This window comes from Camelus dromedarius, chromosome 9, assembly GCF_036321535.1.
Source record: "Camelus dromedarius isolate mCamDro1 chromosome 9, mCamDro1.pat, whole genome shotgun sequence".
NCBI lineage: Eukaryota > Metazoa > Chordata > Mammalia > Artiodactyla > Camelidae > Camelus > Camelus dromedarius.
Genome location: NC_087444.1, coordinates 15,239,604 through 15,311,386, shown reverse-complemented (window position 1 = coordinate 15,311,386; position 71,783 = coordinate 15,239,604). Strand labels below are relative to the sequence as shown.

General features: G+C 40.5%; 3 protein-coding genes across 4 annotated transcripts; 2 read left to right on the top strand and 1 right to left on the bottom strand.

Moving 5' to 3' along the window:
* Window positions 1-11,989: 11,989 nt before the first annotated feature.
* LAMTOR5 (late endosomal/lysosomal adaptor, MAPK and MTOR activator 5) lies at window positions 11,990-16,452 on the top strand. The gene is made up of 4 exons (XM_031457511.2): window positions 11,990-12,522; window positions 13,319-13,380; window positions 15,318-15,435; window positions 16,095-16,452. Exons 1-4 carry the CDS (start codon window positions 11,990-11,992, stop codon window positions 16,153-16,155), a joined length of 774 nt encoding a protein of 257 aa, XP_031313371.2. The 3' UTR covers window positions 16,156-16,452.
* A 10,251-nt stretch (window positions 16,453-26,703) lies between these two features.
* SLC16A4 (solute carrier family 16 member 4) lies at window positions 26,704-49,625 on the top strand. 2 transcript variants are annotated; one of them, XM_010975931.3, is made up of 10 exons: window positions 26,704-26,886; window positions 27,455-27,564; window positions 28,064-28,179; window positions 33,622-33,754; window positions 34,501-34,644; window positions 34,803-34,964; window positions 36,231-36,749; window positions 38,715-38,926; window positions 39,995-40,088; window positions 48,902-49,625. In XM_010975931.3, exons 3-10 carry the CDS (start codon window positions 28,096-28,098, stop codon window positions 49,060-49,062), a joined length of 1,509 nt encoding a protein of 502 aa, XP_010974233.1. In that variant the 5' UTR covers window positions 26,704-26,886; window positions 27,455-27,564; window positions 28,064-28,095; the 3' UTR covers window positions 49,063-49,625. The 2 variants fall into 2 exon arrangements, with proteins under 2 accessions (XP_010974233.1, XP_010974234.1); XM_010975932.3 differs by lacking the exon at window positions 27,455-27,564.
* A 12,554-nt stretch (window positions 49,626-62,179) lies between these two features.
* RBM15 (RNA binding motif protein 15) lies at window positions 62,180-69,647 on the bottom strand. The gene is made up of 2 exons (XM_064488806.1): window positions 66,608-69,647; window positions 62,180-62,545 (listed from the first exon to the last, which is right to left on the bottom strand). The coding sequence occupies exons 1-2, from the start codon at window positions 69,471-69,473 to the stop codon at window positions 62,523-62,525; spliced, it is 2,889 nt and encodes a 962-aa protein (XP_064344876.1). The 5' UTR covers window positions 69,474-69,647; the 3' UTR covers window positions 62,180-62,522.
* Between the last annotated feature and the right edge of the window lie 2,136 nt (window positions 69,648-71,783).

Here is a 71,783-nt window from a genome sequence, read left to right as displayed (position 1 = left end):
CATCTGTGGCCATGACTAATGAGAGATGGCACTCAGGAGTCTGGGACCCAGTCTCCAACACAGTCAGTTTCTTTCTGAAACACTGTGTAGGTGTTTTTAAGTGAGGGCCAAGCAAGGCTGGGAGCGGAGATAGATGGATTCACCTGCAAGTTGATCAGACCCAGAGCCAAGTAAAGCGGCTGGGCTTCCACAGCAGTGTCACAAGTGATGGGGCTGAGCATGGCTCCAGAGGCCTTTGGGGACATTGCACACCCTGGGGAAAAGAGCAGGAACATCCATAGTGGCCCAGCAGTGTTTCCTCTCTAGCAAAGCTACAAACAGCATATCTTCATGCACCTCCCAGCCCAGGAGCCAGACATCACATAGCATCAAGGGTGGCTCTTCAAAGAAAAGCAAGAAAAAAAGTTTCTGCACATTACATACACCTGAAAAAGTCTCTTTTGTAAGTTCATTATGTTTCATTGATGTGTTTCATCCAGTAACTCCTTCTTGTGTGGATGATGACCAAACTAGAATCCAAGCATTTTAGAGGTGGAAGGAAACCCTGAGATTAGACAGCACCCCCACTGCCCAGCACTCAGGTGTAATGTCCTCGCTTGATGGGTGAGACTACGATCATGGTCACAGACTCAAGAAAACGCAGGTCTGCTGCTGCCAAGTGGCTCTACCCCATCGGTCCTTCTTCAGTTCTATTCAACAAACCAGAGCACACAGCAAGGAGGCAAAGATGAATAAGACAGACCTCCTGCCCTCAAGGGACTGGTGGGGAAAACAAGGACATAAGTGACTGTGATGTTCAAAAATAATGCTAATTATTCAAAACCTGGAAATAAGGCCACCAGAGGACAGCAAGTCCTTCCAACGTCATTTGGTCATTGTTTCACAAGCCCACCCAAGGATGACTTAATTACCCAGGGGAACGTATCTTTGTTTAAAGGCTATTTACCATTAATTAGGAGCTCAGACTCCATGAAGTTACATGGTAACTTGTAGATCATGTCCAGTAAAGATATAAACAGTTTCTATCCAATAGAAAGTATAACATCAAAGATTAATTTTTTAATTGCCCCAGAGGACATTAACCAGTTTTTCTTTGTTTTTTAATGGTGGTAAAATATACATAACATAAAGTTTTACCAACTTAGCCATTTTTAAGTGTACTATTCCGTGTCATTAACTACATTCACATTGTTGTGCGACCATCACCACCATCCATCTCCAGAACTCTCTTCATCCTGCAAGACTGAAACTCTGTACCCATTAAACGATGACTCCCCACTCTCCCCTCCCCCAGCACCTAACTACCACAGGTAACTTTCTGTCTGCATAAATCTGACTACTCTACTTACCTCATATAAGTAGAATAATGCAGTATTTGTCCATGAGACTGGCTTATTTCACTCAGGATAATGTCTTTAAGTTTCATTCATATTGTAGCATGTTAGAATTTATTTCCTTTTTAAGGCTGAATAGTATTTCATTATACATATATACCACATTTTGTTTATCCATTCATCATTCATCTGTCCTTGGAAAATCATTTTGCTTCTACCTTTGGCTGATATGAGTAATACTGCTATAAACATGGGTGTCCAGATCTCTTGAGAATCTGTGTTCAGTTCTTGTGGATATATATATCCACAAGTGGAATTGATGGATCATATAATAACTCTACATTTTATTTTTTTTTTAGGAACTACCATACTGTTTTCCATAGCTGCTATACTATTTTTCATTCCCACCAATAATGCACAAGGGTTCCAGTATCTCCAGATCCTTGCCCAAACTTGTTATTTTCTGGTTCTTTGATCCTAATGAATATGAGGTGGTACTCAGTGTGGTTTTGACTTGCATTTCCCTAATAATTAGTGATGCTGAGCATATTGTCATATGCTTACTGGCCTTTTGTATGGCTTCTTTGGAGAAATGTCAATCCAAGTGCTTTGTCCATTTTTAAGTCAGGTTGTTTGGTTTTTTGTTGTTGTTGTTGAGTTGTAGGAGTTCTTTTATATATTCTGGGTATTAACCCCTTACCTGATACATAATTTACAGGTATTTTCTGCCATCCTGTGGGCTGTCTTTTCACTCTGTTGATAGTGTGCTTTCATGCACAAAAGTTTTAAATTTGGATGTAATCCAATTTGTCCTATGTTTTTCTTTTGTTTCCTGTGTTTTTGGTGTCAGCCAAGAAATCATTGCCAAATCCAATGTCATGAAGCTTTTCTCTTATGTTTTCTTCTAAGAGTTTTATAGCTTTAGCTTTTCCATTTAAGTCTTTGATCCACTTTGAGTTAATTTTTGTATATGGTATAAGAATTCAACCTCATCTTTGGCATGTGGATGTCCACTTTTCTCAGCACCATTTGTTTAAAAAAGACTGTCTTTTCTCCCCCTAATTGGTCTTGGCATTCTTGTCAAAAATCATTTGACCACATACATAAGTGCAACCGGTTTTGTTTTTAACCTAGAAATTTTACTCAAATATTTCTTTTTAAGTGCTTTTAAATATCCAGTTCCTGGCTCTGTGAACCAGCTTCGCCATCTTACTGGTTCCCTCATTCATGAATGACTAAATCTTTGACACCTGTGCATTCCATGTTTTATGAGAACCATGTTTTTAAATGTTTGGACGCTATGCTTTGACAATAATGTACAAAGTGCTTTGGGTGTCAGGGTGAAGATTTCTAGTTGGGGGATTCAAAAATCTTTTCACTTTTGAGATCAGCCTTATGATTAACGCTTAAACTTATGGTAGGTAGACGCAGAGGTTTGGGAGGAATACTAAAGACCCCGGAAACAGCAGGAAGAGTGCTTACCTCCCTGTTTGCTTCCTTTCTTGTGTGTCTGAGCCTGCAAAGTCTATTGGCCAACAGAAACGGGATACTTTTACAGGAGAAAGCCTTGGGAAAACAGCTTCTTGCCTCTCATACATCGTTTTTCTTCACAGCCCTTCAGGACAGGTCCCTCCTACCGCTCCGGGTCAGGGCAGGCCTCCTGAGCCCCGACTCCACTTCCCCTACTCGACAAGGGGCTAGAAAGGGCCTGGGCCTCTCCATCAACACATTAGATTCAGCTCCCATTCTGCCCTAACTAGGGAATCACATTTCCTGGCTGTCTCCATCCCACCACATGGGGCATCCATGAAATATCTCCCTGACAGACTCTAAATGTTACCAGCATCAATCACGGAGATAAACAGCAAATAAGCCCGGGACAGAGCAGCCATCTCTGTCAGATCCAAAGTGGTATTAATTAGAAGACTTACTTCTGGCTACAGAGGATGAGAACTGCCGCCCTCAAGTGACCTCAGCCTTGGCAGCGTGTCCCCATCCAAGGCCGGTGGCAAAGCCCCTTTGGGGAGCTTCCCTCTGGAGGTGCTTCTGGCCCTGGTTGAATTTGATGCTGAGACACGTTTTCTGAGGATCTCAGGGGTACACATTCCTGGGGTTTTGATATCACACTGTTGCGGTCCCCAGGCCTTCCCAACCTAACCATCCCAGCCTGTGGCTGGGGTGTTTTCTCAGGCTCTCAGTGGCCACAGCAGCCTGCACTGAGGCTGGACACTGGACGTCCCAGTTTCAGATGTGCTGAGAGACTGTCACTGAGCTTGCCTCTCCTCCATGGGAATTCACGCCAGGCGGTCACAAGAGGAGCCCCAGCAGACCCTGCACCCCATGTCCTGCTGAGACCTCGGCCCTCGGCTTGCCCACTCCTCTACTCCGCCCTGAGCCTCTGCTGTCCAGATGCCCTGACTGAGGCCTCCAGGCGTCCCAGCCCCTCAGCCTTGGCTCAGCCTCTGCAGTTAGTAAAGACGCCTCCCCTCTGGGGTCAGCAGGGTTCCCTAAGGCACTGACCAAGGAAAGGAGCAAGTGGAGTGGAGTGGAGGGGAGATACCAGGATCTCGAAGCAGGCCTGGCTGGGCTACCTTCCCGCTGAGTAATCTGCACGTCCTGAGGGTTTTTGAGGGCAGGCTCAGGGTCTGCCAGCCTGTGCTTGATTTGTCCCTTCACTAGCTCAGTAACCTTGGGAAAGTCACCCAACCTCTCGAAGCCTCAGTTTCCAGATCTGTAAAATGGTGCAAATAAGAACACCTCATAAAGCTGCTGGACAGTAACTATAAGCCAGTTAGTACAGCACCCGGCAATCATCAACCCTCAACAAACATTAGCTATTCCTGAGCGCCCGGGGGTGGGTTTTGTCTTGTTTGTGCAGTTGTGTCCACATAAAGAACAGAAAGACCTCGGGAAAGGACAAGTGGAACAAAGGCCAGAGGTCGTGCCGCTCACTTCCCTTGACCGTCTCTTTGCTGATCAATGTGTCTACCAACTCCGAAAGGAGGCTAGCCCCAATTTCATATTCGCTTGTCCAGAGAGTGATAAACTGTTACTTCCTTAAAGTAATCCTGGCTGCTTTCAAATGGGCCCTTCTCCATCTTAACAGATGGGATTACGTTCATCTCACTTCCCCTTTGGCAACTGGAAAGATCAATGGGACATTAGTCTCCTTGCCTCTGACTTTCCCCGGGGCGGGGGAGATGCTAACGGTCCAGAATTAATGTGGCAATTGATTTACTCGGGTGTCTGAAGGCCTAGGACAAATCCTCCCGCTGCTGGGAAGGGAGATGGGGAGACGGCAGCCTCTGGCCACTTTGTGGCTTACAGCCTCAGGCTGGAATTGTCCAGACTGGTTGAGAAGACAGTTGCAGAGGGACTGATTCATCTGGGATCTACATCCTGGAAACTGGCCGGCCCTAGCCTTGGAGTCCCAAAGCCATGGACACTCTCAAGTTCTATGAGCTTGACAAGTCCATAGACCTCCCAGTTACCTCGGCCACAAAACGATGGTAGAGACCCCTCACAGGATGACAGTGAATTAACATGAGATTAAGGTGTGTGAATAGCTGTGCTCTGTAAATGTTCATTTTTCATCTTTAAGTTCAAGAGGAAGTGCAATGTTCTTGAGTGAAAAACTGACCAAGTGTATGGATATTAAAACTGAGGCCGGGAAAGAGGAAATCCACATCAGTCAGGTAAGTTATGAAGACCATCCACCACCTTCACTGCTGTGGACAACGTGGTTGCCCCCCGTTTCTACTGGTTCCCTGGAAGCTAGAATAGAGTACAGATGAAGGGTTGGTGAGGGTCATTTTCCTATGAGATTTCCAAAGATTTTCCTCCTCTAATAGAGCAGACATGTGTTGGACACCTTCTGCGTGCCAGATTCTTTCCTAGGGACCATGGAGGGGAAAGACAACACACTCAGGGTCTGGAAAGGTCTTGACCCTGAGGGTTTGGTATTTCTCTTTCCATTCTCCCACCCCCTCTCCCATCTTCTCCCTCCCAGAAGCAGCTCTACTGTCCCACTGAGTCCTCTCCTTAGAATCCAGCCCCAGGCTCCAGGCCAGGCCAGACATGCAGGTTGTTATTGGTAAAGATCATTAGTCTGAAAAGTTTCTCTTAGTCAAAATAAAACTTAGGTGTTTTTTTCCTTCATTATCTCTAGCTTATTTACTGTATAGAATACAAACTCCTTGAGTGAGGAGGCGCTGCCTGATTTACTACTACTGACCACAAAGAATTTGGGGAACTAGTGAGAAATTGATTTTTAAAAAGGAAACTAGAGATCTACAGTGAGGTCACAGTGTGAAGCTGGCGGACATGTGGATTCTCAGATGTGTTTTATGGCCCTTATCTCTAAGAGCACAAGGCAAAATGCCCACTCTCTCGAATTCCATATATACTGGGCTCATGCAGAAGAAAGAGCAGAAGGCTCTCCCCCTCCCTTGCCAGAGTGGAAGGTTGCCCGGGGAAGCTGCCCTCCGAGCAGTGGAAGGGGCTGCAGTGCCCCACCCAAGAGCACTCCCTCTTGTAAAGCCAGACGCCCCGCGGAGGAGACACCTGAAACACCCTCTTGCTGCCCAGCCCCACGTGAATGCCTTTGCTTTGCTCAGGGCACTTTCAGAACAGAGATAGAAAGCAGACATTCCCTCCTCAGCCTCCTTTGCAACTAAAGCCAGGCACGGGATCCAGGCCGCGTTGCTCAAACTTATTTACACAAGACTTCAAGGCAGAGACTCTGGGAAAATTCCACTTCACTGACAAGGGCAGCAGCAGAATGGCCTGGCTTCAGGGGCACGGTGGTTACCGGACTAGGTTCCTGCCACAGTAGTGGCCTTGGTGCTGCAAGCTGTTGTGGGTTAGGTCACACCAGGGGCAGGGGTGGCATGGTGGGCTTGGAGCTTTGTCACTGGCAGCTCAGACTGAGCTCTCAACTCCTCGCAGCAACTGAGTAACCACAAGCTCCCTGGGGTCATTGTAAAACTTCCTATCCTACTCCATCAGCCACAGTCAGCTTCCGTTGCTTGCAGCCAAGAGCCCTGAATGACAGACTAGTGAGGGCCTGGCATCGACAGCCGCTCCCATCTGTGCACTGTCTGCAGTGGTCCCAGCGACTGTGTGAAGGGCTTTACGTGCATCTTCTCGTGGCGTTCCCACACCACCACTGTGAGGTGGGTACTGCTCTTATTTTCCATGATAGTGGAAATCTGAGCTATCAAGGCGTTAGAGGACTTGTCCGAGTTCTTACAAGAGGGTAACCCAATGTTGTAATAGCAGGTAAGCTCTTGAAGCTAAACGTGGACACCACGAGACGGTGGCAGCCAAGAGAGCTGCTCGCTCTGCTCTCCACGGCAGGATGCACAGAACTAGGTGGGTCATCCTGCCTTCACAACAGTCTCTATTCTGAACTAAGGACCAGCAACACTTTACTAAGTTCGCAGATGGTGAAATAAAGACACAAAGGTATTTCACTGCCCAAGAAGGATTTTTCCAGGACAATGCAGAGATTATTGACAAAGGAACACATTGTTAACCCTCCAAGCAGGCTTTCTAGACTCACCAGGGGTTAAGGAGGTATGTGCTGGGCAGACAGTGAGGCACAGCCAAAGAAGCTGAGAGCCTGCATTTAACTAATAGCATCAGTGCACAGGCCTGCACTGCAACTACATTTTAATACAGGTAATGTCTTTTCCATTCATTTTCAAGCACTTATTTCATTTACACAGTTTCAAGGTCAATAAATCTTGGCATTAAGGCTGATGAGATGTGTGATGCAGACAGTCTAATTAAGGATAGGGTATTTTATCAGCTCCTCTAAATTTCCTTTTTCCCTGGTCTACAATTTTTTATACTGGGCTGATCTTTTTTTTATTCATAAGGGCTTCATTCCCATTTGTCATGGCTGCATTAACTGGGGATCTAATGAAGACCTGGATATGGAAGTCTGCAACCTCATTTATCCTCAATAGCAGAATTAATAAAGCAGCAGGAAGATAGCTTCCTGGACTGGAACTTCTTCAGCCCACCCTGAGTCATCTAAAATCTATTTTGCTTGTCTTCCAAAATTGGGGCTTAGCTAGAAACTTTAAGAGACAGTGCCCAATGTCAACCTCCGTCCGCTGACAGCCTGTACCCTTCTCCCCTGCCCAACTCATGGCTGGGAGTCTTGGATTTGAGTGGCCAGAAGTTATTTTCCCACTAGTCCCTCTACGCACATTTATTGAGCACCTTCCATAGGCCAAGCGCAGGGACATAAAATAGACTCCAGATGGTCACAGTCAAACAGGTCATGCCACCATGGTTCACCAATATAAGAAAAATGTCTTAGTTAGCCAAGTATCAAGGTTGGGAGCAAGCAGAAAAGATCACCTGCTCTAGCCTTTCGCCTCTGGGAGGGTGATCCTCCCAGCCAGTCTTTCTATAATTAAGGGCTTCCAGATGACTGTGATGTCACAGACATTGATTCTGCCTTGTAGACTTTACAGCTATGTGAGTATATTGGTTTCCCAGGGCTGTCACAACAAAGTACCACAAACTGAAAGGCTTCAATAATACAAATTTATCGTCTCACAGTTCTGGAGTTTAGAGGTCCAAAATCAAGGTGTCAGCAGGGTTGGTTCCTTCTGAGGGCTGTGAGGAAGGGATCTGCCCCCACGCCCCTCTCCTTGGCTTGTAGATGGCCGTCTTCTCTCTCCTTTTTATAAGGACACCAGTCATATTGAACTAGGGCCCACCTAATGACCTCATTTTAACTTGATTATCTCTGTAAAGACCCTATTTCCAAACAAGGTGGCATTCTAAAGTACTGGAGGCCAGGACTTCAACATATGAAACAGGAGGGACACATTTTGGGGAGACACAATTCATTGCATAATAATGAGTGTCTGTAAAATTGCTTTAACTTAAAGCTCTAAGGCAGCCTGTAGCAGCACAGTAGAGTTAGAACAGTAGACGGTTAAGCATTCCATGTTCAAGTTCTAAATTACCCACAGCCCCTCTCCGAGCCTCAGACTCCTTCTGCAGAGAATGAGAGAGGTGGACCGGGTCTCCAGAACCCTCTCACATCCCCAGGATTGCGTTGCTGGGGAAGTGAGAGAAGCTGAGGCAGCACACTCACAAGCACGCTCACCTTGAGCAAGCAGTGATCTTCTGAGACTCAGGGTTTTTTTTTTTTTTTTTTTAACTCTAAAGGGAGGACAGTGATAACAGCGATTTCCAAAAGGTTCTGAGGACTAATCAGGCCTGAGAATTGCCTGGCACACAGCTGTCACTCCATGTGTGTGAACAGCTACTGGTACTGCTGCTACTTTTACTATTAGGAGTCAGCTCGCAGGTGCTGTCCACCACCGAAGGCAGGGGTAAGCGCCCCTGTGTCCCATCCAGTAGCTCACATGAGTAAGAGGCTTCAGCTGGCAGACTCCTGTGACCCTTGTGACATGCCTTTCCCCATCTCCACCTTAGCCAAATCCCACCCCTCCTATTTACCTTACTCACATTCACATCATTAGGGTTAGGGTTAGGATTTCAGGTGATTTCTTTTCCTATGTTTTATAAATTTTATATACCACAGAAAAATGTAGTAAAACATACTTAATTACCTCATTTAACAGAGCTTTACGGAGCAGCTATGTAAATGCAGCCCCGTGGGCTCCCTCCCACGTGAACACTAGGTTGCCTGAGGTCTGTGGTCATCATCTGGCTCTTGCCTTCACTGAACCGTTAACTTTTTCTCATGTGTGTCCTCAATGAGTCTTCCCACTCAAATTTAGCAAAGCAAAGCTTATAAAATACCTCATAATCCTCCCCACTACCTGATGAGGCAGGTAATGGTACCCCCGTATCACAGAGAGGTCACGTGGGTAGGCAGTGGCTAAGCCAGGATCCAGTTCTACCTCTGTCTGACTCTGAGGCCACCAACCTAGCCTAGTGCTATCCTCACCAAGCCATACCAGCTCAGAAGGCTAGTGGGCCCCTGTCCCTCACCTAGGATCCTCCAGCCTGAGCAGGGTTTTCCGTGGCCTCGGTGCCCCCTGGTGGCAGGCACGGGCCCGTTCCCCAGCATGGCTTTGGGCTCATTGCACTTCAGGCTTGGGACCCTAAGCACTTGAAAGAGCAACCAATGGGCTGGCCCTGGTGTAGCGGAGCCCTGTGCACCCAGGGGAGGACTAGACCTCTACCAGAGCGTCACTTTTTAAGTGGACCCCCCAGGAGGGTTCTGCTCCTGACAGGTCAAGGAAGAGGGCTTAGGGTCCCAGCCAACAGCAGTCAGATGACCTACAAGGTCTGGTTCGAACCCCTATTCCGGCTTCTCATCTCCCCCTTCCCAGCCAGGACATGTGGGCATTGGGCATTCTCTGCCAGATCCTCCTGGGATTTCCATTTTCCAGGCACCTGCATATGGAGGACGGGAGGAAGAAGAGGATAAAGGTTGTTAAAGTTGAAGACTTAAAGTTTTTTTACGTTATACAGAGTCCTCTTCTCAAAGAACCCATCAAGATTCTTTAATAAAAATGTACTGGATTCCTATTACACTCCACAGCACTTAGGGCGCAGAAATGGAGAAGACACTCTTTCTGACTTGAAAAGCAAGCATAAAAACTTACAATACAACGAGGCAAGTATTCTAATATGGGTGTCCTGGGACTTTTCTTGTCACTCCCAAAATGGTTATTAGCACTCAAAACTGAGAATAAAGGATCATCAAACCCTCCACAAGCTGAAGAAAGTAGAAAACAATTAGGGGTTAGACGCCTCCTCCAACTAACCATTACCCCAAGCCCCCAGCACTTCCCCAGCGTATATAAGCCACTCAGCTCCCTCTGCCCAGCTGGGCAGGGGCAAAACAGCAACAAGGCAGAGAAAGAGGGGGTGGTGTGGAGTAGCCTGCCCTCCCACCTACGGACCCCGCAAGGATGTTTAGACCAGTGGTCATCCTCTACCTACTTCTTCGTTTTCCCTTCAGAGGCCTTTCTTAACAGCTTCAAATATGATCACCAGCTTTTCTGAGAATCCTATCATCCATCACTGATCTGGCTTTGAGATAATCAGAGATAGCCCGGAGCAGTAGGCACTAGCCACACGTGGCTCCATCAAACACCTAAAATGTGGCTAGTCTGAATAGAAATGTGCTGTCGGTGTAGACACCGGAATTTGAAGACTTAGTAAAAGGGGCAGGGAATGTTAAAAATATCTTCGTATTTACATGTTGAAATGACACTATTTTCGACATAGTATTTGGACAAATAGTATATTATTAAAATTAATTTCACCTGTTTTACTTTTTCAGTGTGGTTACCAGACTATTTAAAATTACAGATGAGGCTCACATTACATTTCTATTGAAGTCTCTGCCCTGAAGGTTGAAAAGCCAGAGCTGAGAAGCCCTAGTCCAGCAAAGCTTTACACCATGCGGGACCACAAGGGGGCGGTACTGCAGTGCCGAGCTGCCTTGGGCAGGAACTGGGCAGCAAGAGGGCTCATTCCTTACATTTTCTAATGCTGTCTTTTAAGGGTAGTTCTAAACTACTTTTTCTAAAATTTAAATGGCTCACATTATGTGACCCTTAAGTTAACAGAAAATATTTCTCTAGGGCAGGAGTCTAAAACTCTTGAATTACAACATTCAAGGCTGGAATTTTAAAGAACTGCAAGTTTCTCACCATCCCAGCTAGGGAATGAAAAGGGACTCCGAAGCCAAGTCAAGGGGGCCTTGAAGCTGGACCCCAGATCAGAAGGTGGACTGCGAGTAAAAGCTGAGGGTAAGAGGGTTGGAGAAAAGGGAGATCCAAGAGTGACACTAGGAGGACTTAAGCACAGGGTATCGGCCTGTGGGGGATGGGCGAGACTATGGCCATACTTATCCTATTTTCATCAAATGCTACCAATCTGAGTGTAAATTGGTACCACGTTTCGGGGTGGAGCGGGGGGAGACAATTTGTAAGTGTATAGCAAAAGCCTTAAAAATGTCCATATCCTTGAACCAATTAATTCCATTCTAGTAACTTATCATAAGGAAAATTTTAAACTACACACGTTTGGCTATAATGATATTTATCCAGCATTTCTAATAGTCAAGAAAGGCCCGAAATAACAACAACAACAAAAAAAAAACTATAAGCCGCTTACTTGTACATTAATAAGGGGTTGGTTAAGTCGATTAAGGAACAGCTATAAAGTGCAATATTTTGTAAGTATTACAAAGGATGTAAATGAATATTTACTGATATGGAAAGACATTTATGCTAAATTCTGCGGTAAATGCCAGCTACAGAATTATATGTCCAGTATGTGTGTCAATTTTGCTTAAAAAAGTAAAAAAGCGTACCTTTGCAAAAACAATTGGCTGAAAGAATATTCTCTGAGGTATTAATGGTCATTTCTGGACAGAGACTATGGGTGGGCTTTCTTTTCTTATTTTTACAACTGCTTTTATAATTTACTTTTTAAAGGATTGTTTTTAAGTAATTCTACCCAGTCTTTATCACAAGTGACACCTTCTTTCCCAAACTTTCTGGAGCCCTCGCCAAAGAGGAAGAACCAATGTCTTCAGTTAAAATCCAGACACTTTTCCCATACCTAACTTGGGATTTTAACCTTGTTCTATCTTGTCCTCTAGTCCCTGTGTTCTGTTTTTTCCTGTGTGTTCCCCCTTCATGCCTGGGGACCCCTTCACCGGGGTCCTGCGTCTCTCTTGTCTGTCCCTGCTCCACCACCTGCATGAGACCTCGCCTGACCCGCCGAGTTACTGTAAAACTTCAACAAGATCTGGTCCGACGTCTCAGTCGGTGGAATCGGAGTCCAAAGGTCTGCGTGTCGGAGACAAAGGGACAGGCCAGCACGCCGGCTCCGACGGCGGCTGCAGACGTCCCTCCGGGGTGGCGAGGTGGAGCCGCCGCGGTCCCCCGGCCTGTTGTCTCGCGGGCTGCAGAAGCTCGCGCGGCTCGAGGCGGCCGTCGCGTAATGACGTCTTCCCGTTCACAACGCGGAGGCTGCGCCGTGAAGTTTGTCCCTTTGGAGGCGCCGTCCCGGCCGGCGGCCCGCTCGCGTCATGTGACCGAGGAGCGCTGAGGCCTGCGGCGGAGGGAGACGACGCGCGGCAGAGTCCTGCGCCGGAGGAACGGCGGCGGGATGGAGGCGACCTTGGAGCAGCACCTCGAGGACACGTGAGTCCTGGGGTCGCGGCGGGGTGAGTTGACAGGGACACAGGGCGCAGCCTGCGAGCGCCGGCCAGGCCTCTTGAGGACGCCTTGTCCCGGGGCCTCTGGGTGGGGGTAGGGGGTGACCCGGAATAAAACGCCGCCGGGGCCTCGCACACTCCGGAGCGAGCGAGCGAGTGAGTTAGTCTCCGCGGCCCGAGCCCACGGCCGGCTGTCGTGTTGAAATTGTCTTTAAGGACAGGGTCGTTCTTCGGGGGTTTAGGAACCAGGTTCATTTGGAGAAAGAATGTACCACCTGTGCGAAGTCGACCCCTGTCGTGTCAATATGAACACACTAGCGTAGCTCTTTCCGGTTGTAACCAGTTATTTGGTGTTTAAGAAGGTGGAAGACAACCAGAAGTGTAAGAAGGCGTGCAGGGAAACACCTCCTTCGCACCAGTACTCCTCAGCTTCCCACTTCCGCTTCTGGAGGCAACCCGTGTTACTTAAGAATTTTTCAACATTTATTTCAAGGGGGGTTAGTATGCTAGAGTATGCCTTTTTAACAAGGAGAACAGTCCTAGATATTTCAATGTTTGTGGCCCTCCAAAGCTCAGAAGGACCTGGCGCAATCATTTCTCTCATCAGAGAGCTATTGGGCTATCTATTTAAACTAGTGAATTATAAATTTAATTTTCTTGGTGTAGAGATGGGCGGTAGTGAAAAAAGATTAAGACTGATTTAAGGCACTTACGACAGTTTCTGGTACATAAAAAGCCTATATGTGTTATTTAAATTCATTTTCCCACATCATTTGCTTTCTTCTTCCTGTGTTCCTGGAATTAGAATGAAGAATCCATCCATTGTGGGAGTCCTGTGCACAGATTCACAAGGACTCAATCTGGGCTGTAAGTATCTCACATCAACCCTTTGATGGATTGCCCAGCACTTGATGTGGACTGGGAGCCTAGTGTGCTGCTGTTCTCTAGTTTTTACTTCCTGTTACCCTGCCACTTTCCGGGAACTTCTGGGAGAGTAAAGATCACCTCCAAGTAACAAAGTTAGAAAGTTGAAACTTTTCATTTGGTATCTATGAAGGTAGAAATGTTCCTTGCGGTTCTAGCACTACACAGTTGTTTCTAGTAAAACAGTGTTTGAATCATTTTAAATTGGGTCTAGAAAGGACTTCAGATAATGACAGCAGTTACCATTTATTGAATGTACGCCATATGTTGGGACTGCTACACTTTGTATACATTATCTCTAACTTTCACAATAACCGGCCAGATCGGTGGTACAATTTTTTTGTTTGTTTTTCTGTCCAAATTCACTTAATAAGTGAGTAGGCAGTAAAAATGGGGACTGTCGGGTTGGACATACCTGCTCTTCCATTTATTAGGAGTGTGAACCTGGACCAAAAAGAATCTTTCTGAGCCTCAGTTTCTTTACCGGGTTGTTGTTTAATAACAATTATTTTTATAGAATTGCATTCACTGAGCTCTTACTATAGGCCAGGCACCATTCTGAGTGCTTTACATTTACTAAGTCATTTAATCCTCATAATAACCCTGTGAGGTAGATGAAGAAATTGAGGCACAGAAGTTGAGTAATTTTCCAGGGTCCTACAGCTAGTAAATGGTTGAGCTAGGATTTGAGTCAGGCTCTAGAGCCTCTTAATCACAATAGTATAAGGGTATATAATGTATGTAAAACACTCGGAACATAACCCAGACATAATGCTCAAAAAATGGTAACAATCACGGATGAGTAAATAAATGTCAAAAGGTAAACAGTGGAAGCCTTCAGCTAATTAATGTCAGAACTAGTAAACCCAGGACTCCTTGCTTCTTACTCCTCTGTACTGCAGGAGTTTTTAAACTCTGAATTTTTGCTGGGAGGGTAATTGAAAGAGGTAGTCTTGTAGCTCAGTTAGGTTTTACACACAAATCAGTTAGTTGGGAGAAAAAAGGCAGATTTTTTTGAGGCGCTTGCCAGGCTCACAAATGGAAAGGCTGAAATTCAAGTGTGGATAGCTAAAGCTAAATGAGTTACTTCGAGAAACCGTCAAGACCCAAAAGACTGCACTGTTGTCTGTCTACTTAATGTTTTATATAATAGAAGTAAATCCATCAACTCTGCCATAGTCTATTACTTGACTTAGTTTCAAGCAGACGGGCTTGTGTTGCCTTTTATATACGGAAATGTATTGCAAAGTAAACTCAGTATCTACTTTTTGTACCTGACACCCAAGATGTAGTTATTATCTACAGGCTAAAACAAACATTAGTAAAAAGTCATTTCTGTTGATATTTGAAAACAACCAGCTTATTCTAGTGGAAATAACTGCTCACAGGGTATTTATATATTCTGTCAAGATGATCTTACAGCTGCACTCCTGAGTAAAGATCTTTATATCCTTTGAGGTTGAGCTCAGTAAAAGGAAATCAGATTTCCCATGAGGAATTAATTAGTTTCAACAAGTCTGTTGCCCTTACTGACTTTTTTGTCAATCTCACCTCTGAATTTCTTCTTGGTTTCAGTTTGCTTTCAGATTGACTTGAATTACGGCTTCCTTATGTGCTTGAGAAGGTGTTTAGAGATGGTGATGAAAATGACTTGGAAAATTGAGTGTTAGGGCTTTATTGACTTAAAAGCTGCTGTCTGGCCTTCTCTTCTCACTGCTGTAACTGGCTGAGTATCAGGGCAGAATCATTTCATGTCAGTACCTAACTTAAGAGACCAAGAGCTGACCCTTCTTTTTGTAAATAATTCAGTTCAGTTCTACTGTAGCTCTCTACTCATTTTTTGGACAGTCAGGTTACCTGATGCCATCTCTGTCTTCCAGGCCGTGGGACCCTGTCAGATGAGCATGCTGGGGTGGTATCTGTACTAGCCCAGCAAGCAGCTAAGCTGACCTCGGACCCCACTGATATTCCTGTGGTGTGTCTCGAATCAGATAATGGGTGAGTAGGTGTCAGCAGATCCTTCCTTTCCTTTTTGTTCAGAAAAATCCCTGAGATACTTGACTGGGGCCTACCCTGCATTCATCATTCAAAGGACTTGGAGGGAAGTTCCTCCCTTTGGACCACAGGAGCAGATGGATTGATCTCTGAAGCTAATACACTTTCAGAACACAGTGACATTTAAATGAAGAGTAAGAACTGTTACGAACCATCAGTCTCTCAAGGAAAAGAAAGCAATAAATAGCACAGAGGAAGACTAAACAGAACAGAAACACTGTCTGTAGTAATAGAAAGACTAAAGATATTCCAAGTGAGGGTCTTCCAAATAGTAAGTGAGAAAAGCAGAATATAATACTATCAACATTATGATCACAGTTTTGTAGAATGAGGGGGAAAAAATGTGTATATAGAGTATACATGCAGATAAAAAAAAGGGAAAATAATAATAGTGATTGTCTTTGGTAGGATTATAGGATTGATTTCATTTTTATATTTTATACTTTTCTGTATTTCCCACATGTATTGTGTTTATATTATTGCTTTTATACATGGAAAAATGATAAGTATTACTTTTTTAGTTGTATCCTAAACCAAACAGCATCTTTACACTGACTGCCATTTGTAACGTTTTACTGAGTATCGTCCACTTTGCCTTTCAGGAACATCATGATCCAGAAACACGATGGCATCACAGTGGCAGTGCACAAAATGGCCTCTTGACGTCTCAGACCTGTTCCCCAGCAGCCTGTCATAGGGACTCAGTTGTACCTTATGTTAATTATCCTATAGAACTATTAGAGTTCGAGTAATTAGGCCATTCATGTAATGTGTGTTGGACACTTTCCTGTTAATTTTAGAGTAAACTGCTTTTGACACCATGGATTGACATATCAAAATACTAGTTAAGAAAATATCATGTTTTGAAGCAGTTGGTTTAGGGCACTTTGTATATAGAATTTTGTTATGTTTAATAAATCTGGTTGGAGGAGAGCTTGGCTCTTTTCTGGATTCTTTAAACTCGTATCAGTGTTTATTTCTTTCAACTATCAAATTATAATTTTTCTAAAAAAGGTATTCCAAACTGTTCTCTTTTAGAAGCTTCCAGAAATACATAGATTCTCACAGAAGCATCCATGGAATGTAAAACAAGTTAAACATACTCCTGCCCCACAATAAAAACATAATAGTGGATATCATTAAGTTCTTACTATATGCCAGGAACACATTTAATTCTCATTAATAACACTTTATGGGTTCTCAGTAGCAAAGAGGTAGAAGCAACTCAAATGTCTATTGATGAATGGATAAACAAAATGTGGAATATGCATACAATGAAATATTCAGCCTTAAAAAAGGAAGGAAATTGTTGACAGATGCTACAGAATGGAGAACTCTTGACATTATAAGTAAAATAAGCGAGTCACAAAAAGACAAATACTGTATGATTCCACTTATATGAAGTACCTAGAACAGTCAGATTCAGAGACAGAAAGCAGAACAGTGGTTGCCCGAGGTAAGAGGCAAGAAGAAATGGAGTGTTACTGTTTAATGGGTACAAAGTTTCAGTTTATAAGATGAAAATTGTAGAGATGGGTGGTGGTGATGCTTGAAGAACATCAACGTACTTAAGACGCTAAACTACACTTAAAAATGGCTAAGATGGTAAATTTTTTGTTGTGTGTATTTTACCACAGTGAGACAGTTTTAATGAAAAAATAAACATGAATAAATCAGCACAATTACAAGACAAAGATAACTTATAAAAGTGAGAAAGACTGAAAACCTCAAAACAGAAAATAAAACAGTCCAATAGCAACAAAATACATTTAGGAATTACCCTGATAAATGATGAAAAAACTTTATGAAGAAAAAGTAGGGATTAAAAAATGAGCAGAACTAAATAAATACATAATGTAACAAAAAGATCAAAACTGCGAAGAATTTTTCTGGAATTAATGTAGTGCTAATAAAGATGCCAGTGTGAATTTTTTTGGTGAACCTGACAAACTTTTTTTAATATTACATGGAAGAATAAAGGTTCATAAGTAGTCAAAAAAAAATCCTCACCCTATATGGTAGGTACTCTCATTTGCCCCCTTTTCCATTTGTGTAACTAAAGCTAAGTAAGGGATTAGCAGAGTCACCATTTGGACTTAAGACTGTCTCAAAGCCTTAGATTTAACACCCAGACCACTGCAGAAATCTGTATATTTGGCCATAAAAAAAAAATCTACCATTTGAAAATGTAGAACATTATCTTCTCTTCAGCCTTTATTCTCAGCAACAGAATGGTGCCCAAGCAGGTACAAAAGACCTCATTTTGTTGAATTTGAGTGCAGCTCCTGTTGCTCTTTAGCAATTTAGTATTTGACAGCCTTTTAAAGTCTCCAGAATATGATTTATTCAAAAATAACAAGCACCTACAAATAAAAGGTGCTCTGTGAGGATATGAAGATTCTGAATGAGACATGGCTCTAGCCTTTGAGCTTGTACTTGATAGAGACATGTATGTCTTTTGTCTTCTCCCTACTTACCAATCCCTGACGTGGAGCCCCTGTGTTTGTATTATTGTCTGTCTCCCCCACTAGCATAGACGTTGTGAGGGCAGATGGGTCATTTACAGATGCATCCCAAGCACTTAGAACAGTCCTAGCACATAGTAGGCACTGAATAAACACGTGCCAAATAATGAATATATAACAAATACAAGGGAGTTCTGTGGCATGAACTGGGCCTTTCCAGGCAGAGGGAATGGCAATGGCAAAGACAGGTGATAAACCAAAAGGGATGTTTATGTAATATGAAGTGCTTTAGTTTGGTCTGTGAGGTAGGAGGTGAAAAAGCTGGAAGGTAGGTTAGCTAACTTGAGGAACTTGAGTACCTGCTTTTTAAGCATCCCAGGCCTTATTACCCTGTTAGCAGAATGGGGTCTGAACAAGTGAGGGTCAAAGTTGAGTTTTAAGATGAATCTGAGGTAGACGGACCTCATTTTTTCCCAAAGAGAAAAACTTCTTCTGGCTTATTTTTATATCTCCAATTCCTAGCTCAGAGTAACAGCCAACCTTTAGTGAGTTTTTGCTACATGCTAGATGCATTGTAAGCAATTTACTTACATTTAGTTCATTTAATTCTCTTTTTTGAAGTATCATCCCCATTTTAGACAGGAAGAAATAGGCTCAGCATGATAAAGTAATTAGCTCAGGATAAAATATGGGAGACAATTTTTAAAAGTTGGCAGAAAGGGAACTAAAGGAAATGAATCAAAGACAACTGAGCTATCCAGACAATGAAAAACTGGGTGCCAGAAGCAGCTAACTCAGGGAAGGATTACGGGGAGAAGATGGCTGGGTCTGATTTTAGATTATGTTGAAACTGAATATTCTGACTTGATATCTAGGTGGTAATGTTCAATAACAAACAGGTATTGGGCGCTCCCTATGTACCTTCCTTCAGGGACCTCCCATTGCATATAGAACAAAATCCAAAGCTGTTAACATAGTCTGCTAAACCCCGCATGACCCAGCCCTGCAAACCCATTGTGCCAGAACTCATGCCACTCTCTGCCTACACATAGCCTCTCTCTCTAGCACAGTGCCTGGTGTATAGGAGGCAACTTTATTGAATGATATGAATAAATGAACATACTCTCACACTTCATAAGAACCTTTGAGGTAGGGTATAGTGCACCCAATTGCATTGGTGAAACGTAAGACTTATGCTGGAAAGAACTCAGGGCTGGAGATGGCCGATTTTCTAGTCTGTACAGAGCTGAAGCTAAAGATTGCATGGGGGTTTCCAAGACCACCTCTGTGATGGTTAATTTTACACATCAATTTGACTGGGCCGGGGGTGCCCAAATATTTGGTTAAACATTATTTCTTTGTATGTGTGTACCAGTGTTTCCGGATGAGATTAACATTTGAATCAGACTAAAGCAGACTGCCCTCCTCTCTGTGGGTGAGCCTCATCCACTGAAGACCTGAATAGAATAAAAGGCCAAGTAATATAGAATTCTTTCTACTTGCCGGACTGTCTTCCAGCTGGGACAGTCTTTTGCCTTCAGACCCAGCCTCAGACTGGAACTATGCCATCGGCTCTCTGACTGCAAATCTTTGATTTCTCTGCCTCCGTGATCACATGAGCCAAGTCCTTATTGTAAGTCTCCATCCTATTGGGTCTGTTTTTGTTTCTAATACAACATCCCAGGTTTGATGTTTCCTTAGGAGGACTCACAGGACTTGGCATTATTTTATTCACATGGTTTATTACAGAGGATAGATACAAAGCAAAATCAGCAAAGGGAAAACGCACATGGTGCAAAGCCCAAAAGAAAGCAAGAGCAAGCTTCCAAGAATTTTCTTTTAGTGAAATCACACAGGATACACTTAATTTCTCCAGCTATGAGTTGTGACAACACGTGTGAGATGTTGCCACCAGGGAAGCTCATTAGAGATTCAGTGCCCAAAGTGCCCTGATCACATGGGCATCCTCTCCCTGGACTGCTCTCAAAATTCTAGACTCCCAGGAGGAAAGCAAGTGTTCAACATAAACCATATTGTTTATACAAATAGTTTAAGCAGAGTGATCCACTCTTACAATTTAAGGAATGGTGGGAACCCTCCTCCCAACATCTTAACTCTTTTCTGCACAAAGAGTGAGGACAGGGAAAGATGTAGCTAAAAATAAAACCTCAATTCTAGATGGTAGTGCTGTATTTTACTCTAAGTCCCTAAGTGCTAGAAAGTATTCATGGCTGTATTTGTCAGGGGATTGAGGGTAATAGTGGTGATTTATGAAATCATGCTTGAATTCAGCATTCTTGCTGAATAACTTTAGGGCCAAGAGTTAGAAAGTCAGAGGTTGAGGAAACTATAAGCCTTACTAAGCTGATTGGGTACTGATGCCAAAATGTTAACATCCTAATAATGGTTTAAGAATTCTTTGCTCTTGATATTAAGCCCCATCTGATTAATAAGAAACATTTTTAATGAACTAAGTACCAACAGTGGGTCTGTTAATGTGCAGTCACTATATATATATATATAGTCATTCCTCACAACAAACTTGCAAATATTATTAGCCACATTTTATAGGTTTGGGAACAGATTCAGAGAGGGTAACTTGCCCACAGTCTGCAGGCTTAAATAATGGCTAAGTTGAGATTCTAACCAAGTCTGCAGTTCCCATCATACCTCAAAGCTTTCTGTATGAAAGATATGTTTCAAGAGGTTCGTGTCTGGGACCTTGCAGCCCTCCTAGCCTCTATGAATGACTCCTTGTTCTGCCACCTTTCAAATCTGATCCAGCCCTCAGCATCAGAGCTCTCTAGCAGTATAAAGCTAGCCTCATGTCATGTGGCAATCAGAATCATAGATAGCTCTGCTTTAAAAGAGCAGCAAGAACCCATCAAAAAAAAAAAAAAAACACCAAAAACCAAAAAAAAAACCCCAAAGTCTTGAGATGTTTACCAAAAGCGCTTTCTAGAGTATGTTAGTAACTACAAACAACTCTGAAAGACATTCCCCTTTCTTTTGGGTTTTGTCTTCTGCGGAAGGTTTGTTTGATCCTTACCACCAGCACCACGTAACTGCATCATCTTTTCCACTGTTACACTTAGAGGGCATCTTCCCAAACCACCAAGCTCTGCTTCTGCTGGCGCTTCAATCAAAAAGTACTGAGTTGGTTTTAAGAGCCTGAGAAGCCCCTCGCTTTTTAAAAAGGAATCTGCATAAATATGTGCAGATTTTCCAGACAAAACAAGAAAAACACTCTTTGGTGTAAAATACACTCTGGTTTAAAACCTGGAATGTTGCTGCTGGGGAGATGAAAGGCAATTTTCTGTTGAATTTTTTTTTTTTTTTTTGATGTGTAGGGTGGAGCAGAGGAAGGAAATGGGATAAGAAATCTGAATTATCCCAGAAATTTTCTCAGGGACTCAGCCTTAACCATTTCCAAAATGCAACAGAAAAAAGGTTTCATTAAAAGTATAAAAATATACCTTTCATGGGAAGTGTTTGGTAATCAAGTATAACACAGTAATTAAAACAGGGCCTGGAACTCCAAAATACAAACCAGAATCTTCAGTCATTACACAGAAGGTCACACAAATGGGCTGACCATTGCCATCTGTAGCCCAGGAAATGTAGCTCCCAACTCTGGGAGAGCTGTATGCGTTCTCCTGTAAAATAAGCACGTCCCCAGGAACAGCAAAGGCGTGGATATCAGGGTTCTGGGGCCCCATCCCCTGCCTTGAGCATAGCATTAAAGGATAAACTGAGGCGTATTAAAACTGATAAAGAGTTTATTTCAGCAAAAATGTATTTGAATCAGGCACTGACAAACCAGAAGAGGTTAGGAGCGCTCTACCATCAGGAGCTCGGCAAGAGGATTTTACAGAGAAAATACAGAAGCAAAGCAAGGAAATGACTGATTGGCTACAGCTTACAGCCTAGTTGGCTGTTTGTGATCGGTTTCCCTTAGATTTCAATTTTGCAACCTTGAGGCATTTCCTGGCTTAGGTTTTGGTTTGCTTATGTAGGACACACAGCACCAGGGCCACCTCAGTCTAATGGCTTCCTGTTGCTTTAGCTAAGAGGCTTGTTAATTTCTTGTATTTGCTACGCTGCCAGAGATGTCGATTCAGGTACAGCAGGAGGTATTTGCTGTGGGCACAGACTCTTCCCTGTTCAGCCGACAAGTAAGCTACAGTAATTCTATCTAAAACTATCTTACCAAGAAAGCCGAGGGACTTTCGTTGTGTAGCTCTGGCCTTAGCAAGATTCAGCAATAGTTGCCAGAGTTAAGGAGCACTGTCTTCCCGTGCATTAATAGAGAGAAAAGAGCAAGGAGTGAAGGCAAAAGGAATAAAGGTTTCAAATAGGAGATGAAGATACTGATCTGTGCTCTCCAGAAAGCTGTCCACCTCAAGATGTTACCTGCTTCTAGGCAGGAACCTCCCTAGCCAATTTTAATTTTAGGTCTCCAATTGTGTGCAGTTCCAAGAGTCTGCAAGAGATCTTTTAAACAGGGAGAAATGAACCCAAGGTTTAAGGCCCTGAAGTTTGGCTGCTGACCTGGTATGGTCTCTTCTAAGAAGGTTCAAGGGCAGTCTTTGTTCTTAGTGATTTCAGATCAGAAGGGTGGGAGACAGTTGGAAATCTTGGTTTGGAGAGTAGTCAGATATTTGAGAAAATTAGAAGAATTCATGATAAAGTCTGGTTTACAGGCATATAGCAAAACCTCAAAGACAATGAAAAGAACTAGAATCTGATTCCACAAGGTTGTATTATAGTTTTCTATTGAAACATAATTTTTCTCTCTACAATCACCCTCATTTCTATCAAAGATAATCATAGTAAGACTAATTTGTTTGCAAAATAAATCTAGTCTCATTAAACTTGGCCTGATTATTTACATAGATGCAGTAAGAACAGTCATTGAACTATATATATAGGCTCTTTTGTTAGAATCTGCTTTGTTAGAACTTTTCATAAGGAATCTGAGATTGAATTTTTAAAGGCTCCCCAGACTAAAAAGCCCAGTCAAGGATTTGTCATCAGACTTTACCTGGAATACCTATAGATTTGGGTGACTTCCTCTCTTCTCAAGATCCCCAAGACAGCATGAAGCTCCTGGGCCTGCCACGAAGTGATCTTCCTTACTCACCCGGTAAGGCTTCTGGGAACCCTGTAAACAAGATGTCAGGACAGTTTTTCTAAGGAGCTTTATTTCCTCCATAAAGTTTTTAGTTCCTTAAAACTGTCTGGTCATAACTGACTTTATGCACATTCTCAAATATGACATTCCAGTCAAAGCCTTGGTAATATAACACAGTGTTTCCAACTGTGTCCAGTTATAAGGACATATTCTCATTAGGCTTATATAAATCACTATTTTGCCATGAAAATAAGAATACACAAATTTCCAAATTCTGGAGGGATCAGACAGGGGAACAAAGTAAATATTTCACTTTCATTTACAAAGGTATACTTTACCAAATTGCCTTAAGTCATAAAAGAGAGAAAGTTTTCCTTAAATCTGGAAAACAAAACATTAAGGAATTAGTAAAGTTTCAAATAAAAAGTTGTAAAAAAGTATAATCATCCTCATCAGTTCATTTAATCTCTTGTTATTAATTCTTGTTCAGCTTGAATCCATTTTTTTCCTTAGCTCTGGAAATTCTCACCCAGTTCACTTTTATGATCTTAAACTTATCAGAAACCTGTTTTCTAGAGTACTTGTCAGAGTCCTTTCCATGAATCTCTCTAAAGAAAAAGCACTTCTGTGAAAGCATCAGAGTAAAACAGTAACTCTCTGAAAATTATAAAAAGACTTAAAAATCCTTCCAAACCTTTCTTTACCCACAAAACACATTCTACTTTCCTTCCTACTTTACACGCACAGTTGTTTTCTTTCACCTTTGTATTTCTAAGTAGGTTGTAATTACATATGATTGGAATTCTCAACCCTTAGAATCTTTACCTTCTAGTGAAAACTAAGAAGTAAGCCATTGTGGACTGCCTGTTACACTAGCATTCTGTGGACACTGGCACATTTATAAATGTATTTCATAACTTCTAGAAGTATATTCTTCCTTATAGTAAATTTTTCAATGTGGCACAAAACATGTTTAACAATAGGCTCAAATATCTTTAGTTCCTCTGTAATAAGAAGCCAAAAATAGATAAATTTGGTTCAATACTTAATCTGATTTGGAAATAACCTAGATAGTCAATGAATATGTGTCATCTAACTTAGCTTAGATAACTTTCACCTAGTTTCCAAATAGCCCCACATACCCTTTTGTTTTAGTCCTTCTAGTAAGAATCACTTTGCTGAAGTCTGCATTTCAAAGAAATGGCTCTGGGGTCCTAGAACATTTGAGATGTAGAACACTAACATCTCAAAGTTCAAAGGCACAGAGAAAGGATGTCAGTTCCACCAAGAGGACTCTTATTCCCTAAATCCAGATGTTTTACAATATCTGCAACCCTCTGAGATGAATAGAGGAGGTTTTGAGATTGGGAAAAAGGCTAGATGGACTTTGAATTGTTTCTAGAACTGCATTTCTATTCTTGACAAGACTCGATTTGTAAGACAAGTACAGTTGTTTTGAATCGAGGTTTCAAATAGGAGAGGAAGATCCCGATCCAGGATCTCAGGAGAGCTGTCCACCTCAAGATGCTATCTGCTTCTGGGGAGGAACATCCAGAGCCAATTTTAATTTTAGGTCTTGACATCAAGAAGTCAAATGGACCCACCCATCCAACTATATTATCTTCAACTTGTTTCCTTATGTCAGGGAAATTTCCAGCTAAGATGGAAATTAACAGATTCCTATGTTCCAGATTTAGAGCTGTGAGTCTTTGGAATGTTTTAGCAAATCCTTCCACAGAGGCTTTAGAGTGTTTTTCTTTCCCTCTGGGTACATAATTTCATTTCAGCTAAGGGGAGAAGGCCTAAAAAAAAAAACCAAAAAAAAAAAAAAAAAAAGACTCCTACCAGGCTTTCAATATCAGCTTCCAAAATGGCCAACTTTTAACCACAAAGCTCACTAAAAAAATCCTTTGAAATATCTTATTCACATGTTTTAGGTGGGACAAAGAGTAACTATACCTGGCAGTTGAACTTTTCTTTTTCTTTTACTTTTCAAAGGTATCTCTATCAAATAACTCAAAACCAAAACCGAGGCTTAAACATGGATGTAAGAGGCATCCCCAAGGAAGCTGAAAAAGATACAATCCCTGCATCCCCATGATCCAGAGCACCTCCCAAAGATAACCAAAGACTTAGACAATTCCCCTGACAGTGGGCGACAGTTGGTAGAACACTAGCCACAAACACGGAGCAACCCACATTTCAGTCCAGCCATATTTTGGGGGCCCCCAACCTGACAGTTGGGCTGCCTATGCACATAAGAACTGCCAACCTGCATGCCCTGATGGGCAGAAAGCCAAGCCAAGTTCTCAGGACACAAAACAAGATAAATGAGAAAGCCATAGCAGTCCCTGGGAGGGAAAGGATCCATAAACAGTGGGGAACCCAAACGAAAATTCACAAGCCCCGATTCAAAAGATCTAATTCTTACCAGTGTTTTTCTTCTGTCAATCTGACTCTAGAATGGAAAGAACTTTCCATTTACCTTCCTTTCTCAACCAAGCATCACAGGTGGAGATCCAGGAGCGCCGACTTGGGTAAGAATTCTCACCCTCTGTGGGCTTGTGCCAGCTTTCCCGGGATCCCATCTGCAGGTTCTAAAGCAAGTGGGGTGTCCCAGCAGGTCTCATCCTGACTACCAGAAATTGTAAAGGAGGAAACATAATTTTCCCTCTACCCTTTATAATAAGTGCTTGGCTGAGACTCCTTTTTCTCTAGGGTGCCTCACAAATGGATAAACTAATCTAGGTAAAAGTTCTCCACTGTGGCCTCTGTACTACAAGATTATCTTTGGTAAGATTCGCCTATTGGTTCACGCTTAAAACCAAAGTTTATTCACCTGAGGCCTCACACAGGACCAATTCAATTTAAGTCAGGCCCAGTCTGACCCTGACCCAGTCTGGTTTTTAAGTCAGACCTGGTCCGAGTCCAGCCAGTTTCTGGACCCAGGCCAGAAAAAGAAATGCTCAAATAAAGCCTGACAGTTCACAGTGCAAAAGCTGCGGAGCTGGGAGGGGACAGGAACTTACCTTCACCTCCGGAGGCTGCAAGAAAGCAGCTTGCCCAGTGAGCTCAGCGGGTACCTAGGCTGGCTGCTCAGGGTTTCCTTCTTTTGTTTCCACTTCTGACACCAGAACTGTTAAAAGATGAACTGAGGCGTATAAAACATTTTAAGTGTTTATTTAAGCAAAAATCGATTCAAACTGGGCAGCGTCAAACTGGAAGATGTTAGGAGCCCTCCATCACCAGGAATTCGGAAGGGACTTTCACAGAGATAAGGCAGACGCAAAGGGAGGAAGCTACTGGGCTATAGCTTAATTCAGCTGGCTGTTTGCAATTGGTCATTGTCAGGTTTCCATTTTGTAACCCTGTTTCCACTCTGGTTTCTTTATACAGGCCACCATGGCATTACAGCCACCTCCAGCGTGATGACCTCTTGGTTTAATTACTTTAACAATAGTTACCCAGAGGATTTTCTACTTGGTTTACTTTGACGCTTGCTTTTGAGCCTATGGTGAAAAAAGTCTACCTTCTGGGTCAGGGTGGGTGAAGGGAGGGCCTAGGAGGATGTCAAATCACAGCCTTTTCTCCTCCCCTCAGGAAGTAAAGTCCACCAGCAGGAGAGCCTAAACTGGCTCTAAACCTGGGCTCTTACAATGCTTGCTTGTTTTCACGGTGCAGCACAATGAAATGCCTCAGAAAAAGAGTAACATTCGGGAAAGCTGTATAATTTATTTTTCTTCCCAGATTGCCTCAAGTCTGCGGAGGATTCCCTTGCTGAACGCCACATCGAAGGTAGGATGAAACGGGACTGTGTTGGGGTTGGTCTTCTACAGTGTTTAGAACGACCACCATCTCTCCCAGACAGGCAGCCTTTCCACACACCCTGCTGGCAGATTCTCCCTTCCAGGAAGAAACAGCCTGCCTGCCAGCCTCCCGGTGGCAAATAAAGAATGTTGCCCCGCTCCGTCAGAACACTTACATTTTCTTTGTGGTACTTCTCTGTATACACATATCTTACTAAACCACTTGTGAGAGAGTAGCAGACATTCTGTGACACTTCACTCCTAAATATTTGTTGGCACACATCTCCTAAGAACGAGCGCATTCCCCTGCAGAACCACACACAACCACAATCATACCCAAGAGATTCAACCTGGTCTACGAGTCAGCCTTTATTCGAATTTCCCCAACTCCCAAAGTCCTTTCCCATTTTTTTCTGGTCTGGGACTCACTTGAGGAACAGTTGTGGCATTCTGTTGTCATGTCTATTTAGTCCCTTAGAATATTTTCATTTTAGCAAAAGCTGTGAAAGGAAATCTCTAAACCTGAGGCTCCCTAACCCCTTTTTATTTCTCTGAAGTCAAGAGCTTACCCGGAGGACCAGAGGGTGGTGCACAGCTTCTCCTAGGATTTGGCTTCCAGACCTGGGGGAAGGACCGTGGGAGCAGCGCCCAGCCCACAATCAATGAGGTCAGGCTTTGCAGCTAATTCCTGCCTGAAATGAACTGAGTGGTCACCTTTCAGTGGCCGTTCAAAGTGGTGGAAGAGAGATTGCTGCTGTGGCTTTGATGTCCCTCAAATCACAGCCTTTCATTATCTTTGACTCACTTCTCCCATGGCTCTGCCTGAATCATGATTATGGAGTAAACAGGGATAAGTTACATTTATATGTAACTAAGGACATACTCCAAGAGAACTGTCAGAGCCATGCTGACTCGCCAGGGGAAGCCAGGCAGCAGACCTCCACAAAAATCCCCCAAATGGTATAAAGCCCTGCTTGTATATTTGAGGTTGAGATCAAGAGCCTATAAACAACTTTAGAAATGAGAAGAAATCGTCTATTTTTAAAGAGGTGGGCTGAAAAAAACAAAAGTACAGTACAAGTGGTTTTATACCACAGAGAAAAAGAAAATTTAAACGTTCAGATCAGTTTGTCAACTGAATCAACTCTCTCTTGGATTTGTCACAGGGATCTTCTGCATTATAAACAAACGAAGCATCATGAAGAGGGAGGGGAAGGCCCAATCTTACACGAAAACTCTGGATGGAGGTTGGGGATGGATGGTTGTGTTTCATTTCTTCCTGGTAAGAATTTACCTTCCTCTTTCATACTCCCTGAAAGAAGGCTCTCTAGAGAAAATCTCAGAGCAGCCTAACAAGATCACTTACAAAATCTTTGACATTTAAACAAAAAGGGGGTCAGAGCAAGGCCAGAAACTGCCAATGACCCCAAGAGAAAGCTGAAAATGTCCTCCCTGAATGAACGCAGAAGCCTCTCCATCCAGGCTCCTACCCCTCCTCCCTACCATCTTACACCTTACACCTACAGAGTGCTCCAGCCACCATCAGCAGCTCTGCCCTGGCTGCATGGTAATTAGGATTTGAGACAATCATACATTTAACCACCCCAGAAGTAGCACTGGAAAGTGCTAAAAGGTGGGGGTTTGGAGGAGGGCAGCTCCCCACAACACTGCTGCAAGCAACTGCCTTCTCTCCTAGGGGCTTTTCTCTGTTCTGCCTGCTGTCTACTTCCCAGCCCATCTCCGCCAACCATAACTTATGCTAGAGTTAGGCCCAGTGTATATTTCTGTTATGCCTGAAAAGGGAGAGGATGTGGATTCTGAAACTGGAGCCTGATTTTTCTCCTTTATCCATAAGCAACTGGACTCGGCACTCTGTTTTTTAATTAACTTCTTCCCTTCATCCTCCCAGAAGCTCCTGGGGTTGTTACATGAGACGGTGGTGAACTGAATCACCAGCATGGTCATTCTGATGGGACGGGTGAATCCCATCACAGCTGTACCCCAGACAACCCTGCAGAATGGCACCAGCTCCACAGTTCCTCTTAAGTGTTCCCAAGTTGTGTGAACTTCCAGATGTACTCACAAAGATACCCTTTCCCTTCTGACTCTCCTCCCAACCCTACAGTAAAGAAGCTCCCAGGGAGGCGAGTGCAGGTCCTGGTGACTAACAATCCTGCAACCCACAATGCGGGTAACAGCGCAAGATAAACAGGACCTTAACGGGAAACACACCTCCTCTCCCTTGATAGAGAAGGGGAGGGGAGGGGCAGAGATCCTCGGCCAGGATTTATGTAATATGAAACTCCTAACCAGAGGACTATTGGTTAAACATTAGTTTCATTACCAAAGAATGTGGAATCTATTTTTTCCTCCCAGAAATGTTACTAAAAAGGAAACTGAGGATGCCCTAAGTCTGGGAGCATTCCTGCGGCTGGGCCAGCCACCCCCCAACCCATCACAGGCTTTGCAGAACTGGCATTGCTGGTGAGGACCTCTAAATCTCCTACACTTTCCCCCAGTAACCACCATTCCTTTTCCTGCATTGTTCTCTGAGGATAGGAAGTTAATTGACCAATTTGCTGCTGGTAAGGAAAGTTGCCTAATAACCAGATTAATAAACAATGTCCCACTTTTTTGGGTGGGATGCTGCCCCTCATAAAAGCACAAAAAATAACATTTTTGGGTCCTCAAAATGTTAACAATTAACACAGACTAATCACCCACAGTGGTAACATGGACACTTAGATGCTTTTTTGTCTGCATGAGTTACAAGTCTACTTTCCTACAATAGCTGAGCTCCTGAAAAGGTGGGTGAAAAAACCAATAATGACGTGTTCTTCGGGAACTCCCTACTTATATATATATATTTAAAAAAAAAAAGGACCCATTCTAACCACACTTTAACCTTACTTTATAACTTATTTGCATGATTGTTTTCTGTATTCGGCCTACCTCACTGGACCAAATGTTTTATAAGGATAGAGGCCGTGTCTGTTTGCTCATCACTGTAAGCCCAGCCCTTAGTAAACAGCCTGGAACACAATAGACACTCAATAAATACCTGTTGATAGATGGGAGGATGGATGGATGGATGAACTGATTGATGGACACATTTATGAATAAACAAGGTGATAAATATGGAATTGGAGAGATGGGCAGGGACTTTGTAGGACATGGTAAGAATACTGGCTTTTCTCTTGAGGCTATGAGGAGCTTAATGAAAAATATTAAGCAGGGGAGTAATGGGGTCAGATCTGCATTTCAGGACCATAGCTCTGGCTGCAGGGTAAACAGATAATGGATTGGTGAAGGATAGGCCTATAAGCAGGGAGGTCCTCTAAAGAGATGCAATAATCCAGCTGAGAAAAAGAGTAAGACTAGCAACGGGGATGGAGAGAAAATACAGATGGGAGCAATACTGAGGAAGCAGACTTGTTAGACTGGAGATAAGTGAATAGCAGGGAGAGAGGGAGTCATGGAGTCCTGGGATGTTGGCTTGGGCACTAGGAGGATGATGTATGCCCTTCACTAAGTTGGGCAACATGAGGAGAGAAAACCTGAAGATGGCTTGGATGGTTTAACTTTGGACACTGAAGTCTGAGGGGCTTGTGACATAACCAGTAATGTGTTCAGCATAGCCTGTGTGCATGTGGAGCACAGATCTGCATACTGAAATTTGTGTCATCAGCATACACAGCAATTTGAACTATGTGCCAGTGTAGTAAAGTCACCAGGGAGAGAGAGATGGGAGGCTGGGACAGACTCTGGGGAAACCTGATGTCTAGGGGACAGGTAGAGAGTGGCTCACAAGGGAAACTGAGCAGCAGAGAGGTTAGACAATTCAGAAATGTATGTAGCATGTAGTGTCACAGACGCTAAGGTAGAAATATACAGAAGCAGCAGCAGATGCTACAGAGAGGCCAGATTTGATAGAAATGAAAACGAGGTGACAAGGAAGTTTCTGATAACCTTGATAAGAACTGGTACAGTGGAGTGGTGGGACGAGAGGAAGTAGAGATAACCTACTCTTTAATTAAAGAAGTTTGTGAAAGTCATGAAGAGCTAGGGGGATACTAGAAGAGGGACCTAAAGTAGAACGAAGTTGTTTGAGATTAAACAATAATTTTTGACAAAGCCTGATGCCCTGTATTTAATAGGGGCCACCGTGGCCAATCCTGCCCCCTTTCCCAAAACAATATTCTAATTTGAATGATCTGGTGAGGGAGCTCCTACTATGGGAGTCGGGGTGGGAGGAAGGTTTATGAAAGGGCTGGAGAATTTCTAGGGGCTTTTAGTTTGGGGTGAGTCCATTTACAACGTCTGATGTGGGCTCTGGAACAGGACTGCAACCCACCAACCTTGGTCCAAAGAATGGGTTAACAGTATAATCTGGACTTATCTAGTCTGCTTAGTTAACTAAGGGAAAATCTAGACCTTAGGAAAAAAAGTTTTAATTATCTGAGTCAAAATAGAAACAAAATTAGAAGATTACAAGTTAAGAGAGGGAGGCAGGGTAGATACAAAGGCTGTGTCCTTGGCCTTGATACACACAGTGGAAGGCACAGCCCCAGTTATGAGAGACAAGTCATATCCAGTTACTGCTGCTCTGCCCAGACTTCAAGGAAACACCAGAGAGGAAAGGTTCTGAATCAGGAGAGTACCAGTAGCTAGCCAAATTCCGGTGGCTAAGAATATGAGGCCAGCATCCTGTAGATGCCAGCGCAGAACGCGTGTCCGCAAAAAAAGAGGAATGGTATTTTACAGAATGATGCCTCATTGCAGTATTCCTTGCTCATGAGAGGGCACAACCACCACTCTCTATTTCGAACTGAAAGAAACCAGTCTGGGTCATTTAAGGTTTGTATGTATTTTCTAGCCTTATCTCCTGATAAAGGCATTTTGAGGAACATTATGATGACAAAGTGTCTGATAAAGTGCCTTTTTCATTTTTGAATATATCGCCCTGGTGTCCATAGCATTGTTCACTCTAAGTATGGAGAGTCCTGTAACTTCTATTAAACCAGAATGGGAAAAAGGAATTAAGGGACTGCCTCCTCACCACTCCAACCTTTGCAACCTTGGAGTACCACCACTGATTCCTAGTCTCTTACTCCAGACAAAAAAAAATACAAGTCTGACATAACAGTCTAGTGATGAGGGTGGAGGGGGAAGGTCTGTTTAGTAGGTAGGGGCTGAGGGAAGGAGGTGCTTAAGTGGAGGCAGGTCTCTGACTTGGGTGAGTGGGTGGACAGTACCAAACAAGAGAAATTAAAAGAGCAGACATGGAATAAGGAAAAGATAAGTTTAGTTCTGGATAAGTTAGCCTGATTTAGAAAGATATGGTAGACAGCAAGTAATATGAGACTGGAGCTCCTGGGAAAGCAGAATGGTTGTTCAAGATAATAAAATCATAGTTAATAATTTGACTATTAAGTGCTAAGTATTACTTTGCCAGAATTTTCTCCATCTTCACAGTCCTATGAGCTAGGTGACATTTACTTTATCTCCACTCTACAAGAGGAAGCTTAACTTCCGCAGTTTGCCCCAGGTCACGCCCCTAGTAGGAAGCAGTCAGGATTCTAGCCAAGGCAGGCTGACTGCAGACAGAACACACTACTCACAACTACACTATGAGTACAGGGGTGGTAATTAAAACTTGAATTAAAACTGTCTATGGGGCAGGTATAGAGTGAGATGGGTGCAGAACCACAGGGGGAAATATTTATCAAGTGGACAGAGAAAGTGGAATCAGTGAAAAGGAAGCCAGGGTTTGTGGTCCTTTAGCAATGCATGGGCAGCTTGAAAGCAAGAGAAAGTAGCCTTGAAACACCAAGATCACCGAAAAAAGAAAAGGGGCCACTAGGTAGCCCCTGTAGCATCCATCAGGTGGCTCCTGGGCTTTGAGTGACTGCAGAGCCTGGTTAGGTGTCCTCCCTTCCAGTTCCCTTCCTGAACCCTGCTCTTCACTGTCCTCATTCTAATCAGAATTCCAAGAAACAAATGTGAGTACTCCATTGAAAGCCGAACCTCAAAAGGAGCACTCCCCCTAGTGGAGGGAAGGAGGGTGGTGCGGGCAAGAAGGATTAAGTAGGATGAAAAGAAAAGGATGAGGCACATGACCCAACCATAATGTGACTATATATCCTCATTACCTTCGCTGTCTTGGCATAAATTAATAGCGCTACTTTTCACTCTCAAAGAGTTTCAACTGAATGATAAATTATACAGTTGCCCTATTTATATACCAGGTGAAGGAGGGTACTCAGCTCAAAAGCAAAGTTACCACAAAGTTAACCTAAGAATTGACAGGAACAGTTCTTTTGGACCAACACACATCGCTCACAAAGGTAACTGGAATTAGCTGTCTTTAAGAGATACTATTGTAATAGGACAGTGCAGCAGTTGATCTATCTGGGTTCGAATCTCAGCTCTGGCACCCACATCTTGAGCAAATTTTAATGTAAATCTCAATTTACTGAGCTTCTAATACAATATTGACACACCTATTCCGTAGCCTGGTAATGAGGATTAAATGAGATGCTTAAAAAGTGCTTAGACACTAACGGGATGACGGCCTCATAAACATAAATGTTGTAACGAGGAACCAGCAACGACCTGGTAAATACTGATGAGTCAGGGGAATCACAGCCTCCAGCAGCTGTAACCTCCTCTGTAATGGCTTACTCACCACCTGACTTGGAATCTTTGGTCTGCTCTGACTTAGGTAAATGTGTTTGTGATGGGGATGACCAAGACTTTTGCAATTTTCTTTGTGGTTTTTCAAGAAGAGTTTGAAGGCACCTCAGAGCAAACTGGTTGGATTGGATCCATCATGTCATCACTTCGTTTTTGTGCAGGTATAAAGCTGGCAATAAGCTTCTTGTCCAAGGAGAAGGACGACAAAGGGCAATTCCAAGAAGACTCATCTGTCAGTCATTCAAGGCTGAAGCGTAGCTAAAACTCAGGTTTATTTATTAATATAAGTAAATAAATAGTAAGTAAAGCTGAGAAAAGGACTGACTTGCAGTGTTTAGTCTCCACCTGACTTGGTACAACTGGAAAAGTTAGGGTTCAAACAAAGAAAGTTGAAGAATCCAACTATTTAATTCCATGATGCAATCACGCCTTGTTTCTTTCAAAAGTGCCTTAATAGAGGTTCAGTGAGCCAGTCTCTCAACTGGGAAGTCTGACCATGAAATTCTGAACTGATCATCTGAGCATGCTCGTAACAAAATACAAAACCAATTCCTCTTCCTTTAGTTCTAGTTGGAGCTGTAACATGTGAAATAGATTTAATAACTGAACTCTGTTCTAGCCACAGGTCACTAGATGCAACCCTTTTGCAGAGGTTTTATAACGATTTTCAGTAAGCTTCCCTTCCAAACCTGCTTATTTACAATCCTCTTTAAAACAAACAACAACAAAACTCTTCTTCCAGAAAGCAAAACAGTGAGGGACTGGGAATACTAATAAACACAGTACAGACACTTTTTGAAGGATACACAAAAGTAGAGTCCTGTTATTTCCCTAGAGTTGACCATTTAAATTGCACACCATAAGGAATGCCAGAGCACATTTAACTAGTGTTTGTTTCTTTCCCAAGGTCCCCTAGTTGCCATTGTTTGTGACATAACTGGAGAAAAATCTGCGTCCATTCTTGCGGCTTTCCTTGTTACTGGTGGATACCTGATCAGCAGCTGGGCTACGAGCATTCCCTTTCTTTGTGTGACTATGGGATTTTTACCTGGTGAGTCCATGGTAATAATAAGATTTTAAAAGATGGAACTAGGAACCTTCCCTTTTACTGTCCATGAGTCCAAAAGGCCTACTTATATTATCTCAGGTCCAGGAGTACCAAGCCTCTTGATTTGAAAGTGATTCCAAGCTATTATGTTTGTCTTTTAGGTTTGGGTTCCGCTTTCTTGTACCAAGCAGCTGCTGTGGTAACTACCAAATACTTCAAAAAAAGATTAGCTCTTTCTACCGCTATTGCCCGTTCAGGGATGGGACTGACCTTTCTGTTAGCACCCTTTACAAAAGTGCTGATAGATCTCTATGGCTGGACAGGTGAGTCATTCTAAGTTTCTGAACTACCAATTCTGCAAGATTTAATGTTCAGTTCTCCCTCTGATGACTAGAGAAGTGGGCATGATTTCTAAAGTAAACATGCTCCTCTTCCTTGAAGAATATGTGGCAAAAGAGATCATGAATTACCTGCAGGCTTTGCTAGCCCACACAGGCAACTCAGGGGTTCAGTCTGCGGGGATGGAGGGCAATGTGTGTGGCCGGGGAAACCCCTCACAGGGAAAGCAGGACTTGTGGGGAAACAAGGATCCTCTCCTCAAGGCATTCTTCTCCCTCACCAAAGCATTGTTTTTTTTTCAAATTTTCCCTTTAAAAAAAAAAAATCTCCATTTAAAAAAAGTCTGCCATCAGATTCACTACAATAGATGGGAAAAAATTGTGTAACAAAACAACTGTGTTCCTTAATACTTAATCTTTTATATACTGTCAACTATAAATTTTCACAAATGAATTAAAAAATCATTTACCCTCCAACTTTCTTCATACCTGAGATAAAACATTTGGATTAAAATAATCTCAAATTATTAGAAAAAAATCTATTCATATGTACACAAATATGAACATATATAAGCTACTCCTATCCACAGAGCAGTTTTGTTGAATCTTTCCTTTCCTCATAAAAAACTACCACTTGTCTCATGGTGAACAGGACCAGCTGACAAACCTGTAAGACAGGACAGCAGAACCTACAACCAGTTCTGTCTCTAGAAGCAACACACCCACGTCACAGCTTTGGTCACGACATGCTGAAGTCAAGCAACTACTCAGCTTCAAAGGCACCATGGCATCTGTCTTCTTTCAAGGAAATTTAAAATGTCATGAGATGAAGGCTATCTCCAAAGATTTCCAAATGATTCCCATCACCAGTTCTGTATTTTCTGTACTTCAGGATATTTAAAACACACTGTAATTTTCTAACATTTGAACTATGACTCCCCTCCCCACCCCAAACCCATTTTCCCCCTTTAGCAATAACTCTCCTACCATGCAACCTATTGGCGCAACTTTCCAGTTTCCTATCTCCAAAGGACTCCTTTTTTTCACAAGGATACAGAAGCGTGTATGGCTAACAGTTAAGTCAATGGATTTTAAAACTTTCAGCTAATTCAAGGACAAAGGAGTGTTTTCAGGAATTACCGCACTATGACTTAATATTTAGTGGTGGGGCCTCTTCTGACCCTAAGAATACAGAGTATTGTGAAATGAGAGGTAATTTTTAGCTTAACTTCTCAATTTCTCTCTATTTAGGTGCGCTTATATTATTGGGAGCTATCACTTTGCATCTGGTGCCTTCTAGTATGCTCTTAAGACCCATCCACATCAAAAGAGAGAGCAATTCCACTCTTAATGATAAAGGCAGCAGCTTGTCTGCAAGTGGTCCAGAGACAGCATGTGGGACAGAAACATCATGCTGCAATGAGATACAAGAGTCGGCCCTCAGAGACAGTACTAAGCAAAAGGCTGGACGACATGGTATAAGTTTAACAGTCTCACATAATCAAAATGAAGACTTCAACAATGGGCCCAACAGGAACAGGATGTTCCTAAAAACTAATGAAGAAAGTTATGGGAAAAAGGCAATTTCGTGGAGCTGTAAACAAAAACTCTTTGATGTTTCTCTTTTTAAGAATCCTTTCTTCTACATATTCACGTGGTCTTTCCTCCTCAGTCAGTTGGCATATTTCATCCCTACCTTTCACCTGGTAGCCAGAGCCAAAACACTGGGGATTGACATCATGGATGCCTCCTACCTTGTTTCTGTAGCTGGTAAGAAAGTCTTCTTCAACCTCACCCTCAAAAGGAAAAATGAGCTTAATTTTATAAAAACAATACATTTTATTAGAAAGCTGAAGAAAAACAATTTTTTAAAAAAGCAGTTGTGGGAGGGCTGGTGGGAGTAGCAGGCCTTTCCCTCACAGAACTGTCACACACCTTACACACAGGCTCATCCTTAGCAGACACTGGACCCGAAACCAAGTCTTATTAATTTTCCTATGTCAGGGTCTGTCTGACACAGTAGACACTATTTGCTGGATACTGAACTTTGGAAAGCTGGTGCTCAGTGGCAACAGTCATTCTATAAACCAAAGCAAACCAAACCAAACAAAACCCTATGTAGACAGCACGATGCAGTGCTTGAAAAGACTGGCTCTGGAGCTAGACTTTCAAGTTTCTGCTCTGTTATTTCCTCACCTTATGACCTTGGGCAAGTTACTTGCCTTTTGTGTCTCAATTTCCTCATCTGTAACACAGGAATAATAGAAGCTACTCTCATAAGGTTATTAGGGTTAAGCAAGGAATGTATGTAGAGTTTAGAACAGTGCATGGACATCATAAGCATTCAGTAATGTTCTGCTAATATTCATAGCTATGTATTTTTCCCCCGAATTCATAAACAGTAAGACAGATAAATATGCCTACTAAGACTAGTTACTAATGAATTGGCTGAAATTTAAAATAAACTAGAATGAAAAATAAAAGTCATCATTTTAATTGAGTACTTATAAAAACATATGGAAACACAGCTTGATCCAGAAGATGTGGATTCTCTGAACTGACAAAACAGGGAGTCTGAAAAATGAAAAAGAATGAAATGGAACTGGTCTGCTCTAACTGGAAGTTTTCAGTAGTTCAACATTAACTCTTCTCTTGCTAATTTCTTGAAAAGACTATTTACCAAGCCCTTGCAAAAGTGACTGCACCCTGTTTCCAACTGCAATGACACTGCTTCAGTCAAATAAAGCCTGTGTACACAAGAAAAAGATACAAAAGATACATAGCTAAACTGATTTTTTTTTCACTAAAATGTCTGGAGTATGAATTTAGATCAGATTAGAGCTATACAACAGGACCAAAGAATATAACAAAAAGTCTCAATATGTATCCTAGGAAACAACTATACAAACAGATATGGAAATGGTAACATGCATTTTTTTTGTTCCTTTTTATGGAGCAATTTATGTTTGAACCATAGAAAGAATTAGAAATATAAAACAACTGTAGCTCATGATCCTCTTGGTTAAAATCTCTTTCAGTATTTAATTGCTAAATTAACTTACAATAGAATAAAGGATAGGAATGTTCTGTTATCATGAAACTGAGTGAAAAATGTTATTCTTAAATTTTATTCCAGTTACACCATAGCTCCAGTGTTCAAAAGATGATCTCCCATTTCCAGACTTCCTACATATTTTCAAGTTATGCATAACAAACTTCATATGCAATTAATAAGAAAGAGTCTCAACATCTATTTTTTTTTTCAACATAAGGCTTTATTACTTATACTCTGATCTTCCACCATATGACTTCCCCAGGACACTAACCTGTGGGTCTACTAATCTTTAAGAAATCTCACTTCCTCACCTGCAGGACCTCTTCAAGGGAGGCCTCCTGAGCCCAGGGTCCTTTGTAACCAGGTATTCCCAGTTTGGTGGTATGAGCTTTCCAAACACAATCAGGAAAAAAAAAAAAAAAAAAAAAAAAAAAACCCTGATGGGTCCTCTACCCAACTCTGAAGGAGCGTTTTTAGTATTTTATTAGATGTGTTTGGAATAGGTCAGGAAATGATAGAATCTATTGATAGACAAATAAAACCATTTTTTTTCCTCATATGTCCTCATCTCAGGATGAAGTCCTAATACTGAGGAAAAGATGCCTTCTGCATTTACATTTTCCAAAGGGGCTAGGAAAATGGAATTTGGAGTTCATAAGGCCTTTTCAATATTGTTCCAGGTATCACTGAGACAGTCAGTCAGATTATCTCTGGATGGGTTGCTGATCAAAACTGGATCAAGAAGTATCACTACCACAAGTCTTACCTCATCCTCTGTGGCATCACTAACCTGCTTGCTCCTTCAGCCACCACATTTCCACTACTTATGACCTATACCATCTTCTTTGCCATCTTCTCTGGAGGTTACCTGGCATTGATACTTCCTGTACTGGTGAGTAGATACATTCATTAATGTTCTAACACCATTTAGTAAAAAATTACTTAGATTAATAATAATCTCCCCAAAAGAGAATACATATTTTGTATTAATTTCATAATTGAAAAAATCAAACCCAAGGGCTCAGAAACCCTGTAGCTCTATCCTATCCAGCTATTCATCTTACCCTGGGGGAAGGGATGACAAGAGGGCAGCCCACATGGGACAGGAAAGAAGTAAAAGCAAAATCGGGATCAGAAGGATTCCATTTTGCTTATCAGTCTCTCCCAGGTTAGGCTTCTGTTCACTTCTTTCCTTCAGAAACTTCTTTGGTTTTTTTCTAAGACATACTCTTAGAAGAGTTCCCCGAGAGAAAAAGGGGCTTCCTGACCTGCACTGGCTTCTCTCTTGTTGAGAGATACTTTAATAGGGACACTGAGCTTTTAACTCCTCTCCATTTTTAGCCCAAAGTGACATAAAGTCCTAGACCCAAATGGAACTAAAATAGTTATACAAATACTTCTGAGTTGTTCTAGGACCAGGGATCCTTAGAACTAGGTCCCCAGTGCACTAGAACTGAATCCCGGGGAAACTTCTGGCCTGATATCAATATTAGCATAAGTGCCACAGGATATTATATGAGGCTTAAGCAAAAATCAAACTTTCTAAAGCTGAAATCAACTTCTTGAGATATCTGATTTCTTATAAACCAATGGTTGGTACTCAGCCATAGGTGGATTCAGGAATACCACTGTCAGTTCCGACTGTAAATAACATGTCCTACTAGAGAAGAGCAGTGAGGTTCAGAGGAAAAAAGTACCTATGAGCCAACTGAAAGATTTAAAAAAGGAAACAAAAACCAATGTTCTTTATTAATAAAATAAAAACACTGCTTAGTGAAACTACTGTTCCCTATTTGCCTCAGCTTTTTCATAAGATCAGCATAAAAGGCCATCCAGGCCACCTTAGAAGTCAACTGTTCACATTTTAAGATGACAGACACAGTATTTGCCCCTTTGTAGGAACGGATCTCTACAGAATTGCACCCTGCATACGGCTAACACTGGATTCTAATCCCTACAGGTTGATCTGTCTGGGAATTCTACAGTACACAGGTTTTTGGGGCTTGCCAGTTTCTTTGCTGGGATGGCTGTCCTTTCTGGACCACCTTTAGCAGGTAACACCTTAGCCATATTCTGAGCAAACTTCAATAGCAATGAAAGAAAACGCTGACCCAAGACTTATGGTAACATGTAATGACAATATCAGGTTTAAAAAAACTGATGATTTTCTCTGCTGTTTCTATACCAACTCTCACACTCCATCACTAATCCAGGAGACCCTGAGGGTTAATTCAACAGATGTGCACTGAACAGATTCTTATATTCTATTGGGAATCTTAGAGGAGGGAGTGTATGTCTATGTACTTGTCTGGGAGACAATCCAGAGTTTTACGAGATTCCCAAAGACCTATGATGCTAAAAAATAAAAACAAAAACCCACTAGCATCTTTTATCTAAACAGGAGTCTTATAAGCTTAAAAGCTGCAGGCCTGACCTCTTTGCTCTTCAGATGTGCCATACAGCTGTCTTGGGCTAATGGCCAATCTCTGTGGAGAGGATATGTGGTGCTGTTGGTGAACACTAAATACAAGAAGAGTAAAACTTCGGGGAGTTTTAATTTTTAAGTTAACTTTTAAGACTGAAGCATTATTTTATTCACCTAATTATTTTACCTAATGGGACATTTTGTGCTTGAACATTCAAAGACTATTAAAAGACTGACTGCTCACACAAATATTTTTAGAAAACAAGACTTAAGCTTTAAGTATCTTACACTAAAAGTTCTCAATATATTTGAATTACAAATTACTACAGCATTTCCAATCATCCACAAAAAGGAATTCAACTTAAAACTTACTTTTGCTTCCCTCAATCCTGAAGCAAGACAGAAAAAGGGTCTGATCTTGCCCCACTATCATTTTTCTAAACTAAGTTTTATAATGATGTTAGATAAAGAGGTACATCTCTATAAACTTAAGACTTGGAAAAGCAAATATCAAAAGAAAAAGTATAAAAACTTAATAAAAGAAATTATTATTGAAGGGAAAAAATGCACTCACTATCTGAGGTTCAATTTAGGTGGATCTAAAGGAAAAATGTATACAAATATACAACTAATTCCTTATTTGCATTTACAAACACACCTCTTCCCATGAGGTCTAACTCAGCCAATACTCCATAACTGGAAAGCGGGCTAGAATTTTAAAGTCAAGCCCAAAATTGTTATATAGAGATTGGTAAAAGAGGACCAAACACCAGAGATGCCTGGCACAGCTACTCTATGGCTAGTGCCCAGGTCAGTGAAATATAGGAAACAGAGTTTAAATACAGTTTGCTGATACATTTTTTTCAATCTTGATCCTTCTTCACTGGCTGTCCCAATGACACCTTGGAACTTTTCAAGCCTATTAGGCGAAAAGTGTAGGGAAGTAACAAATACCAGGGCACAGAGTATCTTATTCAAATGATAAAGGCAAGTAACAAAACTATAACATGTTTAGAGATAGATGTTTTTTCATATATCTTAAAATGTGTAAATAGTTCAATGCATGAGAAGACAAGGCAAGTTTTTTGAGAAGTATACTTAAAAGGAAAAAGCTACAGATGTGTGTGTGGGTCTTGATATCAACTTGCTGGGTCCTGATCTTTAAAAAATGTTTAATGAAAAAAGGACCACACAGCAGATTAGAAATCAGAGTGCATCACTTTACTGTGAAACTTTTATTTCACATGCACACACACCTATATAATATAAAATATGTGATGTAAAAATACATTCCTTGCTGTCAGTGAGTCAAAAAAAAAAAGCTACAAGCCTTTTACTACCCATGTCCGTAATACCCTACCACCCTGTGTGAGGATAAAGAGAGAGCTCATGGTAGAATTTTAACCTGCTAACTCTGAGAATATCATTTAGACAATCATAAATTTTATAAGTTGTACAAAAAAGTCAAAGAAAGTGATAAGGCTGTTGCTGAAAGCTTAAGTAAAGAGTTTTAGTCTGGGGTTGCTCACAATATCTTAAATAAGATTATGATAATTAAAATATAATTCAGCTAAATTTCCTCCTCTATACCATGATCTCTCATTGACTAAATGTTGTGCTAGGCATCTTGTTGAAGGGAGACTTCAGGAAAGCCCTTGCTCCTTTAAGTCACTGCTCTGTGAAATGACAAAGAGGATTTTACAAAGGCCATTAGATTTGTTCCCAACTTCTGACTCCAGCACCAACTGCCAAGAAACATCAGAAATACTGATTTACAGATCCACTCGTCTCTTAACAGGTATGGACAGTTACATTACTGTCTTTAGCTTTAAGTAAATCGAAAGGCTTACTGGTTATACAGTATTAAATTCCAAATCAAATTTAGACCTTCAGAACTGTGTGAGATCCTCATTTTTTACTTACCTAGGTTTGTTATTACCAAATTGCAAAAGTTGAAACTCTTATAAAAGACTACAGGCATTTTAAATTAGGAATCTAGCAAACAGTAAAACATTTCACAGTAATCCTCAAAAGACTAGTTAAAAGAGGTAACATTGATTACATGAACAATAATTTTCTCCTTCCTGTGTGAAAATGAAAAAGAAAAACAAGTTAGTCCTATACAGCATATTTTAATAATTCAAGGAAAGAAAAAAAGCATAAGAAACCGGTAGGAATCATATAACTGAGATTTTTTTTAAGTTACTTTTTTTCTTTAAAAAAAGGTAAATAAAGCATATGGGCAAGAAAAGTATTTATACACCTCTTTTAACAGTGATTATGATAAGAAATAAAGTAGCAACAAAATTCTTTATCAGAGCTTGGCTGAAATTGACTTACAGGGATTGAAATAAATAGAAGTTAAACAATGACCCCGCCCCACAAACAAGTGACCACCCCGCCCACTCCACCTACAGCCCTTCCTATTCCTTCCATACTCAGTGACAATCTCAATTTTAGTTAATGCTATGGCTTGCTTCAGACTCGGTCAGTTTCAGGATTGTTCTAGGTTTCCTGACCTAGGGTGGTCAGTAGACCCAAGTGTGGGCCAAATGTCATGGTTCATCAAAACCCAAATGCTGTTTTTTTGCTGCTAGATGGCACCAGAACTATACACTGACACCAAGATGGAAGCTTTGGAAGGTTGTGGAAAAATAAAAAGTATTGATATTTTTAAAACTTAATATATTTATAGTAGACCCGTTAACAAAAGTTCACCTGCAGAAAGCAATATAAATGCAAAAATAGTGCCTTGGGCAAAAAAAGCAAGTATATAATCATATTCTCCAATGTACAAGATAGATATAAGTTACTTATGCAAAATTCCTAATCTTGTAACCAAGGCATTTGACATGTGAGCTCAAAATGCTAAGGGCTCAGTTTCATTTAAAAATAAAACCACCAACTGCCCACATTAGCTGCCCATAAAAGAAAACTGAATACAGTTCCCCTCTCCTCCACATGCCCCCCTATTCCCAACTGATGAATACATATATTATGCCAACATATATTTTAATATAATTTAAATCAATCAATATACCTCTGAACACTTTCTTAAAATGCCATAAATAATTGTTTTGTTTTTGTTCTCACCACCAAAAGTTTATTTTCCATCCATACAGTTGATCTCCCTTACCCATCTGCCCTCCCTCCTGCCCCTTCCCTTCTGCTAACTACTACTCTGTTCTCTGTATCTATATGTTTATTTTTGTTTGGTTTGTTCATTTATTTTGTTTTTGTTTGTTTCATAAATAATTATTTGATTATAACTCAGTATTCATTCACTCATTATCAAGAACTCTGCTAGCTGCTACACCGGACACAGACAAAAGTTATTCTTTCAATGTTCATTCATATTTTATTGGATGATGGCAAAGCACTCACTCTGTCAGCCTCATACACTGCCAGGTCTTAACACTAAGCACAAGAATCTAGAACCTCTAAAACTCAAAAGTGTCAGAATTTGCATTCTTTTTCCATTTCATTAATTGAAAATTTGGTTGAGCCACTATAACCCATGTCTCCATTTTCTTACCTTTAAATGAAGGCATCCTAAGCTTCAGTATAATAAAATTGACCTTAAAATATATTGATGCTTCACACAATCAAGCAAGTACTTCACAGAAGTAATTTTTTTCAATAATTCAAGGAAAGCTATTTCTAATGCCAAATAACTCCAAGTTGATTATACTCCAGAATGAGCTAAAGTTAACTAACTCCTAAAGAAGAAGTACATCTCTCTCTTGCTGTTATTTGTCTGCATCACAATTCATCAGAAACATGATGGAGCAAAGCTGGTAATTTGGCACTAACACTTCATCTGTGTTTTATAAGAAAAGACAACAGCTAAAATAGAAATTCATCCATCTAAGCTTTTCTCTGTCCCATTAACACAGAAAAGTTCATCTCCTCATGAAATGATAGATCATGTCCTATCTCTATTCCATCCTCATTTCAGATACGGTATTAAATAAATATTCCATCCAATCCTCACTCCACCTTTTATCAGCCATGCCTGCTACAATCTTACCAGTCATCTTGGCCTGTCAGTTGAATTTCTCTATGCCTGAAATTTTATTTGGAAAACAAATACACAAACAAAACAACTCAACCCTTTTGGTCTGCTATGAATCCATTTCAGAGGTTGGGGGCTAGTGGGGGACAAGTGAGAAGGCAGAAGAAAGTTCTCTGACCTTTAAATCCTAAGGAATATATTAGACCCTGAAAAGGCAAAAGAAAAGTGTAAATCATTTATTTATCCAGTGATTATTTTCATCATAAACAAGCAGCCCTACAGAATTTTATTTTGAGTATTCCCAGGATTAATGAATCCCCACAAAAACATAAAAAATAAATTCCAAACAGCTCTTTATTGTGGTTTAAAAAAGGAGTTTGGGGCGGGGGGATACGGAGGTGGAAGGTAGTCCTTCCCTTGCAAAGATACTCCTTTACAAGACCAAGGAATCAAGTTTCAAAATTCTAACACAGACCACAATCCTTTTAATAAAACTTACATCACAGAGCCAATACTTAAAGCACTACCAGGAAATCTTACAGCAAATTTCTATCATGGGGCCTTTAAGAGAGTTCTTGTCTTGAAAGGCACTGAAGCTTGTATTTACTAAATCATGTTGCCCAAGATTTTTCCCATCATGGCACATATAGAAAGTATTTGTAGGGCACACCCAAAGTAAAATGACAAGGCTGCTAACAGCCAGATGGCAGCTCCAGTGACCCCAGGGATCACTGTCTCTGTATACCCTGGAAGTCTGCCACTAAGCTGCAGCCCAACAGCTGGAAGCTCTGGTTCAACACTGGCTAGTCGCTTACCCAATTCTCAACAACTAATCTGAACTACTATCAAGGAACTTGGAAGTATGGGCCTTCTGGGGGTATTTCAAGTCTTAACAATATGGTAAACTTACAGTTGTAATCCCATTAAAAAGGATTCGTAACTCAGCTAAAATCAACTTCTGAGATATCAGGGATATAAATACTTTTTAGATGGGGTGTTAAACTCATCTTTAAAGGCATATGGCTTAACCCATAACATGATAGAGTAGTTTTAAATGATGATATTAAAGAAAAAATTTAGAATTCTATATTAAACACCAAACTTGAAAGATTATTCGAACCCCTTTTTTGTTTACTATACGAAAACTGGTTTACCAAACTGTTTAAGGCAGCTGAACCTTATCTTCTTAGTTGTTCTAAATTATCACAGGAACCATTATTAGACATTCCTGCTCAGAACAAGGGTTACAACCATAGATATAAGGAAATAATTTGGACAATTTTATTGTACATAAGAATTAACTGGGTGCCACCCAGGAGGAAGCATGCTTGAAGGAAGGCAATGAATTTGCACAATTAACATGCATCTCAAGTGAATCTGATACAGGCGATCTGGAGACACTGAGGAAATGTTTAGAGGGGACCTCAGCTTAGGAAGTCCACACCAGTACCCAGTGTACTCCGCAGAGTGTTGGCTACATACAGTAACCCCCAGCGTGGAGTGGAGACTCAGATGCACACACACTTTGCTAAATTGTGGCTGGTATTCTCTGCTATTCACAATGCTTTTGCTATGACCACAAAGGAACCTAGTCTTTTGAATGCCAACTTATGTGCATATTTCCACTTAAAAACAATTAGAATACAGTGGTTTCTGATCTACCAACAATAATTTCTTTTAAAAATATAATTTCCTTCAGAAATATAAGCCCTTAAATTGTTTAGGGTTGAAAGTACATTTGTATACAGCTTTTTCATGCTGTTACCAAAAAAGTACACAAATCTAATAAAATCAGACCAGATATATAGTCTTCTTTCACTTTCAGTGGTGGGAAAGGCTAATTATTCCAACCAAATAGAGATGTTTGGTTAGAGCAATGAAGCTCTGAATTGAACTTAACCTGTTAGCCATTTAAATCTAAGCCTGATTATGAAGCTAATACTTTTTCATAAGACAATTAGTAATAACATATAGTCCTGCATTCTACATTTCACCTCGTTTGCTATTATAAATAGCGTTCTAAAACTAAACACTCAACTGAATATTATTATCCTACTGAATGGCAATTAGATCTTAGAGACAAAATTTTAAAATATACTGATCTCTCAATTATCAAGCATGAATGGGAGAAACAGATTTAAAACAAATTATTTCATTAAACTTTTCAAGGAAATACATGGAAACATACAAGTACGTTAAATAATTCCCTGCCCTGGTAGGAAAATAAACTAAATATATTTTAATCTTTAATGTTTCAGAAATGATGTTCTCACTTTAAATGTGTGTGTGAAATGAAAGGCTTATAAGCAGTTTTCTCTTAAACTGTTTTAGTCCCTCCAGGATTTATAAAACAACGCATTTTCACTATTTTTAGCTTTATCCCCCTGATCTTTCAGCAGCACTATCTACCTCCCTGTCCAAGAATTTCTAGTGTTTTCCCAGAAAATTACTTCTAATACCCTAGTCTTATAATTCACAGTTTATTCACAGTAAATTGCTATACTGGTGGGCCTAAGGCAAGAATGACAAAGGATAAGAAGGGGTGCTGCCACTTTCCACAGTCCCTCCTTTATAGAAATTTCTAGAATTGAGAAATTTGGTCAACTGTTTCTTAGATATCTATAGGTCAACCACAATCAACATAACGCAAAGACTTGTCCCAGTTGGTTTCACTCCTTTGCTTAATTCCAAGAAATATTTGAGGTCACTGATCAAACAAGCAGTCAATAAGTAAAAGCAACTTAAAAGTTAGCCGAATTTAAATAAAACATTTCACCCATTCATTACGTTAAGAAAAGGAAACATTGAGCTAATAAAACAAAGAAACAAAAAAATTAAGTCTCTATCAGCACCAAATAAGAGAATAAAGAGGACAGGAGACAAAGACATACACAAGCAGACAGGGGAAAAAATCCACTGAGAAATCATGTTCCAAGATATAAATGAAAATCAAAAGACATAATGGAAGCTCCATGCAGGCAGGTATTTTCATGTATTTTTGTCCATGGATTTATTCCTAGTACCCAGAACTGTGCTGGAATACAGCACCAAAATTTTTTGAATAAATAATCAGAATAACAGCCTTGACTTAAAGGTTTTTTTTTTTTTGAATTTTAAATATAAAAACTTATAAAAGCCATATTGTTAAGTTTGCATCTATAAACATAATATGCATACAATAATCTAGGAAAGACTGTGGACCCCTAGAGGCCCTAAGCCCTTTTTTGGGAGTCTGAAGTCAAAACTATTTTCATAAAAATACTGAGACATTGCCTTTTTCAAAGGGTTGACTTTTGCAAGTGTTTAAGTGCTCCTGCCTTGCACAAATACTCTTTACCACCACAAAACTTTTTTTTTAAGCCAGCCCTCACTCCTAAACTTCCAGACCTATACATGCAACCAATTATTAGGTATCATTGCTCAGTCTCAAACTCATCACAAACATGCCCAAGGCTGAATTGATGATCCTTTCCCTCAAACAGGGTTCTGTGCTAATGTTTCATGGTTCAGTGAATGGTATCATCATCCATCCAGGAAGATGAACCTGAAACCAGAAGTCATCCTTAAGATTCTCTCACTTATATCCTTAAACCCAAACACTCATCAAGTCCCTGCTGATTTTACTTCCCAAATCACTCTCCAATTCGCACTGCCTCCCATTGTAAATGCCTTCAGTGGCTTCCCATTCAAACTCACATTTTTTTTAAAAAAAGTGTTTCACTTAAGAAGTTCTAGTATGTGCCACTAGCCAAATGATTTTGAGGACCCTCCCAATTCTTTCTTTTAAAAGAGCATTTTGATTTTGGGGGAAATTATACAGTCATTGTTTAATCCACTTGGTCAGGTAAGTCAGTTCCTTTTCCTTTGCTCTCATAGCCTCCTGAACATCCCTTATCACAGATGTAATTTATGTGATCCCTCACTAAACTATATGGTCTATGAGGGCAGGGATGTCTGTTTTGGCTCATTATTGTATCCTCAACACTTAGCATACTGCTGGGAATATAGTAAGTACTCAAATGTTTGTTCAGTGAAGGAAAAAAGATAATTAGTTCTCACTTTTTTCTTTGGAAAGTAGTAGAAAACTTGTAATTTTTTTCTTTGTAAGAATAGTGGCCTCTAATAAGATTCATGGTAAAATGAAATGGTATGTGTCCCTAATTTTCTCCAACTTCCATTACAAGACTGGAGATGGGCTCTGGGTCCACAATTATTTTTTTCCCACAAGCTTAAACCCCTAACTCAGATGGACTGATTTAACTTCATCAATAGAAAACAAGACAGTTAGGTGGCTTAACTTTCTAATGGGTCACAACACAGACTGCTGAGTACAAGAGGGAGGCTGCTTCCTTCAAGTAATGGTTCATGGCTGAGAATTACTAACAGAAAGGTTTGCATCTCTAACAGGAATCCTTCCTTCCTTACAGGTTGGTTATATGATTATACCCAGACATACACCGGCTCCTTCTATTTCTCGGGCACGTGTTATCTCCTCTCTTCAGTTTCCTTTTTCTTTGTACCACTGGCTGAGAGATGGAAAAAAAGTCTGACCAGAAAAAGAGAGGACTGCAATCAAGTGAGAGCTTAACAAAAGAAAATCTAAACCAATGTCACTGGAAACAAAAGCATGGAAGAAAAGTTCCCTCATTTGTAAAATGAGGTGAACCACATAGTTTTTAAGGTTCTTTTTTGCTTTAGCATTCTAAGGAATGTCTGATTGCTGGTAAAACAAGTGTAACAGCAACTTAAATTAAGCCCTTTGTTAGTATTTAATCAAATAGGCTGAAATTTTAATCATCTGAAGCAGTTACTTTAGGTATTAAATGAAAATCAGAATGTACTGTAATAATAAATTAACCAAACTCTCGATTATGCCATGGTAATTCAGTCACTAAAATATGTGAAAATGGAAACCCATTGTGCTTAATTTAAAGCAGTATTAAACAGAGCCATTGGTTGAATAGAACTCTGGAATTTGAATGAATATTAAAAAATTGTTTAGTGACTGGAAAAGTATACACCCCCCAAATAGTTTATCTTTGCTTTTTAATTAGAGGTAATCTTCGTTTTCATTATTTTGTTTCTTAAATTTTCTATCATAAATGTATTGCTATGTAATAAAAAATAAAAACTACTAAAAAACTCAACAAACCTTTATTTCAAGATCATTTGTATAACTATTCCTACCCATCCAATGTTACTTTTTTACTATATCTAATTAACTGAAGTGTCCAAGCTAAATAGCTAGACATCTCTTTAGAAATACAAGTTTTATATGAAAGTTGAATAAGTGGCTCTTAATGGGAGACAAACTAAAAGATGTTTCTTAAATATGGAATAATTATGTTAACTAACTAATAACGTCTCTTACACTAAGCAACTACATGTGGATAGAGAGCCCTTCATTATCTGGGTGATTTTAAGGGGAAAAAAAGCTATCTACAGTTCTCTGCAATAAAACCCTCCTCTAGAAACTCCTTCAGAATAGTCCTTAAAACTATTATTACTATTATGATTCCATTCTTCCATTCCTCTCTGCTTTAAAATGTCTACTGATTCCCTATAGAGAAAAATCCTAACCTGAAAGCCTGGTTTTAGCTCCAAAATGACATATCCACTCACTCCCTATGCATACGCCTTTGTGCAAGCTTTGCCACCAGCTACAATCCCAATGGCTTGCCTTTCTCCACCAGGCACAGTCTCATTTATCCTTCAAAATCTGATTCACTAAAGGCCTCTGGAAAACTTCCCCCAGCATTGTCATCCTCTCATCTGGAATCTCATCTAACTTTTAACAGAGCACTATATGAGCTGACATGTCAATCTTTTCCATCAGTCTCAATCAAGATCAACAAGATGGATGATGTTTTTTATTCATCTTTCTATTCCCCAAGGCCCAGCATAAATTTTGGAACCAAATTAATCTGGGCTCAAATCTCAGTTATCTGAAAAACAGTAGTTGATCCTATTTAAATTGTATAGGTATTACACTTAGATGTAAACGTATAACATTCTTTTTACATTTTAGATTTAAGACAATATGAATAAAACAGAAACACTATCCCTCACACATACAAACAGCAAAAATAATTAATAATAAAAGTAGCTCTGCCACTTCTTACTATGTGACCTCATCAAAGGTATTCAACCTCTAAATCCCAATTTACTCCTCTGTAAAATGAGGGCACCAGCAACCTACCTCACAACTATACTGTGAGGAGTAAATGAAAATACACTTGTCCCAAGCAAAGTACCCCTCATACACAGTACTGCTAATTTCCTTTCTTCTTTCTGTATCAAAACACAAGATCTTTAAAAAATTAATGATTTACTAGGAACCACTCTCATCCATACCTCCTTCCCTTCTGAGCAGGTATTGTCAAAGACTCTTCTAACTATCTAGGGCAACTAGATTCTTTATTCCTGTGAAAGCAAACTATACATTTTAAGTAGGACCAACTAAAGAACTCCAAGTTCAGTTCTGATTTACACAGGCTTTATGAATTTTACACAACACAGCAGTTCTTAACCCCACTCAATGGTCACAGCTCCACTAAACCTGGGTAGTGTGGATCAAGAGAGTTTGAATCTAGACTGCAGGAACATAACTAATGTATTCATTGTATTAACAATTAACTTATGATGTTCCTATTCATTTACTACTTCCCTTGAACAATATTATGTCAACACATTTCTAAGTAACCATAATTTAGACATACTATCTCAGACATATACAGGATTTCAAGAAAAGCAAATAAGTACACTGATTTTCTATGTCCTACCCCTTCAAGATATTCCATGGGACAAAGAGGAAACACAAAGTAGACTTGGGATATTATACAAGTATGTGTTTGGAGAAATAGGGTGGTGAATAATTTTATTTCAACATCCAATATATACTAGTCACTGAGGTAGGCACATTTTATATTCAATTTCATTTCATCTTCATAACCTTTAGAAGCAAAAACTATGATGCCTATTTTACAAATTAATAACTTACGGTCAAAGAAATTAAACACCTAGTAAGTAGCAGAGTTACCATTCAAACACAACCTTACACAAAACCCTATGCTTTCCCCTTTAGATAACCCTGGCTTCTTGGCAGTACCATAAGATTATGAAGCTAATTTAACCGAAAGCAGTTATCTTGTAATAAATTTGTTCTAACTCAAATTGGCATCAAATTTTAATATCTAGATTAAAATTAAAAGATGCAAATTACCTAAGAACCAAAACAAACAAACAAACAAATTAAAGCCACAAAACACATCTGCTACAACACATTAACAATGTGGTTGTTAAAGATAATGAACTTTTTTAGGTCTTCCAATAGTCACCAACCCCAACCAAAGAAGGTAATAATGCCTAAATATGGGCCACTTATAATTCCTCAATACTAAAATATTAGTTGAAATGCTTATAAACTGTTGATAATATGAACCTTGATAATATGAACATAAAAGCTCAGTGTATATTTTCTTCTCAGCTACTTATGGAGTTACTTAAAACTATTAAGACACCATTTCTTGCTGCTCTTACTTTACGAAAATTCCACATGTAAAAGAGGGGTTCATGAAATACTAAAACTCTACCTTATAATACTTTTATGTTTTTAAAGTTCTTTCCCACCTATTATCTCATTAGCATCAAGTCAATACCGTGAGGAAGGTGGACAGGTATTATTATTCCTATTTTATACCTAAGGAACAAAAGAATGAACATCAAGTTATTTGCCTAAAGTCACAAAGCTAGTCCTCAACAGAGCCAATTCTGAAAACTAAGTAACAATACTGATTAGATCATGGCCTCTGGCTTTTCTTTTTTAATGATTCTCTAAGAGTTTAAAATTTAACAAAAGCAACAATTATACTTAAATAGACAAATAACCTGTGATATTTTTCAAATAATCCAGGCATATTAACATGTGATGTTACGTTTGTTTGCAAAAAATTAGCTCCCTACTAAGTAAACTTACCTAACTGTAAAATGTTTTTTCCATATGAGAGGAAAAAAAAACACACACCATGTATTAATATTTGATTTTAGATGTTATTTTTAAGAGAGACATAATCCAAACCTGGACAGTGGTTTCTCTGAAGACCCTGATATAAAATCAAACTCCAATACCTTTTTAAAAAAACCTTAAGTGCTTCTCTTAAAACAGAATCAACTTGTATGAGACTTTATGTCTACGTATTTGCCTCATTTGGCTGCTCATTTACCACAAATATTTATCTAAATGTCTCACATTTATCACCCATGGTCTTAACATACACATACAAATGAAAAACAAGAAAAGTCCTTGGAATCACCTTTAAAATAAATCAGTTTAAAATTCATGTTTTATTTCTATGAGGGAGGCTGGCATTACCTAAGATCACTGAGACAAGTAAGAATCATTTCTATTAAAAAAAAAAGAACCTACTCTCTGGTAAACAGCAACAGAAGCTAATATCTTGTAAACTCTACTTCTAACCAAAGTGATCAATAATAACATAGTGAGGCTGTTGAAGGGATGCAGAGAATAAGACACCATGACCAATTATCTGGGTTTGCCTGGAAATCAGGGAGTTCCTGAGACTCCCAATTTTAACACCAGGACGAGTTGGCCACTCTTACTAAGAAGTAGAAAGCACATCTGGATGTCTGGCTATTTGACAGCATGTAGCCAAAAACTAAAGTTTTTTCCTAGCTACCTTTACCCAAAATCACAAATTCAATCTATTTTTACCTCATTCAAGCTCCAGTAAGCAAACAGAAATGAACAGGATACGCATTAGTACTTAAGGAAGGGAGGCATACATTTTTAATGAGAACCAACTTTTAGGCATTAACTGACCAAGGACTTGTGAAGTGAAATTTTAAAAAATGAATTCACTTCCTCTATTGAAAAATTTCCAACTTTCACTTGTATATTATTTTTATAGAACTGATGATTTGGGCCAAAATAAAGCCAAGATGCCCCACTCTTCGGATTGTGTCAACCAACATTAATGTTCTTTTAGCAAGGAAAAGAGAAGTCTATCCCTTAAGAATAGTATGTTAGGACCAAGGAAATGAAAGATAAGTTCGTAAAGAACAAGAGCTAATATTGCCTTCCTTCAATATCTCAAAGCTAGTCAGAGTTTAGCATAAATTATTTACATATACCAACCTGTGGATCAGAGGAGTTTATCACACTTGATTAAACCATTTCAAGCCTAAATACCCAGCTGTGCAGCACAGTCCTCTGAAGCCATAGCAATAAGATGACTCACCAACTGGCAGGTGTCTTAGGTTCTACAAATAATGGGTGTCTGCCTGGATAAGAACTTATGTATGTGCCCAACAGACGACCTCATCCTGCTTGGCTAAGAGAGGAGAGAAGCTAAACAACTGGTCAATACTACAGTACTTGCTATAAAATGTAAAGAATCAGACTTTGCCCCAGAGAAGAGACTTAAAATTCATGCAGACTTTTAAACTGTCCTCTGTACATATTTTATATGCCAATTTTCACTTACCAGAAAAGTACAACAGAGTAAGATCTAAGAGGATAAAAACCAATTTTTATCATCCCCAAATTACATATAACTGAAAGAATCATCGTACTGAGTTCACCACTTCAAGAAATGTGAAGTCAGAGTCATGAGAAAAATAAATCCATATTTAAACCCTCCTATTACATTTAATGACTTGATGTCAGTTTCCACTTAAGTAAAAACCAGTAGTTCATATATGAGTTCTAGTTCACTAACGTACATATCCTTATGTGAAAACTGATACCATGCCACAGTTAATAAGATATGGGTTTATAAATATGGAGTTTAAAAGAAACTTACCCTTTCCCTTTGTGCAGCTCTGACTTCCAACCCAGTTTCTATAGAAACAGGAGGACAAGTGCCAGTGCCAGAAGTCTGCCAATTAGAACTCTCTTTTAGTTGCTGAATAATAAAGCCATATCCCAAAGTCGGCTATAGGTTTTTGATTGTCAGTAGTTCCTAAAAAGAAACCCAGGAGGAAAAAAAGACATTTAACCAATTACTATACTTAGAAATGCTCCCTCCTTTAAACTTGGCTATTAAAATAGAGGAGGTAGATCCACTACCGTGTGTTTTTTGTTTTGTTTTTTTTTTAAGTAGGGATTCAGATATCTCTTAACTTAAGGAGCAGAAAATAGAAGAAAAGTTGTCTCTGAAGGTTCAAAATACCTTTAAACCAATACATAAAGAAAACAATCACTCATTTATCACAGAAATAGAAGTATTTTCAACCACCAAGTCTTAAAGTTCGGATGAATTCATCCTTTTTGTGGAATGAATTTTCAGTAAGACTGTAACATTGCAGAGGGTAAACACAAACGAAATTTGTCAGGAGAAATAAATGACATATATAGGTAAGTCTCCACTAAAAAAACAAAAAACAAACAAAAAACAACTCTTATGCCTCAGGAGACATCTATAAATCATAAATGAGCCCTAGAAAAGTTTTCTAGAGATGCTGACATTGCTGTGCTTGATGAACAATCTCTCCAAAACACATAGGCCAATTTAAAAAATTTTAAATTAATGGGATGTGAGAATAATCTGGCTGCAATTTCTCACTTTATACTGACATAGATGCTTGATGAATGTACTTTAGAATCTTTTATCATAAATACTTCTGCATTAAAAATATTATATCTGTATCTAAACTGATACAGTACAATTTATAGTATTCTCTGAACATTTCTACTGGTCCATCCCCTTTAATATATATGCATCTTAACATTTATTATTTGTCACTGTGAACTTTAATCATTCTTATTGCTATGTGAGGAAAATCAGTTTATTAATAAAGTTAAATATCATATTACAGTTAAAAAACAAAGAGAATTGGGAACCACTCCTCAATCCTGTTCATATCTACCCCCTCCATAAGAGTACTCTGAACCTACCTCTACCAAATTTTCTAAATTATGGGGCACCTATCAGCACAATATCTCAAATATCCTCACCTGTATCTATCAGAAGTAACATATTCTATCTCACAATGAAGAGTGGACCAGAACAGAATAGGAGGGAGAGAGAAAAAAACGTAAGTGTAACAAAATAACAAAGTACCAAGCAACTAGGATAGACAATAGTAACCCGCCCGTCTTGGTGACAGAGACCTCTCATAATTTTCTGTTCACTACCTAAGAACTCTTTTGTTCCTACTTTTCGTATTGAAAAGATTTTTTAAATGCTTTAAAGTAAATGTTACTGACTAATGCACAGATCTGAGAATTTTATGTATGAGGAATAAGATTCTCATCACCCATTTTTACTACACAAAATTTTACGTATCTACATCTTAAGCCATGCTTCTCAAACTTTCAAGTACATAGGGATCACCTGGGCATCACATTCTATTCAGTGGGTCTGACTGAGGCCTTGCAATTCTAATACTGCTGGTCTGAGGACCACACTTTCAACAGCAGAAACTCTAGAAGACTAAGCAATATACATATTGTACTTAACCCAAAATATACTCTCAAAGTTTTTGCTTTTGATTTTTAAAGTCTTTAAGAGGCTGATTGTGTGTTGGTCAGCATGTTTAAGATTTGTCTCCAAAGCAGCAGTTCTCAACCCTAGCTACATACTAGAATCACCTGGGCACTTAAAATACCACCAGGGCCTTGGCAGAGCCCCACTATACCTAGATCGATGTAAGTAAATCGCTGAGAGTCCCAGCTATTGGCATTAAAAAGTTTCTAAGGTGATTCTAATGTGTAGCCAGGTTTGAGATCTCTGCTACAAAATGCAGAAAATTCTAAGGTGTCTAGTTTATTGAAATGTTTCTCTATAAAAGAATATACACAAACTAAATGCTTATCTTGAGAGTCATGTAAAACTGACAATTTCTGTATGCTAAAATAAAAATTTTATGAAACAATTTTCCCAATATGCCTTAAAATACGTGATAAAAAAATAAATACGTATATGGTAACTCAAAGTGTTACTTTTACCTGTAGTAATAGTTCTACCCTGGACACAGATGTATTAACAAGCTTATACATAAAAGTTTTTCATTAAGCCCCTTTCTTGGGAAAAAGGAAGTCTGTTGGTCACCCGATAAAGGTCAGATACCAATTCAGCACTTAAAAATTGTTTACACACATCTTTCTGGTTTGCACAGGGTGACAGCCAATCCACAGAAAGACCTTCTAAATTGATTTTCAGTATGGAAGTATGATACCACTAGAAAAATTAAAAGTTATGAAATATAGAAAATATAGTCAGTATGTTACAGCAGAAACTATATGTGACTACAGTGTAAACTGTCATGACAGTTTGTTGAAAGCAGAAAGAATCAAAAATGACATGTTGAGAAAACGAGAATGTACGGGAGGAAGCCCTCAGGGTGGCCAACAATTATGAGCCTGAAGAAGAAATAAAATCTCTACTACAGTATTTAAACAAAGGAACACTGCTTATCTCTGAGCAAGAATATATTCACAGCCTCACAGAGAATCTGAAATGCTAATTTATCTTTGAAAGAAACATTATTTTTGACTTGTAAATGGTTGAAAGATTTCCTGTTTTGAATTACACTGTGTCTTCAATCTGTATAGCTGATTAAGTAATTCTTCAAATATATGGGTACATATTATATACCAGGTACTATTCTAGATCTTGGGAATAATTGAGAGAAATCTGAAATAAATTTATATGCTACTTTCCTGAGACAGGACATCAAATCTAGATCAAATCACTTCATTCCCCTGTTTAAAACCTCCAACTGCTTTCCACTGCATTCAGCTTTAGAATACAGTCTAAACCCTCTGTCCTTAGCAACAAGACCCTAACTTAGTGTACTACCTCCCTTCTATCAGAATATAAGCTCCATGAGAAATAAGAAACTTGTCTTTTTTCTTCACCAATATACTCCCACAATCTAGAATACTGCTTGGTAGGTACCTAAATATTTGAAGAACTTAAATAATTAGCATCAATCGAAGACAAACCTTGTATAGATAATTCAAAATAAGAAATCTTTCAACCATTTACAAGTCAAAGATACATTCAACTTTACCTATAATTCCATTGTGTCTCAATCCTTTAGTAACTTAGTTAGAAGGTAGTAGACATGGTTCATTTGTAGAAACCAATTTACATGTGTACATACACATATACTCACTCAATCCTAGAATCACTGTCAATTTTAAGATAGACTACAATCACACTACTTTTTAGATTCACTGAAAACTCAAGGATATCTCAATCAGCTAGCTTCTGGCTGTGTACTCCTTAGCCAAGTCACACAACTCTTCTGGTATACCTTTACATTTCATAAACTAAACAGTGGCCCTTCTTCACAGACTGTTATAAGGCAAATTTAAATACTAAGCTAGATTGAATTCCTGGGAAAAATAATTACATGATTATAAAACTATTACTTAAGTGACAATTTTAAGTGATAAATTCCATGGCATTTACAGTTTCATTCTGCTTGTCTCTGCAACAGCTTTGAATTTATCTTCTGGAAGCTCCTCCTCTCAGCTTCAGAATCTGAACACTATTCCAGCTCCCCTACCTGAGCCTCTTTTCCAGCACCATCTTCCCTTCCCATGCCTTAAATGGGACATTACCCCAAGTTTACACCTCAACACTCTACTCTCTGTGGTCCAGTGTTGCTCAACATGTGGACTGACCAAAGACTACATCAGAATTACCTGGGGAGCATGTAAAAAAAACAAAGACTCCTGGGCCATGCTGGCCTTAACAAATCCCAGAATGTCTCGGGTTAGAGCCAAGGGCCATTATGTTTCCCAAGAACCGCAAATGCTGATACACTATAGTTTGAAATCCTCTGTCCAGACATTTTCTCAAGTTTGCAGCTTTCATCTCATCCCAGTCTCCCAAAAAAAATTAGTGAGGTATGACAGTACAGTGACCAAGAGCCCTAGCTAGAACAAAAGCCTGGTTAGAACCCTGGCTCTATCACTTCCAGCTATCAGACTGTGATCCGTGGTGAAACCTGGATGAGACAATGTGTGGATAGGACTTGGCAGAATGTTTGGCCTTAAGTATTTAATAAATGATTGCTATTATCAGTCCTGTTGCTTTACAATAGCATGCCTCCAACTGATTATCCATCCTCATTTCCCACCTAAAACTTCCTTGCCTATCAGGATTCCCTATTTTTGTTGACCCAACCATATTGCTAGTTTTCTATGCTCCGCCTGCATTCTTTCCCTTCATGAACAAACTGTTCTATTATCATTCATGCCTGTCTGCTTGACATCGCAATCCCAATCTCCCTCCACCATTCCATATTCTTCTCCAACTAATAAATTATTTTGTAAAGCCTTTCTTGACCATCCCAGCTTAAAGTAAATTGTTCATATATCCATGCATATACCCATATCACCTGTAAAAATCCATTAGCAATTGATCAAATACTGGCCTGTGTCATATCTCCCATAGCTGTCTTAACTGTGAACTTTCCCCTGATATTTAACTATATATCTGTTTATATCTAGCTTCTCCAATTAGAGTATAAGTTGCTGACAGGGGTAGAGACTGTTTGATGCTTTCTTCTGTATGCTCAGCATCTTAGTTCTTAAACAGACAGCCAGCATTCAATTTATACAGGAAGCCAACCTGAATGCTTAATATATTTCACAGCATTTGGCTATAGAAACATGTTAAGTAATTCTACCTCAAGACCAAAATCTTTTTTTGGTTGCTTCTTAGCAACAATCTTTCTGAGGTTTGAAGGAATTTTGTTATTCAATAAAACTCCTCTGCTAAGAACTTAGAACTAGGCTATAATTCAAGTTTTTAAGTAGAAAGGTCTTTTAACCAGGAAAGCTTAGAGAGCAAACTGAAATGGGAAATGGAGGTGATGTTCAGATAAACCATAACCATATATCCTATTGCAAAAAGAAAAACAGATGTAGTACAAGTGCCTCAGATAAATAGCTTGTAAACAAAAATGTGACTTCAACTACAGAAGTGGCAGTTTATAAAATCTAGGTTGTTTTGCTAAAGTTGAAGTAATCCCCATTTAGAATCTTAATACAACCAGACTTTTCAAAGTGAGCACAAGTCAACTCAGAGGTTTTCTTGGAACTATTTCCTTTATAATAGAATCCTAAATTTAGATCATACAAAAGACACTGGAAAACCACACAAATAATTCAAAAGGGCAGTTTCAAGTTTATAAAACCAGAACTCTAGATCTAACACTCAACCCAATTAACATTTGTCTTCATGGTGCAGCTTGAAATAAAACGATTTCGTAAGTAGTTTCAAAAAACTGTCATGCTGTGTACATTTCCATTTTGCATGACATGATTTCGTATACAAATAAACAAAAATGCCCTGTATACATCTTTTTCTTGCTTTTGAGAGGTGAAGCCTGAGACCTTAGAAAGACACCAAACATGTAGAAACATGTAGGAAGTGTAACACAGTCTTCCTCAAATTGCTATGGTGATTTTAAATATTTTACTAATTGGAAAAACTACTTAATGGGCTTTCAGTATGGACTAGCCAGAGAAAAGAAAACACACTGGAAATTAACATTTCCGACAGGTATAAACTGTTTAAAGAAATGTGCATGAGATCATTTAGCAATGCTAACTCATAAATGGCAGCCAACTCATAAGCAGATGTTTTTAAAATTCTTGTAAATGACATACCGAGAACCTGAAAACCACTGTACTTCACTTTTCCCCTCTGGAAAGAGATAAACAACAAAAGTTTCATGAAAAAGAAAAATTCTCTTCAAAATTTTTGATCCCACTTAAAATAAAGCAAGGAAATCTAAGTTGTATTATACACTAAAAAAGTTGTACTTGTTTTAAGTTGCCAAAGCCCACACTTGATTAATGTCAGAGGGACTGGAAGGGCTCAGGACGCTGGTAGGACTAAACGGACAATGACAATGTTAAAAAAAAAAAAAAAAAGTTAATTTTTTTTTAAGTCAGATTTTTCTCAACACTTCCCATTCACTTCCCTAAAGCTCACTGTGGCTAATTTTATAATTAAATAAATCTCCTTGTGGGGAAAAGAAAAAACTAACCATTTTGGCTAAATTATCTATTATTCCCAGTCTGACAGTATACTTTTTTTTTTTTGCTATATACTAAAATATAAACTTAGAGGTTTAAAATCAGTGTTTGTAACAAGCAACATTTTTATACCAGTTAAGTTCTTCCAGCATCAACAAATCACCACCAACGGTTAAAGTTATGGTTAACAGAAAATGTCAAAATTCTGTAGATCCAAATCTATAACCAAGATTTTAATACTTTGGCTCCCACATCAAAAGAATTTTTCAAATGATAAAATAAATTTTAAAACTTAAAAAAATTAAAATACCAAGCAGAACAAAAGTCCAGTCCGACTTTGTTAATACAACACTTTGGTGAGAGAAGGAAGCCAGTAACAGCAACAGAGTGCCTAAAGACTTCCCGTCAAGAAACATACCCCCAAAACATTAAAAGCCCTCACCCTATTAATCATAATGCATTTTTTGACCTCTAAAAACCCTCTTACCTGTTACAAGAGTTTATACGGCTGTTTGCCACTGGAACACCACCTTGCAGAGTATAAGCGTGGCATCCTTTGTTGATAATCACCTGTTGCCTAAGAAAGCATCATCCCGTATGGAGACAGACAGCACTAGGGCTCTTCCATCCGAGGTTAAAATTCAAAACAAGCCCAACAAGCCTGCATTTCAAGGTGGTCTTCGTCTTTTAACTAGTTAAGTTTAAAACTGGCAAACAACAATGGTGTCTGAAGCCAAAGGTGCAGCACTGCTGGCTTCCTCTTGAACTCCAGCGTTGTCACTGTGCACCGAAGTCTCCTGCTGCAAACAGGGGAGTTGTTCTCCTGTACTGGAAACAGCTTCCAAAGCTCAGGAGCCCCTGTACAGGATAATGCAGGAACTAAAGGCAAATACTTTTTCCTCCTTAAGGATGCCTCCATTTTTTCCTCACAATCTGTACTACCAACCGAAGTGACCGGGCCTGAGTGTGCGTTCGTACCTATGAAACCGTCACGGTGCATGCACATCCAAGGCATGTGGAACCACAGGTCAAATAAGGCACAGATACCAAGTAACGGTTCTAATTACAAACGCTAGCTCTCAGGAACTCTTCATCCATTCAGACTAAACCCATCACTGCATAACTCTGGTGAGAAGCCCCTGGAGATGGAGGAGCTCCTCAAATGTGTCAGGAAAGGCTTTATTAACATCATCATTAACATTTAAAAAGCAAGCGGAGCATTTCTCCTTCTTTTGGCAATTTGGTGCAAATGTTAAGTGCAAGATAAAGCAATTTCAAACTTCTCTTCAAATTAAAAATGAAACTAAGGCCAAACGTGATGGGTGAACAAAATAAATCAAAACTTAAATTTCAGCAACTCCGGCTCTTCAAACCAGCAAAGCCCCCGACTTGTGCACTGTGGTGAGGCTTAACGGTGCTTGCCCCGGCTTCTTGTGTGCCAGCAAACAGCACCATTTCCTCATCACGTTGAGGACTGAGAAGCAAAGGATCCCCTTCACTGCAAACAAAGGGGGTCACAGTAACACTAGTGATCCTTCAGAATCGACACACTGTGATAGTCAAAATGATGGTCTCCTTGCTTCTTGCTCAAGACAGACAAGATCTGAGCAGCAGCAAGTACCCCCTCGGCTGCAAACAAAGGGGTCAAAGGTTTGCCGTCAATTCACTTCCAGGCAGAAAAACATTTTCCTCAAAAGAAACAATTTATTTAGAATAAAACAAAAGCAGCTCAACTGTGAGCGCACGTTTGAGTGACAGCTACTTTTAAGCTGTGTGAGCCATAAAAAGGGTTTTTCTTTACTTTTCCAGAAATCTTGTGTACACAGCACAAAGCAAGGTCATTTTTTTCCACTTAAAACACCGGCATTGGCATCACAATAGCAGATACACAACTTTAAGCTGCCATTTTAGTAAAATGCACAAATACTAAACAGATTAGCTTTCTTCCATCAAGAGGCCCATGTAAACTCCACATAGGCCACAACTTCTCTTCAAAAAGGTCCATTAGAGCTTTGAATTCCATATCTTCATCCGTTGTTCACCAGTTTTGCTTGCGGGGGGGGGAAAAAAGGTTATTCAGTACAAATGTTTACAATATTAAAAATATATATATTTCCCCTATGCCATTATAGATGAACATAACGTTAACAAGACCTTCCTGGAAAGTTCACCTTGACTTCAAAAAGCACCAATAATACCCACTGACACACACCTTGAAATGAATTTACCGTATGAATAGACAACAAGTAGAATAGGGTGGATTTTTTTTAAAGACTGCAATTAAGTGAGATTATAGGACTGAAAATATCCTTTGTACTCATGTAACTGAGTAAAACGTCAAAATAATTTTCAGAAAAAGCAAGTGTATAATCAATTTATAATCAATATATTCTAAATATAACTTAAAAGATGAAACTATAAAAAGGTGGAGTTTAGTCAAATTTTACCCCCTCTATCTTCATTCTGTAAATTATACGGAGCAATTCAGACTTAACTCCGTTATTGTAGAAAGGGGTCAAGGTACAAAGCCTTTTAAAAATCCACCTTCATCTGTGTTACCAAAGACAGCAGCTGTTATTTTAAGAAAACACTCATACAAATAATTGCTAAACAGCTAAAGAACACTATAGACTTTTACGTTCCAACTCTGTTTACACAGTACATATAAAACTCATTAGTCTTGACAATTCACCGTGGTTACCTGAAATCCTTTCTCCCTTTGGGCACATCACTACAACCATCACTACAACCAGCATGTTAACAGGGTCAGCTGCTCTTCTTGTTCTCATACCTAACTCCTATCTCAAACCAGATGCTGTGGCAGAGACAGGAAAAAAAAAAAAAATGCCCAGGAATTCCCTCCAAAAATTGTCTCACAGAAAAGGCCATTAAGGCCCTCTTCTCGAGAGGATTTCCCAGTTCTGTTACCACAGTTTTTGGTGAATGGTTCCTATACGGACCCAAACTGCAGTTCAAGCTGCACCTGCATAATGAGCAATTTCACTCTGAAGAAAGTGGGTTTAAAATTAAAGAAACAAGAAACAACAAAAAAACTGTCAGTGAAAATCTGCTCATAAATAGGTTCTAAATAAACCTAAACAAGTGTTCGACTCTGAAAGCAACAAACACACATCTTACTTTTACTACTGTACCTCAAAAGATCCAACTGAATTAAGAAGGGCCAGAGTGTATTACCTTCAAAATGTGACAAAAGCTTATACCAGCCAGAGGATGGACATTTTTAGACGTAATACTTAAAAGGGAAAACTCAATCAACTCAATTGAGAGTCAAAGTATACATCTCAAACCAGGAATTTAAATTTTTGTGAGAAAAACTCTTTATAGGAATCCCAGGTACAACCAACAAAATAGTATTTTTTTTAAAAACTGGCTAGAAGCTAAATGATTGCTTAATTTTTCATAAACTTTGAAACTGTGATCTAAAAATCTTAATTAGCTTGATGGGTTTTTTTTACCAGTAATACTGAATAAGTCATTTAATGATATACTGCAGAAATTCTTTCCATTCATTTGAATTGAGATCCAGAGAAATCAATTAAACAAATACATATTTTTTCAAGTAAAAGAAACAACTGGTTGTTACCAAGAATATTGAATGTTGAGATTATGAAATTCTAGCTAATGAGAATTAGAACTAGATAATTTTACTTTTGCTTTCATTCCACTCTGAAGCTTTAAGTAGTTCACCAATATTACAAACCTGCACAACAGAATGGGCAACACAGGTAAGAGATTCATCTGAATGATGGCACTCTGTAGGTAAGCACCAAACTAAACATAATTATTTATAATACATACATTTAGAAATGGTATCAAGCCATTGTTTCAAAAACACTGAAGCACAAATTGCCCAGATCTAACAAAAGCCGCGATGTCAGATAAAGGTTCAAACAAACATGGAGCAAAAACCACAGTACTCTTCAGTAAGCTGTCACATCAACTTTAAAAAAAAGAAGAAAAAAAGAAGAAAAAGCCACACACACTCTGGATTAGAGTAAAATTAAATGTCATGGACTTCACTCTCTAAGAGTAAAATCATTTGTCCAGCCATCTTATCAAAAGATATTCAAAAGTTAATGGTTAGTGAGATTATTTAAACTGGAAAAATGTATCTAGCCACAAATTGTACTCTGACCCCATGTATGCACAGATTGCGCACTTGCACTAGTTTCTGAACAGGTGTCTACTCCATATTAGCATATCAAGCACAGCTTTTTAAAAACAAAAAGACCAAAAGTCTTAATTGTAGGATTTCAAGAATTTACCCTACAGGCATACAAAGAACTTTTGTGCAGACAGCCTTGTATCTTTCTTCTCTCAAAATGGCTAGTTTTTCCAGTTTAAAAACAAAAAACCCCAAAACCTCCAAATTTAAAAAGGAAATTTATAAATGTATAGTGAAAACCAAAAAGGATGACACAGCAGTGATGAGGCTTTCATGCTGACATGCATTACACCTGTCATAACGGACAATTAAAAATTACATGACGTTTCCCTGGGTTATTATTGGTGCTATTTCAAAACTATCAGCTTTGATAACAGAAAGAAAACAGTTGGGTTCTGCCAGGCTTTCAATAAGTCACTTACACAGAATAGAAACATGACCATGATCCAAAGGTCCTCAAGTTTCTAATCATAACTAAGTATCAATGGCCTTAGCTAAAGTTCTCAGCATTTAAATCAAGGGGGGAAATATACTTACAAATGACCTGAGAAACTAGGGGTGGAGGTGGCTGGGTAGATGAAAAGAGACAAACAAGAAAATCACCCACTAAGCAGCAAAAGCCCTTGTTAGGAACCAGAAGTTGATATAATCTTCAGTTCTGATAAAAACTGTGAGGACGGGCTGAAGTATTTTGTAAGAATTCCAGGTGTCTGGGAAAATTAAACACTAAAAAAAGGGTTTTCCTAAGCTGACATATCAATTCTCTGCGGTTGGACACCAGTGAAAATATGAAACACAAAATTTCAAAGATATTCAAAACATTTTCAATAATGTAAAGTCATCAATACTGTTCAAATATGAAAATAAAAATACAAGCAAAATTTTAAAAGAGCATTTGTCAGAGGCATTTTATGATGACTTAAAAAATTTCGCAGATATGGCTGATTAATGCCCACTGAAACAAAAGATGACTTATGAGCCTGCAGACAACTCTTCTTTCTATTATTGAAATCAGGAATTTGAATGGATACAAAAATAAAAACTCATCTCTGATGAAAAACACAAGTTTTGAAATATGCACAATTAAATCAGAACTGTACCTGCTAAACGTCTCTGAGAAAGTCAGTAAAAACACCACCACACACCAATAACTGACCAAAGAATTCTGATTTTAAAAGCACCTACTCACTTCCTGCATACTAGTGTAAGCATAAGACATATGTGGTTTGTAACATACTCCTCAATTTTTGCTGAACAGTTACAGCTACAAACCAAAAGTGCATATACGGGATACAGAACTCGAGAACTAATGATAAAAATGGTATGTGAACGCAAACTCTGGGAATAAACCATGTATCTGTAGAGAAACACTCAAATGCTTGATTAAAACAATCACAATGCTATACAATCTACCAGCTGATACTTCTGAGACCCCTGATCAAATTTCAGCCACACAAGTAACATTTCAGGTATAGGAATTATTTACCTACATTACCAATCGAGCCATTTTTAGGTGTATATTATTTTATATCGTCAGTGGGCTTTGTTCTCCAAATCTTGACTTTTCAAATTTTTGGTTTTGTAACTTTGAGGATTTTTTTTTAAGCTCAAGGTTAAAAAAGAAAAAAGCTGAGAAAAAGAGGGAAAGTTACTCATAAGAGTGGGAACTCCTAATTAAGGTAAATTCATCTGCCTGCCTGCCTACCTTCAGGGCATCCCTTTCACTTAAAATAATAGCTAAACTCTCCTGACTTCTATTTTAAAGAGGTTTATAAAAATATAAAAAAAAAAAAAAAAGAAAAAAGAAAAAAGCTACAACTAAACAACTAAAAAGAAAATTTCATCTTATGCTGTATCCCATTACACATCACAAAACAACCATTTCAAAGTACTAAATACAAGTTACACATGGACTTTAAGACGCACCACGGACAATGATCATAACCAGGTAATCTTCTTCAGATTTGGCCAGTGCCTTGGCAGGGGAATCCAGGAACTGCTGGGAGAACTCACAGGGTGGGAAGGCATGAAGGACCCCGGTGTTTTCCTTGTCTTTGTTGCCCCCAACAGGGAGGCTGATGACCCCAGCAGCCTGCTTTTGCTTTAAATAGGACACAAGGTTCCTAAGTGGCCTCTGAGTAGAGGTGGCAGTGTCTGATGTGGCTGAGGAAGAGGAAGACCTATCAGAACTTCCAGGCACAGCCAGAAGAATGGCATAACCATTGGGCCCTGCCACTTTGATGCGTCGAGTGACTTCATCCAACTTGGGCTGGTCCAAACGAAGACGCTGAGTGATCTTGAGCTGGGCCACTTTGCCTCCAGTTGAGCCCTCCACAAGAAGACTACTAGCCACTTGAAGGTCACCCTGCAACAGATGCATGTTGGAAGGAAAGTTGCTATTCTTCAATAGAAGCATGCCCTGCCAGGCCAAACAGAGTTTGGGAGAGGCTGCTGCTGTAGGGGCTGTCCCACCATCCTGTTTCTGGGAAGGGGACTTCAGCTTCGATGAAGCAGTGCTGGTGCTGGGTGCGCTCCCATCAGACCGGTCTTCTTTTTTCAGAGGGCTTTTCCCCTCAGTGGAAGCAGCTGTCCGGTGCTTCCTATCCCGTTCAGCTGATGCAGAGTTTTTACGGTCTCGCTTGTCACCCTGGCTCTTCTCCAAACTACCTCGTCTGTCTCTGATTGGAGAGGGCCTTTCCAAGAGAAGAAGACGGGAAGATCGATCATTGTCGCTGTTGTAGCGATCCCGGCTACTGCTCAATTCTGGACTGCGGTCAGGAGAAGGCGCGCAGTGACGTTTTCGTGGACGGTCACTCTCAGGGGATCTATCCAAATGCCGTCCCCCACTCTCCTCAGGCAGCCTTCGCTTCCTGGGTTGGTCTCTGCTGCTGGGCAGGTCTCGCTCACCTCTGTCCCGGTCCAAGGACCAGCCATCCCGCCTGCGATCCAGGCTATCCAGTGGCTCATAAGCAGGCACAGCAGTGGCTGCAGTCCGAGTGCCGCGTTCACGGACTGGGGGCGGGGGTGGCACCCAATCAGAGTCGGGATAAAGATCTCTATCACGATCTCTGTATAGTAAGGGTGGCGTCCTATCCCGAGCACCCCTCAAAGGATCAGGTGCCCGATGTCCAAAAGCATCTGTCACCAGTTCATAATGAGTTAAGGGCAGAGGCTGCAAATATTGCTGCTGGTAACGATGTTCTGTGTCTGCAAAGTCTACTCTAAGGCGACGATCCGGGCCACCAAGTGGGAAGCCCCGCATATGGGTCCAGGCAGCATGAGCTGCATCCAGGCTTTCGTACTGGATATATGCCCAGCTATCACCTTTGTGGTAGTCGATGGTGCGGATGGTGCCAAATCGGTCAAACTCCCTTGCCAGGGCAGCAAGGGGCACCCAAGGACCCAGGCCACCTACCCAGAGGCGGGTGGTAGGTGTAGCTTTGCCATAACCAATTTTGATAGGATTCCGAATTATAATTTTGCCAGACATTGCTAGTTTGGCCCGGTGAGACATGTCTAGGTTCTCAAATTTGAGAAAGCCATAGGTACTGGTCTGGCCCCGGGAAGGCCTCTTGATGTCTACTTCTGTGATGACTCCAAAACGGTCAAAAGCCCTTCTTAGGTCACTCTCTGTCACAGTGATGTCTAGGTTGCCCAAGAAAAGCGTCCGGTTAGCTCGCTGATCATCCTCGGGTGAGATCTCATCCACTTCTCTGAAAGGAGCAGCACCTGCTCCAGCTCCCACCCTTGGCTCAAGACTGTAGGCTGGTCGCACTCTCTCATAGAACGGGTAGTCTCGCTCTCTCTCCAGCTCTCGGGGCAATGGTGGCGGAGGTGGAGGGGGCAGGCGGCCAAGAGCCAACTGCTGCAACCGGTAGTCTCTGTATCCCAAGGCTGCGCCACCAGGGGAAAGCGATCTCTGGCCTCCACCACCTCCTCCAGGGGGGTGCCGGTGACCACCTACAGAGGACCCGACCACGCTGGCTGATGGAGGATAAGAATCTTTGTCTAAAGGGGAGCGGCTGCGGCGCCGACTCACATACACAGCTTCTATCTTCAGGGGCCGGTCATAGAGCACTAGGCGGCCTCTGGCATGCTTGGCCGCCCGCGCGTCCTCTGGCCGCCGGAAGTTCACAAAGGCTACTCGCTCATCCCCGCTGCCAGAACCCGAGAGATGACTGATTTTGACACTTACATCACCGAAGCGTTTGAACTCATGAAACAGTCCGTCCTCCACCGCTTCGTCACTCAGCTGGGACCCCAACTCGCTTATCTTCAGGGTCTTGTATTCCCCGCCGTCCCCGCCGCCCGGAGCTGAAGAGGCGGCCCCAGAAGAACGTGACTCCCCGCCTCCACCCCGGGAGCTGCTGCGCGACTCGCCCCCGCCCGAGGAATTTTTGGTGCTTGGGGAGCTGTAACTATGCAAGCGGCTACTGGAGCTGCCCCCACCAGTGTCGTACTCCCGGCTACCACCTCGGCTGCTGGACTTGTCCAGATGAAGGCTGCGCCGCGACCCGCCGCCGCTGTCGGTCTTTCCGCTGCTGCTCCCATTGCTGCCACCAGAGCCCCCTAACTTCTTGCTCCGCTCCCCGCGAGAAGTCGAGTCCTCACCACCACGGGAACGTTTGGGCTTGACTGGAGAGCGCTCTTTCCCCTTCATTGTTGCGGGTCGCCGGAGGTCTTCTCCGCGGAGCTGATTAACCCGCCGCCCCGCGCTCGCTTCACACAGCGGAACCGCACGCCGCCATCTTGGACTCCGCCGCGGCAAAGGGTCCCGCCCCGCAGCCCTCATTGGTCAATTATCTCCGCTCTTCTGCAGTCTCATTGGGAAAACTATTTGTCTGTCTTTACATCTCCCCGCGCTCCGGGGAGGCGCCCGCCCGACCACTGTTATTGGGTTACCAACTCCCTAGTCAGAGTACCTCATTGGTTATATTCGTTGTCCATCTTAACGGTTCCTCGCGCCAGACTGTAGCTCCGCCCCTCGCACTCTATGGTCACCTGACCCGAAGTCTGGAGGCGTTGATTGGATAAAAAGTCTGCCCTGTAACGGTACTTCTTGAGCGGTGAAAGCAGTGATCCCACCTCCTCATCCCTTTCATTGGTTTATGATCCCGTCCTTTAATCTACTATTTGGGAAGTCGGGTCATAAGTGCTAGCGTTTTTTTTTGAGAGGCCGGCTCACAGTGATCTCGCGAGAAAGAGAAGGCTCCCTCTTTCGACCCCCTTCTTCCAACTTCTCCGGCGGCTGAAAGAAATTTAAATCTGATTGGATGTTGGCGAGGAAGTTGATAGGATGAAATAACTGTCCATCACTCGCTTAAAGGGGTAGGCCCATATACTGAGGTGGCTCCCTGAAGGTGAAAGAGTAGAATACGTGCTTGCTCTGCGACGTCTTTTGGACGTCGCGAAATGGTGACCGAGAACCAGCTCCGCCTCCCCGCGTTTTTGGCGTTCGCCCTTCCAGCGTTAGTTTGGTCTCGCGGCGTAGTTGGTTGTACTTTGGCCCTCAGAGCTCAAAACTTCTGGGTCCTTACTTTCTACCTGCTTGGAACAAGAGTCCGGCCAGGCCCCCTGGCTGTCCGGGTCTACGAATCCCTCAGGAAGCCGTCCCGGGGAGCCCAGCGGACACCTTAGCCTCTCTGGCCTCGCATGAACAGCCCGAAAAAGCCCCACCCCGCCGTGGGCGAGAAAACGCCGCCAGGAGCCTCCGGGGAAGGCGGGGCCCGGAGTTAACAGTTCACAAAGCCACGGGTCACACTAACGTCCTGGGAGGGGCGGAGGCCGGGCGCTGGCTCTTGGGGTCCCGCAGCTGAGAAGCAGCGGAGCCGAGATGCAGCCCTGGCTCGGGAGCCGGCTCTGCTCGGCACTCTCCGTTCCCGTCCGAGTACCCGTAGGCCACCCAGCAGACTGACTTGACACTCCCAGTTTCGCCGCCCGCGGGCTAGGCGGGGACTGTCGGGTCACGGCGTGCAAGTCTGGGCTTCCCGTTTTATGTTGCAAATTCTCGTGGATTTTGGATTTTGTAGTCCCATAATATAGCTGGGTTTTTTTTTTTAATGTAATACCCCTATACCCCCTCCCTGTTAAATAATTAAGTAAAACTTAACGCCCCACGCAGATGTGTCGCTTTTTTTCTGTGGCTTCTTGTACCTCCCGCCACCCCCGGTTAGCCTAGACTGGATCTCACTAGAACAGCCACCTTGCTGTCTCTGAATCCATTTCTTGGCTCTTTCAGTAACCGCTTTAAAACACAACTTTCTTTCCAAAGACCTTTATTGTGTCAGACAATAAAGCACTTGTACAAGGTGCTTTATTGTCTGTACCAAGAAAAGAACTGGTACAGCCTCTGTCCCGCTGCTCACCGTCTGGTGAATGGAGGTAGTGCTGAGTTCACCACAGGGGTTCGGTTTTCTGCTGTCTTCCCCAGCAGAGATAAATAGGATTCTTGTGTTGATCCTCTCCTCAACCACACCTCTCAAGATTTAATCTATAGTAGAGAATGTGGGATACTTTTAAACGTCCCCCAAACTGAAACCTAAACTTGAAATTTAAGATTAGGGACTGCAACCTGTTAGCCCTGCTTTAGCCATCCTGTTTATTAAATAATCTCGAGGAAGGTGAAGATGTGAGACTTTTATCTCTTGATTAGATCAGAGAAGCTTGAAGGAAGCCCAATATGTAAAAACATAAAAATCTATGATATTGTGGTGTGTTAAAACTGGCTATTAAAATTACTTCATGAGGCATAGTACGATGTGTATAACATGCTACTATTTGTAGTCTTAAAATGATGTATATGTGTATGTACATTTTTTGATATATATTCATAGAAACAATTGAGAACACTTAGGAGATTATTACTAAGATCATGCTGAGGAGGGGGAAGGTGAGAGTCTGGATGTGAGAAAGACTCAAAGTTTTCATTGTATACCTTTTTACATTATTAATAGAAAATTTGTTTTACCGTGTGTATGCTATTGCTGTTTGTTTTTTTTTTTTTTCAAAACGATTATTTTTAGCTTTCCTTAAAAACCTTTTTTGGAAAAACTAAAAAATACACAAAAGTAGAATACTATAAAAAATTCTATTGTACCCAACA

What these genes read in the sequence shown, in the direction of transcription:
- LAMTOR5 (XM_031457511.2), top strand. Translation starts at nt 11,990, where the DNA reads ATGCCTGGGGACCCCTTCACCGGGGTCCTGCGTCTCTCTTGTCTGTCC. An exon ending in ACAAGGACTCAATCTGGGCT is followed by an intron (nt 13,381 to 15,317) that starts GTAAGTATCTCA and finishes TCTGTCTTCCAG; the next exon opens with GCCGTGGGACCCTGTCAGAT. An exon ending in TGTCTCGAATCAGATAATGG is followed by an intron (nt 15,436 to 16,094) that starts GTGAGTAGGTGT and finishes TTTGCCTTTCAG; the next exon opens with GAACATCATGATCCAGAAAC.
- SLC16A4 (XM_010975932.3), top strand. Translation starts at nt 28,096, where the DNA reads ATGAAGAGGGAGGGGAAGGCCCAATCTTACACGAAAACTCTGGATGGA. An exon ending in ATCACTTCGTTTTTGTGCAG is followed by an intron (nt 33,755 to 34,500) that starts GTATAAAGCTGG and finishes TTCTTTCCCAAG; the next exon opens with GTCCCCTAGTTGCCATTGTT. An exon ending in AGATCTCTATGGCTGGACAG is followed by an intron (nt 34,965 to 36,230) that starts GTGAGTCATTCT and finishes CTCTCTATTTAG; the next exon opens with GTGCGCTTATATTATTGGGA.
- RBM15 (XM_064488806.1), bottom strand. Translation starts at nt 69,473, where the DNA reads ATGAGGGCTGCGGGGCGGGACCCTTTGCCGCGGCGGAGTCCAAGATGG. An exon ending in GGTTATGATCATTGTCCGTG is followed by an intron (nt 62,546 to 66,607) that starts GTGCGTCTTAAA and finishes CCCCCCCGCAAG; the next exon opens with CAAAACTGGTGAACAACGGA.